This window comes from Juglans microcarpa x Juglans regia, chromosome 5D, assembly GCF_004785595.1.
Source record: "Juglans microcarpa x Juglans regia isolate MS1-56 chromosome 5D, Jm3101_v1.0, whole genome shotgun sequence".
Lineage (NCBI taxonomy): Eukaryota > Viridiplantae > Streptophyta > Magnoliopsida > Fagales > Juglandaceae > Juglans > Juglans microcarpa x Juglans regia.
In genome coordinates, this window is record NC_054602.1 from 11,557,025 (window position 1) to 11,628,296 (window position 71,272).

The 71,272-nt window shown below is 37.1% G+C and overlaps 3 protein-coding genes and 1 non-coding gene across 5 annotated transcripts; 1 reads left to right on the plus strand and 3 right to left on the minus strand.

The window, feature by feature from the left end:
* Positions 1-9,804: 9,804 nt before the first annotated feature.
* Positions 9,805-9,878, minus strand: TRNAT-AGU. Its single transcript has one exon. It is a non-coding gene; the product is annotated as a tRNA-Thr (tRNA).
* Positions 9,879-11,002: 1,124 nt separating this feature from the next.
* On the minus strand, positions 11,003-14,856 carry LOC121264650 (p21-activated protein kinase-interacting protein 1-like). The gene is made up of 3 exons (XM_041167925.1): positions 14,018-14,856; positions 11,370-11,667; positions 11,003-11,279 (listed from the first exon to the last, which is right to left on the minus strand). The coding sequence occupies exons 1-3, from the start codon at positions 14,666-14,668 to the stop codon at positions 11,221-11,223; spliced, it is 1,008 nt and encodes a 335-aa protein (XP_041023859.1). The 5' UTR covers positions 14,669-14,856; the 3' UTR covers positions 11,003-11,220.
* Positions 14,857-17,095: 2,239 nt separating this feature from the next.
* LOC121264651 (uncharacterized proline-rich protein) lies at positions 17,096-19,672 on the plus strand. 2 transcript variants are annotated; one of them, XM_041167927.1, is made up of 4 exons: positions 17,096-17,515; positions 17,988-18,100; positions 18,919-19,013; positions 19,390-19,672. In XM_041167927.1, exons 1-3 carry the CDS (start codon positions 17,401-17,403, stop codon positions 18,997-18,999), a joined length of 309 nt encoding a protein of 102 aa, XP_041023861.1. In that variant the 5' UTR covers positions 17,096-17,400; the 3' UTR covers positions 19,000-19,013; positions 19,390-19,672. The 2 variants fall into 2 exon arrangements, with proteins under 2 accessions (XP_041023861.1, XP_041023860.1); XM_041167926.1 differs by having other exon boundaries at positions 19,403-19,672.
* A 770-nt stretch (positions 19,673-20,442) lies between these two features.
* Positions 20,443-27,559, minus strand: LOC121264648 (endoplasmic reticulum oxidoreductin-2-like). The gene is made up of 10 exons (XM_041167924.1): positions 27,091-27,559; positions 26,563-26,682; positions 25,051-25,303; positions 24,765-24,875; positions 23,477-23,595; positions 22,814-22,918; positions 22,391-22,593; positions 21,299-21,422; positions 20,834-21,016; positions 20,443-20,693 (listed from the first exon to the last, which is right to left on the minus strand). The coding sequence occupies exons 1-10, from the start codon at positions 27,250-27,252 to the stop codon at positions 20,685-20,687; spliced, it is 1,389 nt and encodes a 462-aa protein (XP_041023858.1). The 5' UTR covers positions 27,253-27,559; the 3' UTR covers positions 20,443-20,684.
* Between the last annotated feature and the right edge of the window lie 43,713 nt (positions 27,560-71,272).

A 71,272-nucleotide genomic window follows, 5' to 3' on the forward strand; every position in this document is an offset into this window, starting at 1 on the left:
TCGAGTTTCCTTCTTCCACCTTTTGTACTTTTCATTACTTGTTATCTTGCTAAAAAATAACTCGTAAAATTTTAATAAACCAACCGGTTTACACTGTTGGGTTCGGTTTGGCCCGGTTATTGGCCTAATTTAGTAGTTTCAGGGTCCATAAATATAGAACAGATCAATTCGATTCGATCTAGGAAACTGCCCAAAAACCAACCGATTTCAACCCAATAAAGCATAACACATTAATTAATATTTGTTAAATATGCTTTTAATTTGTTTTCAATAAAATGATAAGAGAGGCACCTTATAATAATTGAAAATTTCTATCCACCATGATCCTCTTAATTAAGTATCATTTCCACACCATTCTCTTATTTTTCATTCAATAATTGGATAATAAGTAATAAATGATAAATAGTTTTGCAATTATTTAATGTCATATTAGATGATGATGGCAAAAATGTTGATATATAACATTGAATATAATAATTATGTGCACGTTAAATGCGTAAATAAATATATTTCTAAACAACTTGCTATACATGCTCTTGCAAAATCTCACTTGCATACGCAACTTTTACTTGGGAGATACTAACAAACCTATAATAAAGTGCCATCTTGGCACTTTGCCTTTATCGTCTAAAACAGGTCCATCGGGCATGATTTGCTCCACCTATTGCTACTTTATTCCAATTGGGTTTCTTAAATATAAAGTTAATTAAACACCTTATTATTTATTTATCGATAAGGTCAAGACCTTATTTTTATTTTTTATTTTTACCTATGTGGATGACAATATTCTCGTAACTGGGCCTAATCCACATTCTTTTACTCGTCTTATTATGAAGTTATTGGCTGAGTTTGAATTAAAAAGATGAATAATTCTACTTAGTATTCCAAATACCACACACTATACCACTTTTATTTTTTTTCTTTTTTCTATAATAAGTATATGGTGTATGGATGATAAGTAGAACAATTCAATTAGTTTAGCATGAATAAAATAAAAAATATAAAAAAAATTTAAAATATATATAGTGTGTGGTGTGGGATGATGAATAAGATTACCCTAAAAAGATTTGGGTGCTCTTCAGTACTATTTCTTGATCAGTGTGTTGAAGCTAGTCATCATCCCAATAGCCTTATTTTGCCTCAACACAAATACATCTACAATTGCTTTAGAACACAAACATGGCATTGGCCAAACCCATCTCCATTATGATGTCCTCAAGTGCTCAACTGTCTTAGTTTTCAAGTGATACCTTCGATGATTCAAGCCTTTATCATAATGTTGTTGGTTCACTGCAATATTTGTCTCTCACTCGCTCGAATCTATCTTTTGCCATAAACTGTGTTGCCAATTTATGCACAAGCCAACAGTTCATTATTGGAGAGCAGTTAAAAGAATTCTTTAGTACCTTTGCAACGCTTTGTCCTCTAGTTTTCTTCTTGTTAACATCATGTTTCGTACACTTTTGAGCCGGATTCCAACAACTTAAGTTTTCGATCTTTCACCTGTACACTTAAGCAAATACACAGAGTGGGAGCCTTGGTAGTGGCCGGAGAGTCTTTGATGCTAAAATCAATATATCTCCTTAGTAGTTCATGTGTAAGATTGGAGGAATTAGAGAGAGTTTTTCCTAACTAGGGATCGACTCTTATATTAGGTTTTTCAGTGGGGACAACTTATCCCTGACTTTGAAGTGCTTATGTCATTTCCACTATTCATTTAGTCAGAATCCTTTGATGTAGTATGACTTCTAGGTGGCATTATTAATGCGGTGTGGAGTCTGGGGAGTGGTGCTATTAATGCGGCGTGATTCCCTAACTCACTTTATCTAGAAGCGTTCTCTGTTAAACCTCTCCATGCTTGCTGTCAGGAGATCATAAGTTTTCCATATTTCCCGCCCACCTGCCTGTGTAGGTTCCTGACGATAGTTTGTTATCAAGGTGATGTCGGGGCAGCGAGTCCCATTTGCCCTTATCGTCTACTTTCCCTATGCGTGGGTTGCTTCAAGGGTGAGTTTTGCTTGTGGGCTGAGTACTCTATAGAGATCCACTGACTCCTTTTAGAGGGGGGTAGTTGGACTTGAATGGACTTGGCCGGGGTCTTTGGCTTACTTCCCCAGAGGTCTCTTGTGGGCTTACTTTAAGGGCCGATAGGGTCAGGCTCTTTCTAGATGATAAGCGAGCCACAAACAAGTTTTGCATATTTCTTGAATCAAGTTTAGTATTTTGGAGCTCTTGCAACAACCAATGGTCTCCCGATCTAGCATCAAGGCATCGCACCATTGCCAATGCTGCTACTAAACTCACTCGGTTACCACCTCCAACTTTATGACGTGACAATGTTGGTGCTATTTATCTTCCTGAAGTCTTATGTTTAATACTTGCATGAAATTACACATCAAAATTGACGTTCACGTTGTGCGTGCATAACAAAGTTGCTTTTGGAGCTTTTTACAAGTGAAGTTTGTCTCAAGTAAATACTAATGGGCCGAAACTCATGTTATCGAACCACTGTTATCTTCAAGATTTATTCAGTTACTAGACAACTTGAATAGTGTCAATATTGCCTCATACTACGGGATTAGACAACTTGAATATTGTCGCTACGTACCTTACCACTGAGCTTGAGGGCGTGTGTTGAAACAAAGACGAATCCTAGTTGCACCAAAACAGAGGAATACATGAATAAGGATAAGTCCAAGGCACCAAACGATCGATGATGATCAAAAGATTAATCGATAGAGATGATCATTTCTAAATAGTGTTTTGAATTTGATGTACTTATAACAGAACAGTGTTTGAGTCAAGAACAAACTATTTGTGAAAAGTCCCAAATTACATTCTATAACGAAAAAATGCTTTTGTTAATTACCCTCTTAATAACTTTGTATCAAATGATTGGAAGGTTTCTGGCTATATCAATAGTCATGATGTGTTGCATGGGTGTGGCAATAAGTGGGCTTGCAATTAAATTTTCTAATTGTAAATTTTGGCAGGCCATATCAGCTAGCATTCCCGACAGTTTGCTAATAAAAGGTTAACATAATCACTGATCTGATCAAAATTAAAATCGTAGGACTAGAAAATTAAAGCGTAGAGCATAGAAACAAATTGGCCCAAAAGATAAATCACAGAAACTATTTTAAAGTTTAACGGCCTGCATTTTGAACATGTTAATTTTAGGAGCATGTTATTTTTTAATTTTAGGAGCAAAGATGATGTGATTTGGATATGTCATTGTGTAAGCTGCAAGCTACACACACACACACACACACACACATATTTATATATATATATATATATATATATATATATATATATATACATGATACACACGCATATATACACATGTACATATTATACACACATGTATGTATGTATGTGAATGGTCCATAAGGACATGATCATCCTAAGAGGATATGCGCGAATCACATGATAAACCGTACCATTAATCGAGATCTGTCAATATTGATCTTGCAAATGGATCACATGCAATTTAAAGAAATTAGAGTGTGATGTCAGTAGGATGATGGGGACCTCTCAAACAATACGTACGTAAAAGGATGCCTCCATGACAATATTGACATGATCCGTGATCTTCAACATGTTCGTCCACAATTTTTAAAAGTTTTGTCTTCATTGAAACACACCCATTTCTCTCTTTTTTCTTTAACGTCGCTAGCTTCTACACATTAACCTCTTATCCAAGGCACGAACAGCTAGTACTGTTCGTGGATTTGTGGCCCGCATTCACCGTAAGATATAAATGCATACTTTTCATGATCTAAATCAGACCTTTTAATTTTCTAGCTAACAAGGGGCCGGGCTTAATTATTTCCTTGTCCTTTCCAGTACTAGTACTTCATTTTCTCATTCATATATATATATATATATATCACATGCATGCATGCATGAATATATGGTGAATATATCGACCAAATATGACATTAATGCTGATTAATCCAGGCTAGCTAGCTGACCAAATTAATTAATTAGGTTTGGGTCCTTAATTGCCTTGGCCTCCATGTACAAATTAATAGATCAGCTTCCTCTCGTTTGGATCACTTATAGCATGATCATTCCATGCGAGTGAAACTTGCAATTGTGCAGATATTAACCTAGCTTGTAAATTCATGATCATGGACAAACTCTGGGGCTTTGATGTTTATGCTAAGTTTTGGGACCTACTATATATATACATGATACGTATATACGTACTGATGATGGTGATCATGCATGAAGATGAAGATGATTTGCTCGGAAAATTTATACATGATAAGTATGGGTGATGTAGATGACAGCAATGAGGGAATAGCAAGCGACAAAGGCGCTCTTTTTGATCCCGTGGTGGTAGTCATGATATATCCCCTTTCAACTTTTGTTCTGTACGGCTGAAGAAAATTCAAGGATCGATAGAGAAATATAACCCTATTTATAATAAAGGAATTGAAGGTTTTAAATCAAAAGAAAAAATACCTACCACATATGCCTTAGCTCGATATGGTACTCATAAAGTGAAGGTAATTAATTCATCGTGAGTTTGACCAAGTAATCAATAGAAACTGGAAAGTAATGATTAATCCAGCTAATAAAAAAATGAACTAGCTAGCTAGAGCACTACGTACGTACTACGTACGTACTACGTCTTCTCAACTCGATAGATCGTTATATTTTGCAATTAATGATTAAAAGTATGATGTTTTTCTTTTGGTGTTAAACCATGCATGTCGTGAAGGCGAAGAGAGGACAAATTAAGTACTATAAGGGCAACACTATACTTTATATGCATATATATAGGAATTGAAAACGCTAATTGCATATTTATAGCCAGTAAGGCGCGCGAGGCGTAAAAACACGGGAGTGGCATGCATGGAAATTGATGGGAGTACGTGCGTAGAAAATACAAAAAGTAAAAAATTCTACTTATCATACTCACACATCATATATTAATTATATCTATTTTAATTTTTTTTTCATTTTTTCTATAATAAATATATTTTGTATGAATGATAAGTAGAATAACTCAATTAATTTAATAAGAATAAAAAGTAAATAAAATAAAATAAAAATAATTTTAAAATATGTAAAATATGCATGTGGTGTGAGATAATGAGTAATATCTCTCATAATTTTAATGATGAGATTTACTATACATCAGTCACTATTCATTCTCATACTATATATTTATAATTTTTTTATAAAGTGTACGAATATTTTTCATAAAATATAAAGATATTATTTTATAAAGTATGGGGTATTGGATGGTAAGTAATACTAATAAAAAGCATTTTTCTAACACGATAGATGAAGTATTAGCAAGGGCATTTCTAAAGCTGTAAGCCAGTTGGGAGACAGCTCAATTAACATCATGAGCATGTTCTTGGCACATGCATATATGAGTACTTGCGATCGAGGAAGTACTACTGTCAGAACTTGGAAGTAATGCGAATGGATATAATCACATAAATTACAAAATAATATATAGATCATCTAGCTAGGGGATTTTGGCCTGCCCACAACATATTTCAGCATGCATGCAGTAATTGTACGTATTGAGATACAACACCTACGTACGTGATCAATATATATCAAGTAATTAAGAATAATTTCGGTACAAGTACTTTCAAATAAATTCGTATAGACTTTTTATAAAAATGTGGATTCTATTAAAAAAGAACAATTATTTTTTATATTTTTTTAAGATATAGTCTTCCTTTTTACAAATGCCTAGGCGATTTATCTATTTAAAATTTGTATGAATCATTTCTCATCTACTAATTAAGATGATTGATTTCATGGAGGCCGTATGTAAGGTTCCGATCAATTAGTTGAAGATCATAGGTAAAAACTGCCAATGCATGCAAAAGGGAAAGAACCTAATTATAATTTTATTGTGCGTAATCATGCATGTATATACAATTACACATAGTCCTGTTTGTATTCAGAGATGAGTTGAGATGAAATATTATTATGATATATATTATATTTTAATATTATTATTCTTTTGAGATTTGAAAAAATTGAATTATTTATTATATTTTATATAAGAATTTGAGAAAGTTGTAATGATGAGATAGATTTTCAATCCAAACCGGAGCTAAAAAGCTTACAAATACATCGTTGCTAGGCCGGCACTTCTTCATAAAAAACATGCATCCATGTCCGGTAAAACTTCATATAAATTGTGATCACCTAGTACTCTATTTGTGGATTATGGATTAATCCGGATGGATATCGTTTCCGGACATCATCCCCAATATTGGAGATGGATCAAACATATAAATATATATATATATATATATATATATCAGATATTATACGTACTGATCATGTTATCTTTCTGCTATCATCATCCCCGCCCCCAATATATACGATATAACCACGTCCACCCATGATCCTTATCTCTACGGCTGCATGCTAAAGTTGTACTTAACAGTACTAGTGGCGCAGTCCTAGTCCCCCTTTTTTCAAATTTTTCCACAAAATTCCTCCATGAATACAAACCCGGCCACCGCCAAAACCACCATCGCTATATAGCATGCCTATTTGCATGATCTTGATGATCTGTTTCGTGTGGACTAGGGCACGTAATTAATGCAAAAAAGTGCTTCAAAAAGTTCAAAGAAATTCGGGAATATTTTGTGCATGTGTGACTTATGTTGATTGAACGAGAATTTATCCTTTTTGGGGGGCCATGCCAAAGAAATTAAGGGGTAACACCTAATAATATTCATGCTGGCTGCCAAATGAATGAAGCTAGCCGCCTTCTCCAAAATTCAAAAGGACTTGATTGGAACTGAAGCTAGACCCAAAAGAGTATGCTCCAAAATTTGCATTTAATTCATAAAGCAAGTCATGCTACTCTTTTTCCTATGAGAAAATTAAAGATACTCTATGTGAGAAAAGATATTTATAATCGTGAATTGTATAACCGTCGCGTAATTATTTTAAAAAAAGTGAATAAAACATGTGACCTGCATAAAAAAAATTAATTTTTTAATAGTAGACTCCACTCTTTTTCAAAACGATTACGTGACATTTACACACTTTACAGTTATATGTAGAATTATTCTTTTCCTATTGACAACGTGGTTCCAACTCGACCAAGTACTATATATATATACACATATTTATCTACTCTATATAGCTTCATTACATTTCTCTCAAATACTATATATATATATATATATATATATATATATACATATATATATACACAAATACAATTCTAGCAGCGGACCTACGCACGTAATGCATAGGAGGACTAATTAAAGTTCATAAATAAAATAAAAATAATACATGTAACTAAGTTTACATGCACACTAGCCTATTTTAGATATTATACTTATAAGTTAATACGCTCATTAATTAAGATAGCAAGCACGTCAAAACCCAAAATCTGGTTGATCAGTACCAGCTTGCTCTTAATTACTTAATTCCTTTGGTACTCTATTTATGTTTGTACAAGGCACGAGTTGAGAAAATGAACATAAAAAAACAGAGAGAGAGTGAGAGAGAGAGAGAGAGAGAGAGAGAGAGAGAGAGGATATTCTCGTCATTACAGGAAAGCGCAAGGATAGTTAGCTGATGCAGCTTTCTATATAAATCGAACGAACCCAGGATGCCAAATGAGCTAAGCTAGCTAACCTTCCCTCTTCTTACATGAATCAAACTCTTAGTGATCGCGAGTGCCATATTCAGTACCCCAAAAACCATGGCTCTCATCCTTATCAGCCCACGAATTCTCTCCCCTCCCAAGACTTCACCATTAACTCCGTTCTCCGCGGTGTCTCCGCCTCGCTTTGTCACAGTTTCCAGGCTCCGGATAACCTTGGAAACTATCTATGAAGAAGAAGAAGAAAACGAAAGCGAATGCGTGGAGATATGTCAGGCAGCATCGGTGCTGCCGTTCTTGTCAGCACAGTCGACCTGTTTCTTGGAAGTGCCGAATTCCTTCCCGGGATACACTCACAACTGCCAGTGTGCTTAGTAGTTTAATTTAATGAAACTCGATGACTGCAAGATCTGCATGTAATCCTTGAATTTTCTTTTTTAAAGTAAAAGCATGGACGTTTACGTTGGAAGTTTTCTGCATGGCAGTCGCCAGTCAGATCAAAAAGTTACTAGATCTCCTTTTTTTTTTTTTTTTTTAACTTTTCTGGCTTTCGTAATTTAGCGACTCTTGTTTGATCTTATGATCAACTGGTTTTGCTAGCTAGTCTAAATGTGTCATATATGTGCCTTTCGAAATGAGAATGATGAAATAGTTGGGCTTTCTTTGACAAAGTTCCATGAAACGATATGTATATATATTACAATTTCATTTCAGTGACATTGATCTCCTAATATTTTTCCCCTCACTTTTTTTGGCTTTTGATTAAGTGATCAAGTATTAATTATATATGATACATATATATGGTTACAGATCAGATGAACATGATGCCTGTTTATTTACCTAGTTTTCTTGGGGCATCGTCCGTACGTACTAGAATCATAAAGCATATATATTAGGATTATTTCCGTTCTGATAATCTTTTACTAGCTAGCATGCACGACTTCATGTGCATGATTGATTTCTTGATTAATTAATTAAGGTACAAAACTAAGCAGATAGATCGAAGGCACAAGCTTCTTGCTGCAATCTTTTAATCCTAGCTAGCTGGTTATAATTTCAGGGTTACGCCTTTCCACGTTTTCATTATAACGGGTACTATACATTATATTCTCAAACAGATAAGGATAATGCACTAGTAAAATGCGTGCTTGCTTACTTGATATAATTTGATTTAAAAAAAAATTTAATATATATTATTAATAGCCAAATCAAAGGTGGGGGGTCCAAGGAATTTTTAGAAGCATTAACTAGTACCAGTTCTCACAATCAACTTCAGTCGTGGAGGGCATACGTACAGTACATGGGGTGGAGACCACAGCAACTTTTTCCATTTTAGCCATTACTACTGATGGTCGATCTACTTTATAATTAATGTTGTTATTTATAAGCGGGGTCAGAATTTAATTCGATCAATTGGGGTCCGGTGGAATTAATTACCTGCAAAAGGGATTCATCTTTCCTATAGCTCTATGCCAGCACTTTGATCGGCTGGACATCAGTGTCGTGAAAGAGCTTTAGCTATTCATGGAAGGCCGTTTCAAGTATTTGTTGGCAACTGTTGATCTTCATTCTTAATTTTATTAAATCTTCAATCATATTTATTGAGATACATTTTAAATACTGGAAAATTATTAATTAAACCGTTGATATATAAAACAACTTAATTACATTTTAGATGTACAAAATTAACTGATAAAAATATAAGCAAAAGGTTCTTATATATAGATTTTCAAAAGTGATTATACAAATTCAAACTTCTCCGACCCAAATCTCAAACTCTTAAATCAATTAAGATCGATCATGCAAACTATTGATCAGATGATCATCCAAATCAGGAATTAGTTGATTTTAACTACGTACTTCGATGATCTGTACGTAACATATAAAGACTAGGAAGTGGCTGTGATGATGTTAGGACGTATATGATCATCATCTAGCTGACTGAATTCTGATATTACTATTTTATAAGCAGTTCTGGTAGATGGAGTATCATCGAAACAATCCTGCTAATCCAGTCACAAACAATCCACATTCGTTTTGACAAAACCATTTCCTTTTAGGCAATGATGAGTGAGCACGAAACCTTGCATTTGTTTCTAAAGAATCCATGGCTTGGCTAATTATAAGAGCTAAGGAGCGTATGAGAGTCGAAATAAATGGAGGGTGACAAAAGAGTAGACGCGATGTGTTTTTGCTCTCGTTGAGAGTCGAACTCAAGACCTCCCGCTTACTAAACGGGTGCTCTAACCAACTGAGCTACGAGAGCACATATGTTCATGTTGCTAGGATTTTTATATAACAAATCAACACAAGTAAAGATCCCTTGCCAATCATTAACTTCTTTAGATTCTGCTATAAAAAGGCTTCTTATTCATTGATGAACAAGGCTCTGGTTTCTTGGAGTACAATCATTAAAGGATGTGTGATCCATGATGATCAGTGCATTGATGCATTCTCTCTACTTGCCAAGATGGAGGATGAATGAGTAAGCCGATGTTGTTACACTCATTAACAATTTGGTTGCTTGTGTAAATATTGGGGCGTTAGAAAACGTAAAATACCAAACCAATGGCAAAGATATATAATAAAGTGGAACACTATGATCAGTGCATATGCAAGGCACGGATTTGAGTACTGGTCTAAATGTCTTGATTTGTACAACCAAATGAATCATTAAATTTGAAACCAGATCAAGTAACCTTTCTTGGGCTATTGGCAGCCTGTGTAAATTCAGGCATTATTAAAAAAGAACAGGAACGTTTCAAGGAGATGATGGAAAGTTATGGTTTCCAAACAACTCAAGAACACTAGGGTTGCATGGTGTATTTAGTTGGGCGCGCTGGGAAAACGAATGAAGTCAGAGAACTTGTAAAAGCCATGCCCTGACTTCAAACCAGCTGCTCGGGCGTGGGGACCCATTCTCAAGTGCTTGCTAGATGCACACAGAAACCGGGGCGCAGAGTCTGCCGTCGAGAAGATCATAACCATGGAACCAAAAAATGCTGGAGATTACATATTCTTCTAAAATATTTATGCAGCAGCTGTAAACAGGGATGGTGTCGCTAAAATGAGGAGCTTACTTAGAGTTGGAGGATTGAAAAAAACCCCTGGCTCTAGCGTGCTAGAAACAATAGTTGCCTCCAAAAGAGAGAAGGCTAGAAACAAGAGTTCAGAAACACCGTCTTGAACTTCAATCTCGTTCTTTGGGGAAGCTTTTGGAAAAACTTTCCCTCTATGATGTCTCTAAATGGAGAGTGCGTATGATAGCCATCAGTAGCCTCTCACTCAGATGCCTACGGATTAATTAATCGACTTGCGAGAAACCAAAGAAAAAAGAAATATATTGGGACTACCCTAAGAGCAGACGAATCCGTATAAATTGACATGAGATAAACTCAAGCTATACCCATTTAAATTAATATAAGCAAGTATCATAAACATCAAAATTCAACGGTCAGCTAATTGAGCCTGACATTTGAGTGAACAGAACACGCTAAATTTCTCAGAGAAAACCTATAAACAGCAATTCAAGAAATTTACGCTAATTTTGCCAATCAGCAATTCATTCTTCTTCGTCAGGAGTCATGATCTTATTAATATCATGAATCTTACATCTCTTCATCCTGCTCTTTTTGAATACTGCTGCTTCCAGACCGAGGTTGTTTAGCTGAAAAAGAAGTGAGGACATATCAATGACTCACTACTTACAAGAAAATGAAGCAGATCGTAAAATCAGGAGGGGACTTGTCACACTCACATTTAAGAGGTGATCCAGCAAGACAAGTTAGCCTCGATTTTGTGTTAGCTTCAGCCAATGGATTTGGCTTTTCTTTAATGGCCATGCGAACATCCCAGACACGAATCACCCCATCTGATGATGCAGAAGCCACTAAAAAGGGGTCATCACCAGAAGCAGTACCATCATTCCTCGTGAGCACAACAATACCTTTCAAACGGGCAGAGTGTGCATCTTCAATGCAATATGCAACCTTCCCACTTCTCGTGTCCCATGCCGTAATATTTCGGTCCTCACCACCAGTATATAGAACTCCATTCTGTCAACATTAAACAAATTTTGGTAATTAAACCGGGACCATAAATTGTTAAGAAAATGTGAAATAGGAGTTCAATGAAACTTGGTCCATAAGTTTGTTTTTTTTTTTTTTTCTTGACAAGCTTAACTTCATCCAAAACTAGAAAATAGTATCCAAATCGATCCATTCAGTTGCTTTCTATCTCCAGAAAATAGGACTTCGTTTTGACCATCTTCATTAAACAATAAAATTCAAACATCATAAAAATGAAAGACCTTGTTTGTCCCACTAGAACTCTACCCCTGAAGTGTCGAGATTGAAGTTTTTCTCCCCCTTTTATTGGTAACTGTCAAGAGATTGTAGTTTCTGTCACTGTAAGCCTAAAAATGGTGATACCTTGCAACCTCACGTCTATATCAATTATGAAAATTAAAGCCAACTAATACCCCCAACCACACCCAAACCTAGTATTCTGCTGCTGATATCATTAAGGCCAAGTGATAAACCATTTTCCCTTGTTCACGTTTCTATATCATGGATAGGATATATGTCAAAGATTAAACTATGGTTTGAAGCTATAATAATATTAGCAATGTTAGAATTTCTAAAAAAATGCATGATACACCTCCTCGTGTGCATTTTAGGGATTCCTTGTGACCAATTGTAGCTATGTTACTTTTAGGGTTGGGCAGCAGGCCCTTGCATCCCCCTCCCTCCCCCCCCCCCCCCCCCCCCCCCTCCCTCCGTCAGGGCCTTGCCTGGGGAGGCCGGGGGGCACCCTCCTGCACATGGCCGGGGTGCGGGCAGGACGTCTGCAAGCTATAGATGCCAGTGGACGGGGCCCATGCTAGCCCCAAGACTGCCCTGGTTTTCCCTCATTCGCCCAACCCTATATATATTAAAAAGATTTAATAAAACAACGTTATTTTATCTTAGGTTTTATTTTAAAACTCCCCCTCCCACCGGTCTCCCACTCTTTCCTCTCTCTGTCTTTGTTTCCTCTCTTTGTCGCCATCACCAGTCTCTCTCCCTCTCTCTGTCACCCTCACTAGGACAAGGGTCTCTCTCGCCGTGGGCGGACAGCCCTGAGGGCCAATCCGCCCCCAGTCATTTAGACTGGGGCACCTACTCACGGGGGCGGGGCCAGTGTGGTGTGGCCAGGGGTGCCCGCCTAGAAGGTGCTGGTAGGGAAAAACTTATTGACGGCAACAACTTATTTAACATTTTTTTCTTCTGTAGAGAAAAACTAAATTTTACTCAACCTTATTTAAAAGAGGGGAAAAATGATCAACAGCTAGACGTTGCCACATGTATAGACTAAGAACCATATAATAAACAGCTGTGTGCTGTGAACAAGGTTAAGACAAATGCAACCAAGATACTCCATTGGACCATTACGGTTTGTTGGTATTTGAATTAAATCCATCCTTTCTCCTTATTATAGAAGGTTGACCATGTGGATATACTAATCAAAAAAGGCCATGTGGATATAAAACCAGCTTAAATTCGTTCTCAATGTCAGTGCAAAGATGCTGAGAAATTTGCCAAGACTTCATTGATGAAAAATCTCTCCCAAAAATATTAAATAATCAGAGAAAAAAAATATTGAAGTGGATATCAAGGAACACGAACACTTGTACTAGTTGCTTACTGGAACCAACAGAAACAAGAAATAGGATTGAACCTTTTTTTTGGATAAGTAGAACTACGATAGAACTTCTTTTTAGTAAGTGATTGAAAATTTTATTAAAACACATAAAAGGCATAGCCCAAGTACACGGGTCCTATATAAGAGGAGCACCAGATTAGAAATAGAAAGTAAAAATATATGCAAGGAAATCATGAAAACTGGCCCATTTAAATCTAAAATAAATAGTATAGAAATTGCACTGGATCAGAGCCAAGGAACCTATAAATTCCATTCTCTCATGAATAAAATGAAAATCCACCAATTGACAACGGAGTATATCATGGTCACATCAACTAGAATGAATAGCATAGCTCATTCCCTACAAAACTGTCTCTGCGTACAAGGGAAAACATGATGCTACATCACTCAAAAAGATGCGACGACTCAGCAATAATAGACGACTCATACATGCACTTTGAATTGCTAGAATTCACATGAAATTGCTCAACCATTAAAAGTTATCGCAGCCCCAAAGCACATAAATTTTGAAAATTTTCATTTTTTTTCCCACCATTTTATCCCCAACAAAACGTCAATTTCCCTAACACATTTCAATCACTATATGCCATCAAACGGAACAATAAATCAGCAAACACCAGTAACCATAACCCAACTTCAAAAACTCAAAACCAAACCCAAAACCAAGCACACCAAAACGCAGAAATTCTAACAAAAACTAACCTCAGCGGGCGCGGCGCAAAGGACCCGTTTCTGCTTGGGGTTCTCCAACTCGCACAGCAACCTGGCATCCTCCGCCTCGTGGACCCCGACCTTTTCCTCCACAACCATGAAAAACCTGTCCCCACCCAAATCAAATTTCACCAAACTGGCCTCCCTCCCCAGCCTGCAACAAAAGCTCCTCCTCCCACGCACCAAGTTGAGCATGGCCAAGCACTCGTCGCGGGCCACAGTTAAAGCCAGCTTTCCAGAAGGGTGGACGGAGAGGTCGTTGATGGCCTTCCTGTGGGGGCGGATGGACTTGAGGAGGACGAAAGGGTCGGCGTCGAAGATAGAAACGGAGCCGTCGGAGGCGGCAGAGATGAGGTTACGGGGGAAGGAAAGGTTGGGAGGGGAGAAGAAGGAGAGAGAGGTGAGGGAGGAGGAGTGGTCGTGGAGGGAGCCAAGGTAGGAAGCAGAGGGGAGGTCGTAGAGGTGGATGGTGTCGTCGGCGCCGCCAGAGGCAGCGACGTGGCCGCATGCGGCGACGGTAGTTATGGGGGATTGGTGGGATGGGTAGGAGAAAAGAGGGGTGAGGGCGAGGTACGGGGTTTCAAGTGGTTTGAGCTTGAAGCCCCATATGTATTTCTCGTACGAGCCTGCTATCAGACTCATGATTGATTGCGGGACCTCTCTCTCTACCTCTATCCCTCTGCGTGTGGATGCGTGAGGTGGATCCCTGAAAGTTTTTTATAACCTCACTGGACTAGGCAGACGACCAAAAACGCAAACCCTTGGAGGAAGAAAGAAGGCGAGATTTTAGTTTTCGCCCTTCTGGGTTTAGCGAAAGCTTATGTTATTTTTTGGGTTAATTACAATTTTCTAAATCCTGATTTTCAAGTTTTTGTAATACGAGGCTTCAATTTTTAATTTTACAAAATAAATATTTAATTTTTAAGAAGTTTTAATTTTGTCAATTGTTAAAAATTTACTGTATGATTAGCATGCCATCTGAAAATTATCAAAAAAGCTATTTGCACTCGGGAGGGGTACACGCCGCGTACCCGGGCCCTCCTCGTGGACGCCAGTAGAAACGTTGCGTTTTTTGGATTATCCATTTCGTGCAAACACTCCCGTTTCAACTTTTGAAATCCCACCCTCCCCTTCGTGCGAACACCCCTTCGTCACAAGCAGGCGACCTCTCTACTTCCCACCCACGAAGAGCTTCATCACGGCAAGACTTCTCTGGTTTTCAATCTTCTTCACCACGAAATAAAAGGTCGTGGGTTTGTCTCGACCAGTGGACCTTTCTTTTTTTGTTTTTTTACTTTTGTTCACTTCCTTTCTTCTCCCGAAGAAATCTTAACCAAAATATCGCCTTTTGTTTGGATATTGTCTTTGAGAAGTGGGGACTAGGATTTTTCTTCTCTCTATGCGTAAGCACTGGGCTGTGCTTCCCACCACTAAGGTGCAAAGAAGGATTTTGTTTAGCTTGGCTAACATGGAAATATATTTTCATAGTCACGGTTTGTGGTCGAACATTCTATGGGAGAGTGAAAGGTCGAGAGAAATGATTCTCTCTCCTCACCTTAAAAGACCAAACATTAATAAGAGGTCGTGAAGCTTTAGGGATGGAAGAACAACTCCTCTCTAGTTTTCATTTCATGCATTTTGTGTTTTTCATTTTTTTTTATCGGCTGACGTGGTGGCCGATTCTCCCTTGTGTGCCCATCCCGTGTACCTGTAGAAGAACTGGAAAATTATATATACTTGGGTTGATTGACTTGGAAGTGAGGTGGTTTGGATTCCAAATTCACTTCAATTCATTTAATATCATTATTATAATTTTTTTAAATTTTTACATAAAATATAATAAATAATTTAATTTTTTAAATTTCAAAACAATAATAATATTAAAAAATAATATTCTAATAATATTTTATTCTCCTATTTACGAACCATCTCAACTCATCTCTAAATTCAAACCACAATTAATTTTCTAATAATTGTATTTAATTGTGAATTTTTTAAAATTTAGATATTAATTTTACAAAAATTAAAAATTAAGATCTCAAATTTAGAATATGCACGTATAACATGGATAAATAAAAACTTCATTTATTATTTCCTAAATGCCTGTTAACTTAATTATTTTTTTAAATCTTCGTTTCGTTTGGAAGTTAAACTCAACTCAACTCATCATTATAATTTTTTAAAATCTCAACACAAAATATAATAAACAATTTAATTTTTTCAAATTTCAAAATAATAATAATATTAAAAAATAATATTTTATCATCTTAACTCAACTCAATTCAACATCCAAACGCAGCCATATTTATGAAACTACAACGTATTTAAGTTGATGCTCATAGAACAACAAAATTTGAGATACACGTATAATCTTGTATATAATTATTTATATAATTGTATTTTGAAATAAAAATATTTACTTAAAATAATATTATTTTTATAAATTATCTTACAAACATATCCTCTATTTAAAATTTGATTACATAGAGATTTGTTGACAGAGTTGTAAGTATATTATTCTTTAAAAGTATAAGTATTATAGTTATAAATATATCTTATAAAAATAAAATAGAAACTGATATAATTTTATATGATAAATTAGATTCATTTATAATAAAATTAATTTTACAATTTAATATAATATATCAAGCTATTTCAACTTGTTGGCAAAAGATTAATAAGAGCTCACTTTTTAATTAACTCATATACTAGGGGTGGGCAGCAGGGCCTCGCGCCCTGCTCACCCTAACCCCGCTTACATATATATATATATATATAAATATATATTTATATTTTATAAATTGTGTGTATATAAATATATATTATTATTTGTTTGATTTATTTACAAAATATATATCGGTAACTTTAAAAATTACATAATTTAAAAATTAATATATTATAATTTACATAAAATATATACTAGCAAATTTAAAAATTTCAATTATAGTCATATTTATAATTATAATTGAGATCTAAAAATATATTTTTAATTATTTTTAGAATTAGAAATAATTTTTAAATCCAATAAAATGTAATTTTGTTTTCTTTTTAAGTAGAATGAGGTGGCCAGAGCAGCCGTTTTGACTTGGATTGACTTCACTGCAGAGTGCAGTGGGGCTGCGATTGGTGAGGGTAGGGTGCCGGTGACTGTAAGTGAAGGAAATCCAAAGCCAAAGTCCGCCAAAGACTCAGCAACACAGCACATTGATCTCACATCAAATGGGTATCCACCGTGCAAGCGAGCACTAGCATCAGCGTCTCTCACAGCACTTCCTATATAATCAATCATCATCTTTGCTCCCTTCCATAATGTCTGCCTTCTAGCGTACGCGAACATCCTTCGACGTTCTACCCACAATCCCCACCACCACGACATGGTCCAAGACCACCCTCAACAACCTTCGCCAGCTCTCCCAGCTTCCACTCATGCCAATCCGCCTCCTCCTCCTCCTTCGCCACCGCCACCACCACCGTTCGATCCTAGTCGAAGTAACTCTCTCTCTCTCTCTCTCTCTCTCTCTCTCTCTCTCTCTCTCTCCGTTTGTTTTGTGTTTTAGGGTTTGGTTCCTGTGTATGTAATAGGAGCAATGGAATTGATAATATATTTGATTAGTCCTGTTTTCTTTATCTTTGCGAAAATTTATGGAATCGTTTTTCTTTCTTTTTGAATTGATAATCTTTAGGGTCTGAATCTACGATCCTGTTGAATTAGTTCTTTGTGTTGAATGGGGTACTCTCTGGTTATTTTCTTTGCCTGTGAGGAGTCTTTGTTGGCATTAGCTCCTCCGGAAACACGTTTTTTTTTTTTTTTAAATTGTTTTGATTGACAAGAAAACATCACTGCATTGGCATTTTGTTTTTTAATAGTTGTTTGGCTGAAGTCCTTTCCATGTGTAGACATCAACTTACGATCATCATCACCCTACTCTGTATCTCTCACACGCCATATTTTTCCTTGAAGTGATTGGAATTATTAAAAGGAAGGCCTTGATAAAAGAGTTGGCTGCGGCCTACCATGCGGAGTGCCTTGCATATTGTCAAGAGCTTTTGGAACTTCAAAGAAAATGGGAAGAGGTTAGAAACAATGCCCTCCGACTTGTTTTATATGTTACTATATTTTCTCTCATTTGTAAGGTGTTATGTTTGATAATGTTGTCAAGTGCAAAAAGTTTCATTTTTGGCAATTGATTGGAGAATCACCCGTCAAGCTTATCAGTGGGCTATTTTACAAAGTCTATCCATGTGTCACTTTACTAAGTCTATTTATGTAGGCTATTTTGAGCCTCTTTATCACTCCAGACTGCAAATTGGAATATCTCATTGGTCATGGACGTCTTATGGTTTGCTTTGATTGAGAGCGGGTGAAAGCTTAAACAAGATAGGCTCAGAACGAAATGTTCCTACAAGAACTTGGAAGAATTTTGGTAGTTTATTACATTTTTATTGAACAAAATGACCATGCTACTTTGTGAACAGAGACATTTGAAATCATTATCGTAACAGTTCATTTAATCCAAGGCACATTTCATAGCTTAGACTGGACCATGACAAATAAAGTAAGAATAGGCCAATCATATAATTAAACTGCTGAGATAGACATACGGTTGAAGCCACCTGGCCTGTAAACTAGTATGGTGCCTATATGGCTAGCTTGAGTTGGTTAAGTTCCATATAGTGATCCTTTTCCCCTTGGTTCTCAGTCTTCTTTTTCTTAAGCGGCCCAACTTTTTGACATCCAACAATAATTTTTAGAAAACCTATCTCAGATCTCATTTTCAACTGAAGGAATTTCATTGCTGCGGTTTTTGCTTAAAAAAATGGTTTAGGTATAACAATTCATCATATTGTTTAAGGCTTTATATCTCATTTTAGTGTGTTTAAAATGCTTGCAGCCATTTATTGACCTAAAGGCTCCAGAGGATTCAAGGAAAGAGACAGTGCGGCCCGCCAAACGTCTAAAGAAATCTCGCTAGGCAATGATATTAATGTAAGAGTTGCATTCCAATGTTGCTTCTGCATTAGCAATTCTGTTGACATGTTCAAATTTTTTACATACGTTTTCTAAGATTCTCCAATAGTGATTTTATTAGTTATGTTCCTATTTTACAGTTTGCTAGGGGTACAAACAATTTTCCTTTTGTTACAAAAAAAAAAAAAAAAAAAAAAAAATGAAGGAATCTGCCTAATTTCTGGACTGGTGTACCCACTCTCGGTACCCCATTTTTGTGGTTCATAATTGTTGCATAACTAGCAGCCTTTTAAGTATGGAAACTGCACGAAAGCTTCCATAATTTATTTTTTGTTTCCCTTCCAGTTTTTTCATTATGCTTCTTAGGTGGCTGTATATCTGTTCAGTGCCTCAGTTTCTGCTTACAGATGCTTTAATACAACCTATGTTTCATGGATTACCTGCTTCCGCATATGAAACTGTTCCAAACCCTTGATACTGAATGATGTGGATACAGAGAGAGAGAGAGATGACAAATGTAGTGCCTTGTGCCCGCTGTTTGGTAAGAATGTGTATTGTTGCTGGTGCACTGTTGTAAATATTGTACTTGGTCAATGGTTAACAATTTGATTTGATATTTTCAGAAATGTAACACTAATATGTTTTCATTTAACTAGAGATTGTATGCTGTCTGGATATGGATACCAGTGTGCCTCTTGGCTTGCCCCCTCCCCTACCCCTTGGCATGTGTAATCTCAGTTTCATTATACTTAGGTGAGTCAGTAATAACCAACCTGCACGGTCATGTATATGCTTGTCTAGCAAAAATTTCCATTGGTGATGTAGTCTGAAATCTTATGTGCTGTTAACGTTTGATAATGAGGCAGGCATAGAAGAATAACCCCAAATATCGTGAGTATGCTCATGTGCCACATTGGAAATTTCCTTAAAGCCTTTTCAAGGTTCGGCAACAAGAATCAAGATTGGGGGCATATGTATCTCAAGCCATACGAACATTAGCTTCGATAGAGAAAACAAAGCATCGCTCCCTTGTCTTAGAATTGTTGCAACTTCTGGGCCTTGAAGTTCTGGCAATTTTGACCAGCTACCGCTGAAGAGTTTCTAATTTAAGCAACCATGCCTGAGTTAGCATAAAATGGAAAAGAGCCGGCGGCTTGGAATTCATCCGGCTCTTGGTGCTGAAACATAATTTTTTCATGCAGCCAAGCAGGCTGCCTATAGCATCGCCTGGATTTTCTCATTTTTCCGCTTTAACTTTCTTGATTAAGATTGAATGTTTCTGAAATTAAATGCTTAGAACGTAACTAGAAGTCTGGCAAACACCTCTAAGGGGAAAAAAAGGTTTTGCACTGTCTTCTCTAGTGAAGGGAAAGACCTGAAACCGCCTAGGGCCCACATCACAATCATCATAATAGTGCCATGGGAGGGGAAAGACCGACAAACATCATGAAATGCTGAATTTGAATGAAATAAAGAAATACCTTAAAAAAAAAAGTCGAAATGACTTTTCAAAATTTCCAACTCCCAAAAAATAGAAATTTACCACCTTTGGCATGTCCGAATATAATTCTTATACACAACTATTCATCCTTTCCATGGACCATTCTCTCTGAAGCCCACACTGCACTTTCCTAATAATCTATCTCTTGGAAGTAATGTATACCTGTTTGAACTGAGTTCGGTGATTTCTTACTTCACCTGCAAGTAGCAACATGAACTTGCTCATTTTTTTTTTTTTTTTGAAAAAAAAAAGGTAGTAACATGAACAAAAGCAGATTCGGGCTTGAGGTCTTTCATCATCAAAGCAAAAAACGGATGCAATATAGAGAGTGGGATACCTTAGTTTCAACTATGGATGCCCAGATCCTTTGCCACAGGCTGTTTGGGGCACTGGGGGAAGAGATCTGACCTTCCATGATTTTTTCAACAGAAGGCCCCATTTCACCGACACATTTTACAGACTCTGACAGACGATTTAGTAGGTTCATCAGGGCAATCACTTCATTCCGTTGCAACTGCAGCTGAAGGCCAATGCAATATGCTTTAGTGTTAACAACAAATTGTTTGCTTGCTTCTGCAAAGGAGGCATATTATATGTATATATTGCATCATATCTAGTATTCTTGTCACTGCGTTAGAGGTCCTATTTTGGAGGGAAATTTGAGCCACTTACATGTTACTTTTCTTTTAGATAAAGTTATAGATACAGCTATAGGAAGCTCACTACGTGGCACAAAAAATGAAAAGCGACCTTACAGATATTTGGAATTTAAATTTCAAGGTTAACTGTGGGAGATACGTACAGTTTGATCCAACTGTTCCGGACCATCAACAGAGAAGAGGATTTTCATTGCAGTACCAAGACCAAGCACCTGAAGCTTTCCCCACAGACGACACTTTTCACATCCTACACAGTCCATCATTGCACTGCAATGCCAAGGGAAATTGAATATATGGCCACAGGGTGAGCCAGTAAAATTAGTATAAGAAATGAGTGAAGTAGAGTTATACAGGGTAAACATGTAATTCAGCAGTTTCTTAAGTGGTGAGGGTAATTTTTAGCAACAAGATTGGTAACACGTTCAGGATTTTGAGCACCTCCCTCCCTCCAACAAAATGACAAACACTGAGTTTAGGTCTTTATACATTGGCAACAAAAAAAATGAGAGCCTAATTCTATACAAATGACAATAGCTTATACCGTGTTCAGCAGAAAGAGGGAAGGGAAAATGAGCCAAAAAGGTGGGAGGAAGAGGTAATTCGATTATTTGGTTGTAAGGAGGACAAGGAACCTCAGGCCCATAAACTTTGTGTCAACCCAAACGGCAGAAAAGGAGGTAGAAAGCAGCTTATACCATGAAAGTACCATCATGCCCCTTTTTCCACCATATTTCTTGTCCAATATTGATATGAGATGAGTTGAGATGAAAGTTGAAAAAAATGTTATTAGAATATTATTTTTTAATATTATTTTTGTTTTGGAATTTGAAAATGTTGAATTGTTTATTATATTTTGTGTGGAAATTTGGAAAAGTTGTAATGATTAGATGAGATGAATTGAGATGAGTTGGGGGGACTTTTGTATCCAAACCAGGCCTAAGTCGAATAAAGATAAAACAATTCCTTACGCTACTCTCAAGAAACCAAACAAGGGAAAAACATTCTTCCCTTTTTTCCGCTCTTGCTTTCACCACTTAAACACACAAACCAAGCATCTCTCCTTCCCCTTTTCCTCGCCTCACCCTTCTTCTGCTCTTTTCTTTTCCATTTCGTTCCCCCCAATGGCACCAAACAAAGTTAAGAAAGAATTCAGGAAAAATCTTGAACTGACCAAAGTTTTTCTTCGGATTTCTTTTTAAGTGAAAAAATCAATGATCAAATGGTACAAGAAGTACCTTATGTTTCTGAATTGCTGTTGGATTTTCTGCTTTAGATCAGGTCCATGCTGGCCCTTCCACAACTTAGCTTCGTCAAATGGGATAGGGCATGCAGCTTGTAGTTTAGGATTGAAAAGTAGCTGTCCCATCAATGACTGTGTCTTGAGGTCCTCCGTCAGGTTACCAGTATCGTACTCAGCATGCTCCAAATAATCTGCTGCCTAAAATGCATTCAATCAGAGATTGCCACCAGCATAAGTTTTAATCCATCATTATAACCCCATCAAGATAAAATGTTCATTTAATAACACTAGTCATCAGTAAATTTAAATAATGATACATAGTATATTTTATCATTTTGAAAACTTCCTTATATATTCCGAAACGACATACAGCAAAACAAAGTATGGGGCTTTGAGGACGCAAGGAGTTGATACTTACCTTTGTCACAGCTCGGAGAACAAAAAGAAATGTGAAGTACAAGTTTCCAACACGATCAGGGTATTGTAGGACTCGATCATACATCAATGAGACATTTTGACCCCACTGAAATTAAAAGATATTAAAAGGAAAAAATAAAGAATGGTTAGATCTTTGAATAAGTCTTTACTCATAGACATTATGTCTTGGGGAAGGTCATACATTAGCCTGAAATTACCCACCCTAATGCAAGTGTTCTACGAAGCAAAGTACAGCCTAGATCATTTAAAATGACGCATAGTTTACCAACTGAAATTTTTTTGATAGATAACTTAACTAAAATCTTGAACATCTGAATAACTTATGTCAACTTTTACAACAGTTCTTTATATTGTATTTTTTTAAATATCTGTTTATATTTATAAGTTTGGGGAAGTTTAAATATCTGTTTATATTTATAAGTTTAGGGAAGAAAAATTAAAATAGCAGCACTTGAACAAACAAATATAACTTTCAAGGTTGCAATATAGAGGGCTTAGCTAATAGATTGTATTGATCATGAGTGAAGAATGTATACTGATCGAAAGGTAAAATATGTAATTGGGCAAACATCATATGTGTAATATCTGTTGTCAAAAAATAAATAAAAAAGTGCACAAGAATATGATGAAATAGAATTTGTACCAAGTTTCTAGCTTCATCGAGTAGATAATCAGCAGCTATATGGATTGAAATTGAGGAGTGAAGACCAGATATCAGTTTGTAAAAAATCTTCTCCTCTTGGCATGACTCTTCAGAAGGATCTGCAGTAAGTGAAAATCAACAAAGTTTTCTTATAGAAAAAGATCTGTTACTTGTTCAATCCCTCAATATGTAAAAAGGTAAACAAGTTCTTGATCTAGACAAGAACCATATTCCAGCAATTTCAGTATGCAACTGATGATTGAGCATAAACATGCAGCATTTAATTGGGCATAATGACACCTGGAATTTTAACAATAGGTCTGAAGAAAAAAATACTAGCTTCAGAGTCTTCTTATGTGAAAATAAATAATAAGCAGCTTTGAACTTTGAAAACTTCAACATAAGATGTTATGTCCTATTTCCAACATCAGAATTGAAAATAGCAGGAGCTCAATGGACACTGAAAATAAAAGGAAAAAAGATTGCAGTGGGAACTTGGCACACAGATGAACTGGACATGTTAATCACCAAATTTAAATAACATTCTAGCTCTTCCCAATGAAATGGATAAAAGGGTGCCCCAAAATATCCAAAGAAAAGGGCTTAGGCAACCTTGTTTGATAACCACCACCACTCATCTATGTCATATAACAACAACAATAATAAGGCTAAAGTATTTAGACCTTTCATAAAAACTGAAATTACACCCTATAACCCTTTACTTCTGAATTAGATACCAACTCTTCTACACTAGAAAAATATTATACCCTGATCATCATTGAGGCACTTAAGTTCACTACAAAGACTAATGAAGTTTTTTTCTAACGTAATAATATTAACAAGAAATTGCTTAAAATGTGTAAAATACTATCTTTATCTCTTTATCTTCAAATGTATACTAAATACTGAATTTGTGTTCAGTAACCATTATACTAACAGTAGAGGCTTAAATCATTTAAACGAGCTAACTCCCAACCAGCGCAACAGTTACAGCATATATTATCAAATACTCATTGCTTATTCAAATATGAAGTTTTTTTTTTAAAAAAATAAAAAATCAATTTTTTGAAGCATTTTTCTTCCCGTAAGGAAACATAACTTTCTAAATTATTTTACAAAACCTGGAAAACTAGAAGTCAACTATCCAATCCTAATTTCTTTGAAAATGTGTAATTTTCCAGGGTTTTGTGTACATTTAATAATTTAAAATAAAAGCATACCCTTTGAAACAAAGCAAAAGTAGAATCAATGATCATTTGGCATAGAACAGAATAAATGAACAACTCACATTTGGGGCAGTTCTCACTGTAGACAGCATCCCATATCCTTCTTGCAGATGGACCAATGTAGCCAGTGTAGCGTTCTGGATTAAGTTGAAGGTTGACATATGTCATCTCAGCTGCAAACATAAGCAAATCTAAACAGGTTATCAATTGTCTTAAGCCCTGAGACAATCTGTAGAGATCAAAATGATCAAATAATAAATGTTATCCAGAGCAATAAACTTGCACCAATATTCTCATATATATAATAACGAAAACTGTTAAATTGCGTAGGAATTATATGATACGAACTATTATCAGTTTCATCATCAGTTGTCCAGGGATTGTCTGTTTCCACCCAGCCTCTGAAAGCTTTACTATCTATTGTACGGTCCACAGTGGCCTGTGGCTTTCCCTCTTGACAGATTGGATCATCTTGTGAGAGGCCATAATGGGGCTTAAATGCTTCGGGAAACTCGCTGTCTGGGCATTCACAAACACTGCAATCCCGCAGACGGCACATACCATCATCAGGCCAGAATGGGCAGTCACACCACAACTTAACCTATCATTAATTAGATTTAAAAGTAAATTCAGCTAAGCACAATGGTAGTTTCAAGGAAAAGAAACAACTAACAATTCTTGAGAAAAATTACAAATATATATTCATGTTGACCAAAAAAAAAAAAAAGAGAAGAGAAATTGAAATTGAGAAGTATTCTTGTGCTTATACATACAATCTCCCACACTGTGGTAGGAAAGAACAAAAAAAAAAAAAAAAAAAAAAAAAAACATCATTCTATTACATAGAATGGATTCTGGACTCTGATACATCGACAAGGTTGTTACTGTTATGAAGTACAAAGCGTTGTCTGATCAAACTCTTCATGATTATTTATTCCGATTTTATAATAGCTGAAGATATTGGATGCAAAGTGAGCATTAAATCATCATATAACATACTCATAACAAAATGGCTACTTAACAATGTAAATTACAAAATAATCTAATGCAGTAGAATACTGCAACTAAATCTTTGATTTCCTAAAATCATGTATGAGAAGGAAAGGAAGAATTTCCATTAAAAAAAACATATTTTAAAAAAATAGGAAGAAAAAAGGAAAAGTAGTTGTAAATGAATGCCTTCTCATTTCCTAAATCTATGACCACATGTATACCCCTTTCTATAATTAAGCTAAGTTTAATGATCAATAGAAAAGCGAGTACCCGGGTTTCTACATGTATACCTTATTCAAACAAAGCAAATATCTAAAAAAGCAATACATCAATGTAAGTGTGCCTGGTGTACTCAGCCTGTGTATGGAGGATTTGTCTAAATAAGTATTCCCAATGAATAGTGCTATTTGAAGGCCTTTATACTACACACCATCCACATGGGATAATTTAATTTGTAAGATTCAAAATTTAAAATTAATCTTCCAAATCAAATAATGCCACGTGGATGGTGTGGTGTAAAGGCCTTCAAATAGAATTATTCATTCCCAATAAGTAATCTATTGAAACTAATATGACAAAACACCTCATGTCATCATAGGTAAATACCATTTTTATTAGTTCTTAGGTTGCCAAAAATATGTACTACGATAGGTAAAGACCATAGACCATTTTTATTAGTTCTTACTAAACAGCACCACCCCCCCCCCCCCCCCCCAACCCCCCAAAAAAAAAAAAAAAAAAAAAAAAAAACAAAAAAGTTATGTCCTAGGTAAATACTATCAGAATATTATATGCCATAGAAAAACCCACGTGTAAGTTCTTCGTATAACCAGACTGCTTCAAGCCAATAATTCAAAACTATCTAACCTTAAAATATCGAAAGAAAGCGGTTCTAACAAGTTCTTGCAGCGATGGATGTAGCACTTCCTCATTAAGCCGGTCCACCGTCTCATAATCACAACAACAGTCCTCCACAATCCCACTATACTGCAAAAATTGTAAAACCCAGAAACAATTAAGAACCTAATGTCATAAAGAAAAAAAATTAATCAAATTCAAATTTGGTTCCGCACCGTGGCTAACGTAATAAAGCAACAAAATGAAGAGGTGGAGAGGGCGGGGGCGCCGCGGGGGGCGCAATTAATATACAATACTAGTTTCCAATAAATCGAATAAAATTCACAAAAAAAAAAATAAAAAATAAAAAAATAAAAACCCGTTTCAGTCCACGAAGCCTAATTCAAGACGATTTGACAAGGTCTTCACATGGCTTAGAACAACTAAACCATAACAATCAAAAATCTCCATTTTCCTTCGTTTCCCCGTAGCCAACGGTATACGTACTAAATAAAAAACAAATCGTCTGAAAGAAAAAAGAGAAGAACGAGAACTTGCCTTAGCACAGCGACAAGGCGTGCTATTTCGTCCAAAGAGCGATAAGCTCGGAGAGATTCTCGACGACATAGCCACAGCAACCAAAATGGCCATGAGAGCTCCCACCACCGCCCAGCTCCATCGCTTTCTAGGGCCCTTGCTCTCAATCTCAGCTTTCACCATCACCAGCCTCGATCAAACAATGCCACGGAATCTTAAGAAAACCCTCAAGATCCCCAAAACTCCAGCACTCCGTTTGCTTCCAGTGAAAAAGATTAATTACAAGTGTCTGATCTCGGGTGGCGTTAATTATAAAGTAAGGAATGAATGAAAGACAAACCAAAACTGTGGGTTATGAGAATGTATAATTGGCAGTCGGATTTAACCCTCGTCAGAATTTTCTTGGGTCTCAAGTCAAGATGAACGTCCGCGTTGTAGAAAAATGAGGAAAGACTTGGTGGGCGTAGTTCCTGGTTTTTGTTCGTTAAATACAAAGCTTCAAACAATAGAAACAGAGAAGTCAGAGGAAATCAGCGGCAGATAGGCGGCTCCAACTGAACTCTTTGTATATGGGCTTTATAGAAAGCCCAACAATCTTGTAAGAGCATTCGTAGTGGGCTCAGAAAACCCACTGCTGAGACAAATTTGCTAGCCATTCAATTTATTTACTTATTTTACTTTTTTGTGGAGCTCGCTAGGTATTATATGTTGAGAAATGTTACTACATCGTCTCAGTTATACTGTTTATTTGGCATAATTGACGATGCACTACATGGTGGTGTCGAGTGATTTATTAAAAAAAATTAAAAATACAAACATAAATATAAAAGAGGTAGAAAGAACTTAGTGCTTCATTCTTTGTGCGTTTTCAAACACCATTTTGTTTTGAATATATATTTTTTTGTTTTTTATTTTATTTTTTTAATAAACCAAGTGACACATTAATGGAGGTAAAGTGAACAATATCACTAAGGTGGCATAATAGCATTTCTCCTATATGTTCTATTATTATTAGAAAAAAACAGATGAATGGGAAATGAATCACGTTACATTTAGGTTTCGTTTGGTTACTGAACTCAACTGAATTCAGTTTAATTTTAAGTTGAGTTTAACATTCAAACACTCAACTCTCAAATTACTAAACTCATCCAAATTCAAAACCTTCTTATACATGAGACCTACAACTTTTTTCAACTTAAAATATTTTAATATGTGGGATCCACAATATTTTTCAATTTTTCATAAAATTACTAAACTCATCTTAACATTCAAACACGCCTTAAACTCAATTTTGATGGATCTCACATAATTCTCTTTACTACTCAACTTATTACTATTCATAAAAAATTTAATTCTATTGAATTCAGTTCAACATTCAAATACAGCCGTAGTTGATGTCTGTCAGCCAAGTGCTATATGTTATGTTGTTAACTCTTGTGTGTATAGTATGTATGCATTTCTTTCCATTCAACCCAGTTCAGAGTAGCGTACGTTTATATCTATTTTTGTTGACTTAAAAAAATATTTGTTGGATTTATCATATTTATTATGTCGGTGCGGTTTTTTAATATGATTAGTTTAAATAAACTTTCCAACTACCGTAAGAATAAAAATTGTAAAAGAAAAATGGAAATAAACATTTACATTGAATAGGAATATATTTAGAGAGTTTGTTATTTAGTATTGTTGAAAAGTTGTTAGCTAAACTATAAAAAAAAGAATTTTCTAGTAAAATTTTAGCTAAAGAGTAGCTAGTTCACTGTAAATGCTATAACGAGATAAAATTATTCTATTTTTAAACCGATATGGATAACATACCATCCGCATCATTGATATAACACAACTTGATGTAAAATTTAAATCTGTAAATTTTTCATACAAATTAAATCACGTCACTTCAATCTTTAGCAATATGAAATGTGTGTACTCTACTCTGATTTATGAATAGCATTTTTCAAACTAGAAATGGATCATGGAGAATTTAATTACTTTTTCCTTTTGATGTGTACTATAATTACCTAATTCAAATTCTCTACAAATGCCCATTGAAATATGTGAGTTCTTTTTATCATATTTAATATCATTTGTAAATGGTATGGATTTTAGTATTGAACAATTATAAAGATCGTAATCATCTATTTTTATGTAATAGTTCGATAGTAGTTGGGTATTGTTAAGACATGTTTCGTAACCACTAGTTTCTAATTGTGTCTTGAACCTGCAAAAGGAATCAAATAGGGGTGGTCGGGTGTGTTCAGAACACCTCTGATATCCAAATTAGTAGTGGATTTTCGCATGAGAACCAGAAAGAGAGCTTAGGGTGCATACATGGTGATTAACCTTCTCCTTTGCCTGCTCCCCCTTATTTATACCCCTGTCCCTTGATGGACCTCTAATCCCCTTGTCACTATAATGATATACCTTTTGTTTTGGATGGTGTGGCGTTGCATTTAATCCAGCTGTTTTTGTCAACGACAGGGACTTGACCTTTGGTGTCGACCATTCAACGTCGCATTTAATGTGGGTGATCCTGCCGAGGGTAGGATCCCAGCTAGCATTTTCCTTATTAATGCAACGCGTCCGAGGGTGTGCCGTGTGCTCCTCCCATCTTGGGTCTGCCTGCGTTTTTCTCTTCTTTGCTTCTTGGTCCGTTAAGTCAGAGGCCTTATGTTTTGATGAAGAGGGCCTGGCCTGTCCTGGCTGTCACAAAATCTCTCTTCCAGTTATCCCGCAAATTTTGGTCATGTGGGTGTGGCAGAAATTTTATTTCCCCCGCACATTTCCACTTCCCCTTCTTAGATTCTCCTCGTTGCTGCGTATTCCCACGTTTTAGAAGCTAGCGTAATGGTCACGTCCCCACGTCCTGTCAACTTCCCGTTGAGGGCCCCTATCGTTGCCTTTCCCCTTTTTAAGTCCTCATCTTATTCCCCGCACGCTTCTATCTCGTTTCCCTTTTCTGCTTTGCTCACTGGAGATCCTCTTCTTCAATCTTGACCATTCCTTCTTCTCTATTCCTTAGATCTCCTAGTGATGGCCTCCATGAGTATCTTGTTGTGAGCTTTCGTCTTTAGACGAATGTCGCTGGTCTTCTACTGTCGACCCCTCGGTCCTCAGCGTACTGTGCAACGCGTTAGGAATCTCAGACTCTGTCGTCTTGGAGGCCCAAAATCCCAATCACGAGGTTGTCGACTCCGTGGGCAATGTTGAAAAGGTTGCCCTACACATCGTCACCTTTTCACACAGACCGAGGCTTCCCTTATGCCACGTTATCTGCAATGTCTTGGACTTCTTGGGGAGTAGTACATGGTCATGGAATCCCTTGGGGAGTAGTTCCAAGACTTGACCACCTAGAAGTTTGTGTTCACCCACATGGTTCATGCTTTGGATGGGAACATCTGTAACTTACATTCCCATCCTAAGTTTAGACTCGTCCGTTTTGAATGGTGCCATTCTAACACCAAGTAATGGCAACGTAAGTTTTTCTTCATCTCAAGCAAAGGAAGGGAGTTCTTGCTTGGTGAAGCCGCTGCCTAGGAGTTTCCCGTTCTGGCCGACTGGGGATTTGTTCTCAATAACAGGAAGATCAAGGTCGATTTACACGAGTGCGAATGGGATCACATTCATTTGGTGTACTCTTGGGGCCAGGAGCACCAGTAGGAGGTTTGGTCTGATGCCCTCCTGACCAAGGACAATATTTTCTGATTCTTGGTGGCGCTTGATCAATCCCACATGGCAGGTTGCCATTTCTTGAAGGAGCCCCCATACCACTAGGAGTGAAAAAACCGTCTGAGGCCCCATCGAGGGGGGTAGTGAAGAGGACCGGCCCTAAAGCCGAGGCGGTCGTCCTTGATGTGGAAGGCTTTGATGCCGGTTCAAGGAGATCTAAGTTTTCTACCTTGGGGATTGAGGCTACATCTCCGCCTTTCTAAGATGTTCCCCCTACCTCGCCAGGCAACTAGTCTTGACCAAGATATTGAGGATTTGGAGGCGGTGTTCCTTGAGGCCCTGCAACATCTAGCTTTTAGTGCATCATTTGGCTTGATGTGGAAGGCTTTGATGCCAATTCAAGGAGATCTAAGTTTTCTGCCCTGGGGACTAAGGCTACACCTCCGCCTTTCCAAAATGTTCACTCTACCCTGCCGGGCGACTGGTCCTGACTAGGATATCGAGGAATTGTAGGTGGCATTCCTTGACTCCTTAGGACGGGACTCCCCCTACTCCTTAGGCCAGAACTCCCTCAACTCCTTCGACTCTCTGGGCCGAAGCTTGATGCCAGATGCCTTCCTGGTTCCGACTCCTTGCCCCTGAGTGTAGACATTGTTTTTACCCCACCTAAGACTTTGTACTTTGTAATACTTGGATCATAGTAATTGTGATTCTTGGCACACATTTTTTTGCAACTCTGTGTTTGGGTTTTTCTCATTCTCATTTTTATAATTTTCATGTTCCTCATCCCGACTTAACTTAGGGCCTGGTTGAGTCTCATTCATTGCAACAACCTCTCGCAAGTTCTTGTGTTACCCATCGAGGCTTGGCACGTGTTGGGGTCTTTGACAAGGTCATTTGTGAGCATTGGATGTATGCTAGACATGCTAGTAGGAAATGGTTCTGACTGTGCCGGACAGTGAGGGAGATTGGGACATTTGAGAGAGGCGTTCCTCCTATATCGCTGAGGTGCAAGTTTGGAGCATCAGTCTAGAAAACAAGGTGGGAGATGGACTCAACTGTGCTGAGCGGCAGGAAGAGACTGGAACACTTGGGAGAGGTGTTCCCTCCTATATTGTCAAGGTGCAAGCGCGGATGATTGGCTTAGGTAACCAGGCGATAGATGGACTCGACCGCTCTAAGTTGGAAGGAGAGATTGTGACACTTGGGAAAGGTGTACCCTTCTATATCGCCAAGGTGCGAGCGCAGAGCATCGGCTAAGGTAACCAGGCGAGAGATCAACTCGACCACGCTGGGTGGAGAGGAGAGACTAGGACACTTGGAAGAGGTGTTTCCTCTTATATTGCTAAGGTGCCAGCGTGAAATATCGGCTTAGGTAACCAGGTTTGAGATTTACTCAACCACGTTGGGTGGCGATGAGAGACTGGAAAATTTGGGAGATGTGGTCCCTTTTATATCACTATGGTGCAAGCGCGAAGTATCGACTTACATAACTAGGTAGGAGATGGACTCGATTACACTGGGTGATGAAGAAAGACTGGGACACTTGGGGGAGGTGTTCCCTTTTATATCGCCAGGTACGAGTGCAGAGCATCGGCTTAAGTAACCAAGCGTGAGATCGACTCAATCGTTTTGGGTGGCAAGGAGAGGCTTGGAAATTTGGGAAAGGTGTTCCCTCCTATATCGTCGAGATACGAGTGCAGAACATCGCTTAGGTAATCAGGCGGGAGATTGACTCTACCACGCTGGGTTGTGAGGAGTGATTAGGACACTTGGGAGAGGTGTTCCCTCCTATATCGTCAATGTGCGAGAGCGGAGCATCGTTTTAGGTAATCAGGTGGGAGATGGACTCGACTGCGCTTGGCACCGAGAAGAGATTGAGATAATTGAAGGAGGCATTCCTTTCATCAAGGTGCGAGTGTGAAACATTGGCATAGGTAACCAAGAGGGAGATGGACTCAACCGTGCTGGGTGGCAAGGAGAGGCTAAGACACTTGGGAGATGTGTTCCCTCCTATGTGGCTGAGATGCGAGTGTGATCCTGCCGTATCTCACTCTTCTGGTGTATGCTTTCCTACCGAACGCGGATGTGCCTTAACTAGCGAGTCCCACAACTATGGTATGGACCTCGCCCAATAGCACGTTGTTATGATTTTGCCGTGAAGGACTTTCTTCTCTTCTCCTTACATTCTTCCTCCTCAAGCTCTTACTTCGAAGGTCTTCCCATCTTGGTTCATGCGTACTCTCCTGAGGGGTGACAATCGGTAAGTGCCCAGATGTCCAAGGATCTCTTATTGGATCTCTGCCATCTTCTTCCTCAGGTGGTGACAATCTTTAGTCTGGTGGCCCTCCGCATTGTGATAGGTGCAATATTTATGAGCCCTCTAGCCGCGGCCATTGTCATCTTGCAGTCGCTCTTGGTCCTGCATTTGCATGTTCATGTTTGAGTGCTGCGGATGACTTTCTTCTCTTCTCTTTATGTTCTTCCTCCTCCTTGGGCTCTTACTTTAACGATCTCTCCACCTTGGTTCCCACCTTTCTCCAGCAACTCTCCTAGGGGTGACAATCAGCGAGTGCCCAAATGTCCGAAGATCTCTTCTCGGATCTTCGCCATCTTCTTCCTCAGATGGTGAAAGTCTTTGGACCAGTGGCCTTTCGCATTGTCATAGGTGTAGTATTTGTAAGCCCTCTGGCTGTGGTTGTTGTCTTTTTGCGATCACACCTTGTCTCGCATTTGCATGTTCATGTTTGAGTGCCCCTTCCGAGGTTAGTGCCGCCATTGCTTATTCTCTTGTGTTGCCCCTTCTTCACCTTGGATTCCTTCTTGTGTGTTTTTGTGCTAGCACCTCGTTTGGACCCACTCACTTGCTGCTCTGCTTCTGCGTTGACAAAGTCATAAGCTCAGTCCATGAAATCCCGTAGGGTGGCCGGGGTCCTTTGTGCTATTTCTATCGGGAAGGGGCACGCCGCCAGAGTGATATTCTCATCTTGATCATCCACGGTCATTCGCTCCTTGTTGAACCGGTACAGGTATGCCTTCAAATTTTCATCTTCCCACTTTTTCATCATGAGTAGATAGGAGGTCATTCACCTTCTTTTTCAGCTAGACATGAATTGAGTTAGGAATTGTCGGTCTAACTCCTCAAAGTTATGGATGGTTTCCGGCGCAGGGCTTCGAACCATTGTCGGGTAAAGCCATTCAACGTTAGGGGGAACTCCTGTCATGTGGGTCTGGAATGTTTTTAGATGTTCGGCAGTGTCCTTAGACCCATCATACATCTCTATTTAGGGAGCTTTGAACTTAGGCAACAATGGGACGACCATCACTTCTAGGCTGTAAGGCAAGTCTGTGCTACCGAGCATCTGGTCCACGGAAGATGATCCCCCCCATTCTCTTTGTCATTTCCTTGTATTTGCCCATGACGTTGTGCAGCTCGTCGCTCATCCTCTTGCGTTCTTCGTCTTTGAGCGGTACCCCACCTAGATTTTGTGACTCCTTATCCATCGGCTAAGTTTGACGTGGTCCAACACCTTCCCAAAACTCGGCATTTCTTTGTTTTAGTGCCGTGTTCTCTTGTTGGAGAGCCTCCATAAACGTGACCATTTTCTTCAAGTGCTCTTCCATTTCAGTAAACCTTCCTTCCATGTCTGTCGGTGTAACTTCCTACTCAAGGGTTGCTAGGGAAAGCATCGTGGCTAGCATAGGAAAGGCACGTTGATTTAGTTAGATCAAAATGACCATCGATCCCACAGACGGCGCCAATGTTTAAGACATGTTTCATAACCACTAACTTTGAACCGCATCCTGAACTTGCTATAGGAATCAAATAGGGTGGTCAAGTGTGTCCGGGACACCTCTGATGCCCAAGTCAGTAGTGGGTTTCTGTTGTCCCCTGATGAACCTTTGATCCCCTATCATTGTATATGTATTTATATATAAAAAAAAACCCCAAGCATGAAATGATGCCATTCGTCTGCATCTGCATCGCCAAAGGTAAGAATATGCTCTCAATCTTCGATTATGTGTATTTAATTTTTTGTTGAGTTATGGAATAGAAATTGGAGGAAGGATGAGATTTAATCAGAGATGGAAGATGAGATTGTGTTTTTGAATTGTGTGCTGTAGAGACTGATTGTGTGTAAATGATTGAAATTTGAATTTGTGATAGTGATTTTCATTTTTGTGGGTTTTAAAATTTGGATTGAAACCCTAAATTAATTTAGGGTTCCAATCCGAATCCTTAAATTAATTTAAGGGTCTCAAAGACTTAGAGTTTTGAAATTCGGATTAGGGTTTCAAAGATGGAACCCTAAATTAGTTTAAGGTTCCAATCCGAAACCAAACCCCTAAATTAATTTACGGTTTCGAAATTCAGATTTGGATTTTTCAAAGATTGGAATCCTAAATTAATTTAGGGTTTCGAAATTCTGATTTTTCAGAGATTGGAACCCTAAATTTATGGTCTTGTAATGTAGATATACTAATGTTTCGAAATGATGCTCTTTTAACAACCCTTCTCAAACATCAATTGCTGAAAAGAGTCATTGCTTTCATAAAAAAATTATGCACTCATTCGACAAAAAACTTAAATTTTATCATCAAAATAATTGCTCTTAGATAATGTTCTTAACATGATGCCATATGATTTATTCCAAGATATAAAAAGAACACACACACAAATTGTTGCTAGGGTTTTAGTCATTTGAACAATCCTATTTTAAAATGAAAGTGTTTATATAAACTTTTGTTATTTTTATAAGTTATTTTATAGAAATATCAATCCAATTGTAAAAAATAACAGATGTAAAAATATTAAAATAACAACACAATCTTTTACAAGTAGCATAATCTTGATTCTTTTTCAGATTTAATACTTGGATGCTAAAACTTAACTCTTGGATGTTAATTGTTTGAATGCTAATGTTTGGATATTAATACTTGGATCTTAATTGTTTGGCATGTTGCCATGTTTGATATAATTCCATATTTTTTGTTTGCTTGAGTTCATGGAAAATCCAACAGATTCTAGTGCGAGCTCCCCTACCCAGGGTACCCCTACCCCTACCCCTACTCCTGGCCCAACACCTACCCTACGCCTATGAAACCTTGCCCCGCCCCCAAGCTCAACAAGAAACCCGCTTTTATAGTTTGGTCTCATTTCATCAAACTAGAGGGTAGTGACCCCAATAACCCCCAAGCCAAGTGTAACTACTGCTGTAAAATTTATGGATGTCACTATAGAAAACATGGTACCTCACAATTAAAGGTGCACTTAGAAGAGCAATATTAAAAAAATCCAATATTCAGATCATTACAAGAGAAGAGTCAATCTAGGCTAAAAATTGGACTTAAAAAAATTGCGGATGAGAGTAGTTGGAGTGCAATATTGAGGGGGTATATTAAGTATGATCCCGATGAGTGTAGGAGATACCTAACTCATATAGTTATCATGGATGAGCTACATTTTCAAGTTGTTGATGAGAAATGGTTCTAAGCGTATTCTCACTACTTGGAACCAAGGTTTAATCTTCATTCTCGTCACACAGTGGCAAATGATGTAAAACAAATTATCAATCTGAAAAAGAGTTGAGGGGTCAATTGGCGGGTCAATTTGTTTGCTTCACCACTGATACTTGGACATTAGTCAAAAATTTTAATTATATGTCTTTAATTGTGCATTTTGTTGATTGTGATTGAACATTACACAAGAAAATTATAAAATTTTGTCAAATCACTGATCATAAGTGTGAGACGATTGGGAAGGTCTTGAAGGCCGTAATAAAGGAGTGAGGATTGACACAAGTTATTACAATCACAGTTGATAATGTCTCATCTAACGATATTGCATTGAGACATCTTAAGACCAATCTTAAAGAGACAAATAAGACAATCATAGGTGGTGAGTGTTTACATGTGAGATGTGCTACACATATTCTGAATCTTATTGTCACTGATGATTTGAGAGATCTTCATGACTCGATTGCTCGGGTTAGGACTGCTGTGAGATGGGTGAGATCTTCTCCTTCGAGATTGGAGAAATTCAAGATTGCTTTAAGGTCTGCGGGCCTAACATCCAAGCAGGGCCTTTGTACTGATATGCCTACACGATGGAACTCAACATTTTTTACGTTGGAGGCGGCCCTAGAATATAAGTTGGCATTTGCATTATTGGGTGATGAAGACATCCAATATGTAAAATATTTTGATGATCATGGGGGATTGAGGAAGCCTGTGGATGATGATTGGGAAGTTGTATATATTTTCGTAGATTTTTTTAGGTTTTTCTACAAGGTCACCACGACGCTATATGGAATTTTGTATTCTACATCCCATCATTTCTGTCCGCAAATATGTAGGGTAAAAGAAGAATTAGATAACATAGTCGTGTGTGGTCACATTAGGTTGCATGAGATGGTATTGATTATGAAGATGAAGTACGACAAGTATTGAAGAGATTTCACTAGGGCTAATATTTTTTTATATGTAACTGTTGTTGTTGACTCTCGATTTAAGGTGAAAGACATGGTATATGGATTGAGAATTATGTACGGGCAAATATGGGCAGAGTATATTGCAACAAGGGTAATGAAGTTCTACAAAGGCTCAGTTAGAGATAGACAGATACTTGGCAGCAGAGCTTCAACCATTTGCATGAGACTTTGATATATTATATTGGTGGAATGTGAATTTCATGAAGTATCACATCTTTGGAGTATAGCCGTCAGTATTTCGGCCATCCCCAATAGCATAGTAGCCTCAGAGTCGGCCTTTAGCACTAGAGGACACATATTTGATTCATTCCAGAGTTTATTAGCTCATACCACTGTGGAGGCTTTGATTTGCACGCAGAATTGAATCACGGGGGCTGTAATTCATGTTTCAGGTGTTCTTGACTATGAGGAGGCGACGCCGAGGATGAGAGTGGTAATCAGCCTAGATCTGGTAATCGTGGAACTTGAATTTCATTTTCTTATTTTAATTAATTTATTTTCATTTAATCGATATTAATTTCAAATTTAATTGTTATAGTGATACATGAGACGGCGTCTACGACTACCTCCACTACAGTTTGACTTTGTGTGTATTGGACTCACCATTGCCAATTTGCCATGGTTTGCACAATTTGTTTCTTAATTATTTTTTGCATTTATAATTTTATATAATATTTTAGTATCAAATTATTTTGCTTGTATGTTTTTTAGCTTTTATTCTCAATATACATATGCCGAATCCTAATCCTAAGGACCCAATAATCTATGCTCATCTTCATCATAATGACCCAATCTCATTTTGGCTAGTACTTTTAATATTTTGTATTTTTGTTTCATGTTTATAACTTTATAACTTTATAATTCTAATTTCTTTTATTTTTAACTTATTAATATTACAGGTTTTATGATCTCGATTCTCATAGTCTCACAGCAGTTGACACAACTCAGTGAACTCACTGCCACCCCAAATTGATCAAATTTGAAATTTTATGATTTTGTTAATTTACAATTAACTTTAATGTTGCTACAATAGTTAATAATACAATTTGTAATATTTACTATTTTTAGATGAGCATGTAATATGGTAATAGTTTATTAGTTCTCTTAATTCATATAATTGTAATAACTTAGTGCCTTAGTGATGATTATTAATTAATATTAATTAATATTTAATAATATTAGTTGAAATTTAGTATATAGTTAATAGTTTATATCCGTATAATTTATTATTTGTTTTCAATTTTTAAATATATTATTTTTGTAGTTAAATTATGGGCTCAAAATGGCCCATAAACAGGTTTTGAATGTGTTTTTGGGAGATTTTGGGATCAGATAACAAAATTGGGTCAAAGGCACAGTTGGGGGGGAAGGGGTGGACAGGTGGACGGATGAAGGTCCATCCCGCACCCCTTGCAGCGGATAGGGCACCTCGCCCCCGCATAAATGTGGGCAAATTGCGGAGAAAAAATCCTCGCCCATGCGGGGGCAGGTAGCATCCTTAGACCAGTTATTGTCCCGTTAAGTAATTGTATCTTAACAAGTCAACCCGTTTTGACCTGAACTCGTTAACATCAAATCCAAACCCACTAATTTCTTGTCATGTTCGTGTTGACTTACGGGTTGTCACATATTGTCATCCATACATTCAAGTATTATTCTCTTTGCCATCATGATCACCACATTGTTTGATCATCATTTGATCTTTATATTACTCATCAGCCTAATCTCCAACTTCATTTGCAACATCTTCCAATGCAGCAGATGCTCCATATTCGTGTCCCATGGTGACTATGAGAATGAAGTACTAGTTATAATTTGATGGGCATTATAATAGTCTTGTCTTCTTGTGAACGTTATTTGATGGGTGGGTTATATTTTCTAATTCTGAGAATCATTTTGACCATTGTGACTGTGAGAATGAAATAGTTGCCAATCACTTTTGCTGATCAAATTATCAATATCTCAAGCTTAACGACATGCAGTGGTAATAGGATGTTCTGAAAATCGTATAACTGAACTTCAAAAAAACAAATACCATTTAATTAATTAAGTTGAATGAAAAACCATCGGATGTTGAGACTTGAGAGGGGCGGTGATCTGTATTTCACAGTGGCCTGCGATAAAGATTGTGGGAATTAAACTGAAGTGTGAAGTACTCAGGTTTTTGTAAAGCGGTAATTGGCAGCAACAAGCTAGCGGTGCAACTGTGATATATATATATATATACCAAAACAGCGGAAAGAAGGAAAAGCCGAAACTGACTGAAGAAGAAGATAAGGAAGGGAATGGAAGAATAAATTGTACAATAATTTAAATTATGCAAGCACAAAATAAACTGGCGGTTAAACCAGCAATATGCATGTATGAATATGCCAAATCAGTTGTAATAAACATGTAAGCTTTATTAAAATTAACAAGTTTAAAGTAATTACAGATGCAAGGTAGTGCAGATTTGTACTTACAGAAATCAGGGTAAATAAGGAGACTTAAGATTAGGGAGAGGATCAGAAATGTTTCTCTCGAATGTGAATTCTGTCTTAGCTCAAGGGTAAGGTTCTCCTTTTATAACATAAGGATGGCCTGTTTACAATCATTAAAGTAAAACAGTAAATCAATCCGTGAGTGAACAGTAGGAACTGTTTAAGCACGGGACTCAGAGTGTCATTATTGTGTTTTTCCAGTTGTCTCTGTGGGCGGCTGCTTTCGGTACAAGATGACAAAATAACATTCGGTCGTCTGGTTATCTTCCAGCTATCTTTTGAGGCGGCTGCTTTGGATACTAGGCGACGATTATCTCAAAGTAGACTTTGGTTAGTCTTCTTTGAACTCAAGTAATAGTCAATCATCTTTCAGTTTTGGAATGCCTTCTGAATCGTGACCAAATATGTTACTGTAGGAAGCCTCTGAGGATGCTTCTGAATTATCATCTTCAGAATTATCGCTCGTGGACTTAGACAGTTGTTGCTCAAGCAATTTTATTAAATCTTTTTTACCAAGTCTGTTTAGGATATTATCTTTGGCAGACTTAGAAGATTTCTTTGAGGATGAGCTGGTAACTTTTCCTCTTGCTGAAACAATTGGTGAATTAGGGGGCCTGAATCACTAACGGGTATTCAGGAACTGGTGAACCAGATTTAATTGCAGGAAATTCCTTTTTGTCTTGTAAATCAGGGGCGACTTGAGAAAAATCTTTAATCATCTGGTTGATCACTTTATCAGTATATCCGAACCTATCCCACCACTTTGTGAAGTAAGCTCGGTCAATTATATTAGCATTTTTCTCATAAGTCCATTTGAAGATCCATGGTAGTTTGTAGTTCTTGTAAAAATGGAGCTCATAAGGAAACATCTGTGAATGCCGGTTCAGTTTTATACCAGCAACTTGTTGATAAAATGTAAAAGCTCTGGCGAGCTGCTCAGATCAAGTACCTGAAAGAACATGAAACGTCTCCAGGCAGTTATATAATCAAAATAATTATAACTCAGTGCAGAGTTTGAGAGTCTTTTCGGAGTCCATGGGTTAGTTCTCCATTCGGTCTCTGTCATGACTCGAAGGATATAAGCATTGTGGTAAATTAGTTTGGTGGAATCATTCTTATCATAAATGGGTTTTATGACAAGAAAGTTGGTGAGAATCAAAATACTGGAATAATACTGGAGATTTTTGGAGGAATCTTCAGGTATCCAGTGGAGATTGGGGGGAAAATAGGAAGAGGTTATTTTGAACGGATCTGTTAAATTAGAACGGTTAGGTTCTATATGAAACAGATGGGTAATAAATGGCTTCTTCATATATTCAGATTTTCCTTTTGAGGGGAAAAACTGAGGAGTAATTAAAACAAGTATTTTTGATGCCACTGCTTTCGCATATGGATCAAAAGCTGTAGAAACCATAGACGCGAAGGTCGCCGGTTGCACAATTCTACCAAGAGGTGTGAACCTATTGGCAATATCCAATACTGTTGATGAGACACTGGGCACAGTGGTGGATCCAGACTCATTCTTGATGAGTTTTATACTGGGTATTGGAGGTGGAGTGTCTGCAAGAATTCTCTGGTAAGAAAATCAGGGATAGAATTATCAGTACCTTTGATGTATTAAATATCAAAATCAAAAACACTTAAAATACCTTACCATCGTGCAAAAATATGTTTTGATGCAATGTTTTCAACATCTTGTTCTAAAACAAATTTAGCACTCATGCAATCAATTCGAAGTAAAAACTTCTTGTTTAACAGATCATATTGAAATTTAGAAATACATAATACTATAGATAAATTTTTTTTAAATAGTACTGTATTTTTCTTGTGCAGAATTCCAGGTTCTAGAATGGAAGCGAACAATTTGTTCAGGAGAACTTGGTGAAACAAATTGTTTCAGAATGCCACCATAACCAATGTTTGAGGCATCTGTTTCAACAATTTTAAAAGAATCAGAAGTGGGGATACCAAGGCACGGAAGGGTCTTAACATGTGCTTTGATTTTTCTCACTATGTTTGTATGTATTTTTGTCCAAGGAGGAGGATGGGAACGAAGTCGTTTGAACAAAGGACGACATTGTTTCCTCATATCCTTGTAGAAATCAGCAACATAATTGAGAGATCCTAAGAACCTCTGCAATTGATTTTTATCAAGAATAATATAAGGGAATTTGTCGGCAAAATCAATGGCTCTTTGGATGGGCCTGATTTTTCCTTCAGAAATATCATAACCAAGGAATCTGATCTTGGTTTGAAATAGTTTGATCTTTTTCACAGAAACGACAAGACTATTGAGTCTAATGATGTCTAGAAACGAGTTCAAATGTTTCCAGTGTTCATCAATAGATTTGGAGAAAACAAAGACATCATCTATATAGACGATGGTAAAAACAGAGAATGAGTTAAAGACATCGTTCATGATATGTTGGAACTCACTATAGGCATTTTTTAGACCGAATGGCATTACATTCCATTCGAAATGACCAAAGGGGGTAACAAATGCTGTCTTATACCGGTCTGACTCAGCTATCTGGATTTGCCAAAAACCAGATTTGAGGTCAAATTTAGAGAAGACTACAACATCACTCAACCTATAAATTAAGTCATTTTTATTGGGAATAGGGTACCTAATCCACTGCAAGATTTTGTTCAAGGGTTTGTAATTAATGATTAGACGAGGGGTACCTTTTTCTAGTTCTGCATTTTTCCGTACATAAAAGGCTGGGCAAGACCAATGGGACATGTTGTCTCTAATTATGCCCTTATCCTTAAGGTCTGCAATTTCCTTTTTGCAGAATTCTAAAGTCTGACTATTCATCTGAATGGGTCTGACTTTAGTGGAAATAGTGCTTTCATCAAAATTTTTGATTTGGGGAAGAGAAACAATATGTTTCTTCTTATGCCAAAAAGCATTTGGTAAATCAGAAAAAACATCAGAAACAAGACGCTTGTTAAAATAATCAATTTTTGAAATTAAAATTGGCGAAGATAATTATTCAGAAATCTTTTTGTATGTGATTTCTTGTTGAAGGAAATTCAGATGTTTTTCTTTTGCAAAGAGCAAAGATTTCAGACCTTTATCTTGATCAATCTCTTGACGAGATGCAAATTTGAATTTGGCCTTTTGACCAAAAGGGTTGGTAGTGATACCGTCTTTTTCAGTCAAAAAAAGATATAAAGCAGAAATGAATAGGATGTCTAAAATCACTTTGTCAGACATGTTTTTGACTAAAACAGAGGGGATTTTAAAGCAAACATTGTTTTGACAAACATGAGCGTTGTTAAGCTCAAATGTGATTTTCATCTGACATACATTTGCAGAAAATAATCTCTCAGAGGATTTTTCAAAATATTTGCTAGGAATGAGTCATTCCTGAATACATTTCAGGTCTGATCCGGAATCAATCATAACACAACAGAAAATTAAAAATCATGAGTGACCACAATGGTAACCCTAGAAAACTATTTTGGAGGAATGGTATAATGGATCAAACAAATCTGATTATCAGTAGCTAACTCATGTTGGCTTGAACCAGAATCGTTTGTTTGCTCATTGTCAGAAGGAATATCCTGATCAAGTTGTTTATCAATTTTAAACACTAAAAATTCTTGTTTTAAAATCTCATTTTTAGACTTAAGGTTGTTAACCTCATATCTGAGTTCAATGATTTCTTTTTTAACAAAATTTATTTCGTGTTGTAAATCATTTGTAGAAATTTCCTTGGATTTTTTCTTTTGAAATCTCTCCAAGGTTTCTTGAAAACTAATCATTTGCTTAGAAGACTCTGGTTCTTGGCGAGCCATAGTCTTTCTTAACTTAAGAAGATATTCTTCCTTAAACTCAGAATTTGTTATTTGAGAAATCCAGGTTAGCAATAGGTTTTTTGTTCTTCAGATTTAGACAAGACATGGATTGTCTTACCCTTTGTCTGGCAACAAATATCATTACAATTGCAACCTAGCTTCGGACCTGTAGAATCTGGAGATTCAGTTTCTGAGTGATATTCTGAATCACTATAACTAAACTCAAGGATATCAGATGATGAAGACGAAGCTATTTCTAGGAATCGAAATAGTTATTCTTTATCATTGTTATCAATATTCAACTGATTAAGCTTCTTTTTTAGTTTTTTATCTTTTTTGGCTTTTTAGGGGCATTTGTCAGCAAAATGTCCTGGATTGTCACAAATAAAATATTTTTCTTGAGAAAAATCCTTAGATTTCTTTTTCTTAGAAAATGGCTTAGAAAATGGTTTTTTATAAGTTTTCTTATAAAATTTATCACGAGGTTTTCTCCTGATGCCACCATGAGATTTAGAAAACTTGTGCTTCCTTTTAGAGTGAGCTATAGCAGGAAATCCAAATTGTTCACAAAATGTTCTCATTTCATATTTGGCTTTCTTGCTATTTCTCATCTGCTCACGAAACATTCTTTGATCATTACACATACTAATACCAAGTTTCTTAATTACAGCACAAATATCACCATAAGTGTATGCATCGTAATTTAGAGGCCCAGCAATAGTAAGTTCATCCTTCACTTTGTAAGCGAACAAGCGAGGTAATCTATCAATAAATTTTTCTTTCCAGTAAGGCTTTTGACTATCATCCCGAAGCATTATTTTGGAAATGAAAACATCTTGGTACCATCTATAATCAGACATCTGATGACATCTAAGATTATTTAACTGGTCGCTGATGCGGCTAGTTATATCAGATGGTGTGCCAATAAAATGCTTTAAAATTGTATAAATCAAAGTATTAACTCCATCAGATTTGGCTGATCCAATGGATTCATCAAAAATAGGTAACCCTTCATCATTACACTTGACAGCGTTCTGAATGGTTTCCTTGGCATCTCTGGTTAGGTGTTTATCCCACCAGGACTCTTAACACCTTTCCGTGGAGTATTTGGAAGCTGGGAAATTGTTATACATTTCGTTTGTTTATGCTCGATGTATGCATCTAGATTGTAGAGAACTTTGGGCTACTTTAGCAACCAATATTCCGAGTGGGTCTTCTTGGCTCATTTATAGGGATTTCAACATTATTTGGTCGGATTCTAAACGTAAAGGAGGTCAACCAAGATCGCATTAGCTATGGAAGAGTTCAATTCTTTCATTGATTCGATGGGCTTATCAGAAATGGGTCCTCTGGAAATATACTTTCATGGTGTAATGGACATTCAAGTTTGTCAAATAGTTGGGTGAGATTAGACCAATCTTTACTGAACTTGACAACTATTGTGAATTCTCCTAATGCGCATATGCAATACTTACCTCAAACAAACTCTGGTCATGCTCCAATGATAATTTGGACGGAAAAGGTGATGGCTTGCTTTGGGTTCCCTTCTTTTAAATTCCAACAAATGTGGATTTCACATGAATCGTTTTTTGATTGTGTAAAAAAAGCTTGGGAAGATGATGATATCAATGATAAGGGTTTGTTTAGACTGGTTCAGAAGCTTAAAACGACTAAGGTTGTTTGAGTGCATGGAATAAAACATCCTTTGGTAGAACAGATCTTAACATCAACTTACTAGAGGCTCATATTGAAGCACTAGAGGAATCCTTACAGCATGGGTATTCAGAAGGTGATGAAAGTGATTTATTGATTTCCCGGCTAGAGTTAAATTTATGGCAACAAAGGGAATCCACTCGGTTAGCACAACAATGCAAACAAACCTGGTTATCGAATGGTGATTCTAATATTCATTTCTTCCGAGCCTTGAAGAACCAAAACAACACTATGGTGCATGAGATATCTCTCGGGGATGGTCGTCAGCTTATCTTTCCAGAAGACATTCATAATGAGGTTGTGAATTACTTCGTTAATTTTCGTGCTTTTAAACAAGGTGGACAGCTACTAGATCTGTCTTTTCCAGTAAGCTCGATGTTCTCTACAGTTGACAATGTTACTTTTTGTAAGCTCCCTTCGATCCAAGAAATAAAATATACTATTTTCTCTATTCCGGTTGATAGTAGCCCAGGTCCAGATGGATTTAGCTCGGATTTTTTCCGTTCTTGCTGGGATATTGTTGGTAAAGATGTAGTAGATGCGATTCAAGATTTCTTTAAGGGTACCTCTCTCCCAAGGTACTATTCGGCTACATCTTTGGTTCTTATTCCAAAGGTAGATAATCTAACAGGTTTTGATAAGTTCAGACCTATTAGCTTGTGCACTGTGATATATAAGGTTTGTCCTAAGATCCTGGTTGGACGGCTTTCTCCTTTTCTCTCCAAGTTCATCTCTCCAATGCAAGGTGCATTTATTCTTGAAAGAAGTGTTTTTAATAACATAAGCTTGACTCAGGAAATGATTCACAGTATTAATAAGCCTCACCAGGGGGCAATGTGATTTTGAAAATTGATAGTACCAAGGCTTATGATAGCATCAATTGGGATTTTCTACTGCATCTTCTTAAACACCTGGGCTTTTCAAAAATGGCCTGTGGGCTTATAAATCATTGTGTTCAATCTCTGTGGTTCTCTATAGTTATGAATGAAGTTTCAAAAGGGTTCTTCCCAGCTGGGCACAGATTACAACAAGGCGATCCTATCTTGCCATTTCTCCTTATTATGGTGGAGGAGATTCTATCCCGCATGATTAAGAAATCCTTTCTAGATGGCAAAATTTTGCCTTTCTATCACCCTAGAGGTACGCCTATTGTCTCTCATCTCCTTTATCAGATGACATTATTATTTTTGTAAATGGAAATAAAGCATCTATGAAGTCTATTTATGAGATTTTAGAGCTCTATGAAGATTGGTCGGGCCAAATAGTGAGTAAAGTAAAATCTTCTATTATTTTTTCCAAGGGATATTCTTGCATAAGAGAAGATCTACTCTTAGTATCACCGGATTTGTTGAGGGTGCATTGCCTTTCAAGTATCTTGGCATTTATATAATATCTGGAAGACTTAAGGCTATTTATCTTGATGAACTAGTGAGCAGGATTTGACATCGAGTAGGGGGTTGGCAAAATAATTTCTTGTCTAATGGGGATCGGCTTTTACTTATTAAGCATATTCTTGCAAGTATTCTCATACATACTCTCTCTATTATTCATGCACCTTTTTCAGTTTTAACCATGAGTCAAAAATGCATGTCGAATTTTTTCTTGGGTGCTAGGGAAGGAAAACCAAAGAAGCATTGGTGTTCTTGTAGCAAGCCATGTCAAGAGGGAGGGTTAGGTATAAAGGACCTCAAAGAGGTTAAAAAATCTCTTCATATGAAGTTTGCTTGGAAAGTCATTAAGGAGAATTCCCTATGGTCGAATTTCTTTTGGGGCAAACACATAAAAAATAATCACATTTCCCTTGTCAACCAGGCAAAATGAAGTAGATTTTGAAAAAGTGTTATGTCTTGCATGCCAGAGGTTCTCAAAAACTCCAAATGGAAACTAAAGGATGGCAATATTTTCTTTTGGAGGGACAACTGGCTTGAGGAGGGTCCGTTTTGTGAAAAATTTTCCATTTCTAATTTTCTGAATCTTAGAGTGAAGGATTGTAGAGTGAAGTTTGGTTGGGATGTCTCTTTGCTTCAAAGATTAATTGGGGAGCAACATTCGGCTGTCATTCTCTATATGCTATGTAATGCAAAAGCAGGAGAAGACATCTTAGTGTGGACAGGTAATTCTGATGGAAAATTTTCTACTCATAATGCATGAGACATTTTGAGAGTTCGGTCTCCTAAGGTACAGTGGTCGCACTGGGTTTGGAATTCTATTTTGCCCCGTAATATTTCTGTTATTGCTTGGAAGGCGTTCAATTCTTCTTTAAGTGTTGATGATCAGTTGAGAAAGGTGGGCATCTCCATAGCCACCAAGTGTGATTGCTATGTGAATAGTTGCTATGAAGATCAAAACCATGTTTTGGCAGGCAAGAATTTTGCTCGAGAGATATGGAAGAAAGCTGTTATGCTTGTCGGCTTGATTTATGTTCCTAGGCAACCTTGGCATAACATTATTTTCATGTGGTTCTGAAAGGCTTCTAAGCGTTCTAAATTTGGCCAGCTTTTGGGATTAATTCCAATGATTATCACTTGGCGACTCTAGCTAAGAATATGTAAATGTTGCATGGGAGGTATCAACAGCTTGATCAGTGCAGTTTGGCGAGAGATCTTGTACTAGATCGGATGAGTTGGCGAAAAATTGAAAGCAGGTATGTCCCTAATAGCTCATGATGAAGAGGTTATTTTACAAAGTCTCAGGATTCCTATTAAACCTCTACAAACAAAACCTATGCACATTGTCAAGTGGTGTAAACCTTTTCAAGGTCGTGTAAAGCTGAATGTAGATGGAAGTTATTTAGGCAATCCGGACCGTTCGGGTGCTGAAGGGGTAATCAGAGACCATAGTGGGAATTTGATTAGAGGTTTTGCAGAACATATTGGCCTCGGTTCAAGTAATTATGCCCGAAGGAATGGGGCTCCTTTTTGGCTTGCGGATTGTGAAAAGCCTGGATTTAGTTCATGTTGATATTGAGCTTGATTCTATGATTGTTTTCCTATGGGTGCTGAAATCTCATTGTGGTTTGTGGTATTTTGAAGATTTTTGGAAAGAAATTCTTGATATTCTTGGTACGTTGAATACTCTATTTCCCATGTGTATAGACAAGATAATGCTCCTACAGATTTTTTGGCTCGGATAGGTGCAGCAGGTAATAGTATGATATGGGAGGATTTTTCACTACTTCCTCATTTATTAAAAGGAATGTTGAAAACGGACAAGATGGGTCTTCCATATGTTAGATTTGGTTGATTTTATTTTTTGTTTTTCATTTAGCTTTATTTTTACCACAGTATTCCTCCGACACAAGTGAGGCTTTATTAATAAAGTGCTGGAGGTTTAGCCCTCCTTTTGGCAAAAAAAGAAATTAAAAAAAAAAAAAAGTTGGCCAGCTCGCATCGTCATAGAATCAGTCAATTTTTAAGGTTGCCAACTCGTGTATGCGATCCCTTGGATATTTCATTATAAAAATTCTTCCATGCAGGTTTTTAGTAATTGACTTTGAGGGTTTTAAAGCGAAGAAAATACACACATAGAATAAATTCTACGGTATTTATTATTCTCTATAAAATTTTAATATAATATAGGAGGTTTGGATAGTGAGTTGAGATTAGATTATATGAGATAAAAGTTAAAAGTTGAATAAAAAATTGTTAAAAAATAATTTTTGTTTTGAGATTTGAAAAAGTTAAATTTTTTATTTGAAAGTTTTAAAAAATTGTAATAATTAAATAAAATATGATGAGATTAGTTGAGTATTTTTGAATCCAAATATCCTCAAAATTTTCAGCATATATATATATATATGTATGTATGTGACCCATGCTGTAATATCCAAGCCCAAGTTCTAAAACAAAAAGCTCAATTGTGCAATGTGCACCCAACTACTCACCGTTTCACTTAGGTTTATTTCTAGCGTAAAGTGCCTTATGCCCATTCTTCTTCCCTCTGCTTACTTCCTCACCTTTTTTTTTTTTTATTCCCTCTGCAATTCTCTCTCTCCGCCAACTGCTTATTTAACGTCTCTCTAATAATTGCTACGAGGAGCTCAAGCGTTTATGTTCGACGCTGACTTCATCACGACGTTGTTAATGGCGTCGACTGTAATGCACAAAATTACTCTGAGGATCCTAGTCTTCGATCGAAACGATGCAATTTTTCTCCTATAAATAGGCACGGATTGAATCCCACAACTCACACAAGTTTCTCTCTTCTTATTTCGTGTTCTTGATTTGGATCTCTTTCTCTCTCTCTCTCTTATTTCACGTTCTGGCAAGCCTCTCTAGATATTTTCAAAATTTCATTCATAGTATTACTCAAACACAAAATATTTTTAAATTTTAAATTTTTAACTTTTTTATCTAATCATTACTTAATCATTATGCAAATACAAAATCCAATAATTTCCCTAACTTCCTAAAAAAAAAAAAAATCTCAAATTTCAAAATAAAAATAATATTAAACAAATTTTTTAATTTATAATATTTTTATTCAACTTTTTTTCATTCCTTTCTGAGAACCCAATAAAACATCTTATAAACTCAATCCATTTCACTACTATTCACAGAATTTTGAAATAGGAGTGGGCAGCGGGGGCCCACCCCTTGCTACTCCGGGCCCACCTCCTGCTACTCCGCCCCCGTCCGCCCCGCCGCACCCCGCACCCCACTCCGCTCCTCTCCAATATAATAAAAAAAGTTATTTTTTATATTTATATAAATTATTTATAAAATATATACAATTTGTTAAAAACTTGAATTTAAGTTAATGGAGTCCCACATTGCTTAAGAATGACTATTGTATTGCCTTGGCCTCCTATACAAAGGTTGGCCTAGGAGGTCAAGGCAATCAAAAATACAATTCTAATGAGTTTATATTTTTTTGAATAAAATTTATAATTATATTATATTATAATTTGGATCTAAAAAAAAATTTAGACAAAAAAAAATCATAGATCCAGTGAATTACTGGGTTTAGGGGGGCGGGGCGGCCCCCCGCCCCGATAGTGGGGGGTGGGATTGAAACCACCCCCTCCCCCCAGCGCACATGGTGTGCGGCGGGGATGGGGTGCCCTTGCCCCACACCATGCAAGAAGCACCCATATTTTGAGATATCCAAGCGTCCAAACGAGCCCTTTAGTAGTTTTCTATGTGATTTTGATTAGAGTATAAATTGCTTATATTTCCAGACGTGTAGTTTTGGCTAGTGTTAAATGGATATTTCTTTTGTATGGTTTGATTTTCTATAAGCCGATATTGTTAGAATATTATTATACTTATTATGGAGTATATTCCTAATATTCTAGTATGAGTGGTATGATGAATTATTCTCTAGCATATTTAGTTTCTTGTGTAAATCAATCGATATCATTGATTTATTGTATTTATGTTCTTTCTCTAGTCTTATTCACCTATAAATAGGGACATATGTTATTTATTTAAGAACAATTAAGAATAACAAATATATAGCCCTCAAAGTCTCTCTCTCATTCTCTCTTCTCCATCTCCACTTATATTTTATTATATTTTCTACATGATATTGGAGCATACCTATTCCTAGTATCTCTCGTAGAGTCATTTCTGTCCATGCTCCGTCTTTTTGTTAACATGTGTTTTTTTACTTTGCTATTTACATAACACACCATGTCCAGTTTAATAGTCTTTAGCACTTGATAGGTACAGTTCTTTACACGTCAGTTACGTCCCTTTCTATATATGGTTTTTCTTATATTAGACCACCAATCAACTGTACGAGATGTCGTTGGCATTTTGGCATCAGAGTTGCCGACTTCCTAGTGTCTCTCACAACATTTTCGTTCATGATAAATCTCATATTCAACGTGTTATTTGGTGTTCTTTTCCAAACACCACACATTCCTACAACATACCTACAACATTTATCCCAAATGCATAGTAGTGTCTTAGAAGTTAACTTGCCTCAATAACATTTAAAATACTACGGCGGTGCTAAAGCTACTCCATCCATTGCTCTCTTTGAAGACACTTACTTTCTTAGAAGACTCAGACTCCAAAGACGCGTAAGCACTTATGATTTAAAAAATGAGGTCTAATCCTTTTTATAGGGAGGGAACATCAAGTGTCTTTTTTATGTACTCCTAACTCCTGGCATGCTTGAATAGGAGCCATTTGATCTCAACCGTCCATCTGCATGACGATAGAGGCAGACTGATGGGACAAGGCATGCACATTCTTACAGATTGCCTTTAGTCCAATATGCAGTCCTTCCATAAATAAGGGTCCCCCAAGTGGCACTGAACCATACCTTTGGGTTTAGATTATATAACTTGCATGGTCATAATCTTTTTTTTTCCCCCGCAGACTCACTCCAGATGTGACCATTCAGGTGAAGTATGGGCCTTTACGTATGACACAGGCGCCTTTTGAGCGTTTCCGTGTTATAACAAAAAACCCTTACATCCGAATCGATTTTGTCCTAGACCATTGCTCCCCTCTTGCTCGTAATTCACCTTTTGCCCGAGCTACTAGCGTCTTCAACTATTCATTCTCGCCTTCATACGGTTATCACCTCTTTTCACTTGACCAGTTCTGGGTGACAAGTCCTTTATTTCACCCTATGTTGAGGTGTGTCATGCGTCCGATCTTCTACATAGCGCTACTCGCCTATTTGGACTAACTACACTTTACATGCCACCGCTGTCCCGTCTTCCACCTTTTCAAGGAAAGACTCTCTATTTCATCTTCCTTTTGTCCTCAAAAGATGGTCTCTCTGTGGCGCCCCCCATCCCCCTTATAAAAAAAATAAGGGGATCGATACGCCGAGATGATGACAACACGGTCACGCATCCCAACGAAGTGCCAAGTGTGTGTACATGCAATAGTGTACAATAAAAACGCAGCGGATAATTAAGTCTACTAAGTACCAGAATTTAAAATACAATCTAAATATCAGAAGAGGTTTAAAAGCATTTATACAGTCATCCCAAAATAAAGTTTAACACATGTCCCAAATACAGATGAGTAAAATAAAATAACAAAGCCAGTGATCCCAGATCACTCCTCGGGCGGAGCCGTTTCCTTAGGCTCGCCCTCCTCCTCCTCCTCCTCTGCATCAAAATCTGCGTTACCACATAATGGTACCGCAGGTAAGTATAACCCAAATAATTCTCAGGAAATAAAATGCATTTAATGCAACCAACATGCATGCATATGATGAAATATGCATTTTCCTCAAAACATCATTTTTTCCGAAAATGATAATTTCTCCAACACACGCCAAAATCCCATTTGGCCCAAAAATAATCCGTAAAACATTTTCCCAGAAAATGATTTACACAAAATCCAATACACACTATTTTTCCAGAAAATAGCCAATTAATCCGTTATTACCCTATGCACCATGGCCTCCCCTATGGACCATCCGCACGTCCTGGCTTCGTAGCAGTGCTCAGTTCCGCGCCCGGCGCGTATATGGCCAAGCACCCACACTACGCAACGAGCGATGCCCAGTTCAGCGCCCAGCGCGCACGTGGCCAGACATCCTCTAGTCCCCGCCAGCAGAAGGACCACGGAGTCGGCACGAATCTCTCGTCCGATCCCATTGTCGCCCGGCGACAATCCAGGGGACGTTACTCAGTATATTCCGCTCCCGAGTAACCAGAGGAGCTCCACCGAGATAATGCCCCATCTCGGCTTGGGGTCGTGATACACACGCACCCAAATTCCATACTCACATGAAAACCCAGTTTTCATAAACACATAAACATGAATGCAATACACGAAAACCCAGTTTTCCTTTACAAATATAACCATGCGTGCCAAATGCAATGTACATGAACCAACAAAATATCCAAACCAACAATTACCAATCCAATCAAATCCAACCAAACAACTCCAATCACCAATCCATCCGACCCCCGTACTCCTCGGACTCAGTCCGGCAAAACCAATCAACAGTTCAAATACAGTGAAATGTGTTAGTGGAAAAATACATTAAATTCACAAGAATTCTTTGAAGAAATACTTACAGCGCTATAAAGCAATTTCTGAAGGATCACGAAACTGCAAGAAGTGGAAAAGCAGCTACAGAACAGTGTAAAATACACTGTGGCCGTGGGTCACAGATACCCACTTTTCAACGGAGACAAACGAAGACCCAAAAATGATAGGGTAAGGCCTAGGGAGGTCGGTGAAGCTAGTGGTGGTGAAGGTTGGTCGTGGGTGGCGGCGCAATGGGCGGTAGAAGACCAAAATACCCAAATCGGAAAAGTGGATGGTGGAGCTTCACCGATGGCGGATCGGAGGTAGGGTTGGGTCCAATGGGTTGCTAAGAGGTCGAGGATGAAGTGGTAGGAAGATGGTGGCCGGAGGTGGCGCGACGGCGGCGCAGTGGTGCATGGAACGCCGCGGCTTCAATGGGTTCGTTGTGGTTAACGGCGGTGATGGAGGAGCTGGAAATGGAGGGGGGTGATTGCCGGCGGCAGGGGGAGCGGAGGAGCCAGGCGGTGTAGATCATCGCCGGCGCATGGCTGCGGGCTGGGGGAGAGACGAATGCACGGCGAGAGAGAGAGAGAGAGTCGCGTGCGGGAAGGGAGACCAGGGAGGAGAAAAAGAAAAGAAAGAAAAGAAAAGAAGAAAAGAAAAAGAAAAGGAAAAGAAAAATAGAGGGAAAAGAAATGAGGTCCAATCTTCATAACTTGGGACACGAAAATGATCCAACGGAAACGATTTTAAAACAGATAGTGAAATAAAATATTTCAAACACAGTGATTAACATGAAAATAAATAATTAAACCCAATAATAAGTTAATTTAATTCGAGAAGAAATTTAAACACATAACAATAATTAATTTAAAGAAAGCACTTCGAAAATAATTTTCGTAAACTAAAAATCATAAAAATAACCCAATTAAAAATCCAATAATTTTAAAATAAGAGAATAAAATTTTGAATCCATAAAAATAATTCCTTCAGTAAAAATACACTAAAATACGGGGTGTTACACTCTCTCCATGCGTTGGCACGGTCCTCACGTAGAGAGAGAGAGAGAGAGAGAGAGAGAGATCCCAACCAAGAACATGACATGAGAAGAGTGAAACTTGGGTGTCTTGAAGGCTTCAATTTGTGCTTATTTATAGGAGGAACTTCACCTTGTTCTAATCAAATATTTGGCATCTTCGAAGTTATTTTGTATGTTACAATCGACAGTATTAACATTGTAGTGATGATACAATGATGAAGTCGATGTAAAAAAATAACCATTGAGCTCCTTGTAGCAGTTATGAGTGAGAGAGAGAGATGGATGTTGTCGGCGAAAGAAGAAAAGTTGCAGAGAAGGAAAGTGAGGAAGAAAGTGGGAAAAAAAAAAAAGAAAATGGCATGGGATAAGGGTTTAGTGTGACGGTGTGTTTCACTGATTATTTTTCTTTAACTAAAAGAAATGAGCTATGTACATGGGCAGGGTAAACCCTTTTGGACTGGGGTTATTGGGACTTGGGTATTACAATCTCTCACCTATAAAATTTTGTCCTCAAAATTTGAATAATATGCAACTACCCCCATCATTCTAACCAAAACTCATCCCAAAAAGTTATTCACTTAGGCATAAAAACATTTAAGCACATAGTTGTAAATCTAAATCTCAAATAGTCTTTATATTTCTTACATCCACAACTCCAACTTTATTGCATTCGAAATCCAAATCAATATATACCTTTGAAAATCTCTCTTCAATCAAAATATTCTAAGATCAAGTTCTTTTGACTGATAAACAATTTAAGCACATAGTTGTAAATCTAAATCCCAAATAGTCTTTATATTTCTTACATCCGCAACTCCAACTTTATTGCTTTCGAAATCCAGATCAATATATACCTTTGAAAATCTCCCTTCAATCAAAATATTCTAAAATTAAGTTCTTGTGACTGATAAACAAAATTTGTAGAAATCAATAACTATAATTTGTGTGCAAACACATGAATACCTCAGTTCCTATTCTGATAGATCATTAAAAAGGGTTAGACACATTCAATAAAATCCTATTCCAGAATCAACCTTGGAAAAATTCTCAAATCAAATTTCAACTTTATAAAAAAATTACCACTAACTAAAAGATGTATAAAACTTACCATGGTTATCCTCATCGTTGCATTATTTCTTGATCTTTTCAAGAAATTCAAGCATTGTTGGGGTTTTCTTCATTTTGAGAGTAGTGACTTTGGGCTTTAGTTTAATTGGACTATTCATGTAACACCCAGGCCCAACACCAAGCCTAAGCTAATCACAGGTTCTATAAAATTTTTCTTTTGTATTAATAGATATGAAAAGTTCACTTGGTATGTAACGAATAATTTTAGGGTAGGCTACAGGCCCAAAATTTATTGTGGCAGAGTATGGATTCTTATTGAGGTTGATAATTAGGTTAAAATCATTTGACCAGGTGGAATCATTTTATTTAGTTATGGGACGAGTTTGGTTATTTTAGAATTTGAGGCGAGGCCCATTAATTTTTATTAAGCACTTGACTTAGAAAATTTTGGACAACCAAATAGATTTTTGGATTGTTCTAACCGGTCCAATTTGTTAACTCTATATAATATCCAAACCACACTAGGCCTCCATTATCCTCTATTTCACCACACCAAAACAGATCAACCCCATTTTGCCTAGCTCTCAACCCCGTTAGGTGCCACCAACCACAACAAGGTGAGATACAGCGGCACCAATCAAATGAGCCACAAAAACCATCAACCATGCCACCCCAACTGTCGTTTTCCTCTTAGTAAGCCCACGCTGCACCTTCCCCCACTGTCTCTCTGTTGCTCTTTCCCTCACGTTAGCTCTCTCTCCCTCTCCCACCTCACAATTCCACCGTCATGCAATGGAAGCCACAGCCAACAGGAAGCCCTCGTCACCCTAGATCCGCCGATCTCCTCCCTCTCTCTCTCTCTCTCTCTCTCTCGGTGAGCATAATCTCTGCCACATGATTCTATGGTTGTAATTCCATAAATTTATTTGTAAAGTTCAACTCCCCAAAGAGCCCATGCATTTTATGGTTATTTCCTAAAACACCATCTTTAGGTGGTTCTATATTAAGTCTATTTTAATTAAACGAAACTTTGCTTTTTTACTTTAATAGATTATGTTATAATTATGTTAAGAGAATATTTAAACAGGAGATGTATTTTATATGGACATAGTTGTATTAGTAAAAAAATTACTCATGCCATTTTGGAAATAATTTAGAGTTTAATAGTCAGAGAAATTAAGTGGATATCGATGAATTTGGAAAGTGATGGTATTTTAGAGTTATGAGAATTTTAGATTTTGAGGAATTAAAATAGGTTATTTAAGTATTTCAAGTTCAATCACGAAGTATAGGTTCAATTGAAAATTAACTCAAGTTACATGACTATTTTATAGCTGACGATTGATATTTGTTCAACACTATTGTGGAAAAATTCTGAACATTTAAGAAGTCTAGGTAAGCGGAATCTCTGTACTAGACTTTGCATAAAATGAATGAATTGAGGTCGATTTTGAAAAGATGCATTTTTTGTTATGAAAAGAAATTTGAAACAATCTTAGTTACTTGTTCTACATTACTCATAAAATATGTATGAAAGATAAAAGTATTTTTGTCATGACTGATGTAAAATGAGCAAATTTTGACATTCAGTTTCTGAATTGTGCAAATATGAAATCGGGAAATTTTTTACATGTTATATAAAGATGTTCTAATTTTTTTTGAATATGTGAAATGATCTGAAATTATTCAGTACTCTGTTTTGATATGACGTGGCATCTGAAAACCTTTAGTATGACTTTCTGATTATGTATCTATATCTGATTCTATTCTACTCCTGATTTGTTCCGTTAAGGCCCCACCACTGGTATTATAGTGGTATACGGCCCAACCACGGGTGATAATAGTGGTATACGACTCTGCCACGGGTGATAATAGTGGTATACGGCCCAACCATGGGTGATAATAGCAGCATACAACACAACCACAGATAATAATAGTGGTATATGGCCATCCATGTATGTAATGGTGGTTTATAAACCTACCACGAGGGTTAAATATGATCTCTGTCTCGATGTGATGCTCTGATAAGATATATATGAAGATGACGTATCAGATTATGCTATGCCAAAAGATTTTATTTTTGAATAAGAATGTTTTTGAAAGTTTCGCTTTGATATTTTTGATAACATATTTTGATTTTGCATTCTGAAAATAAATATTCTGATTTTGCATTTTGAAAGTAAACATTTTGTTCTACATTCTGAAGACTAGTATATATTCTCTGTTTACTGAGTTCTTGATAACTCACACTTATCTCTACAATATTTTCAAATAATGTTGATGATTCAGCTGGAAATCAAAAGAATGAAGCTTGAGAAAGATTAGTTGATCGTAGAGAAATAAGTGCCAAAAGGTACAACTAGTTATTAGAGGGACTTGTTCAGTAGATTTATTATTTTATGTGAACTGAGTATTTTGAGACGTGGACATTTTTGGAGTCTTTATGGAGGCTTTTAGTTTTTTTTGTTGAGGTTTTCTTTGGTGTCATTGTAGAGGAACATAAATGTTTGATAATCAGATTTATATTTTTTGGAATCTTTGGAGTATATATAATTGTGTTATGAAGATAATCTCAAGTGATAGGAGGTAACTCTCCGGTCCTCCATGAATGGGGCATTTCAGTTAAACTGTTAAACAGCTTGTACTACCTATTGACTTAGGTAACACGCATCATCAAAGAACGTCCTTTTATTATCTCATATCGCATAATCCAACCTATACATTATGCAGGCTTCAGAGTCTCATTCTCCATTTTCTCTCTCAATCTGCGGAAGTGTCATATGAATTATTGAGAACATTATCACAAGGAATACATCATTCCAAAATAAATAACGAGCACTAAAAATTAAATTTGCTATCAACCCAAAATGCAACAAAAACCAGGTTCATAAAAAAACATTACAAAACTCTATATGTTCCCAAAGTAAATTGAAATTCTATGGAAGAGATTTTTTTCCTGACACCATCTATTAAAATCTCGTGTGCTCACTTCTTCCTATAACCACTATTCCTGGGCATTAGTTTCTTCAGAAGTGAGTGCGTATACATGTGCAGGAGCCATCTTCTTTTGACCGCTCACTAGGGCAGAAGTATTTCCTTGAACTGACCGAAATTATGCCATTTCTTGCCACATTTGAGCGTACTCCTGTCCCAGCTCTAGAATCACCACTATGACTTTTTTTCACACTTGCCACATCCTCTATCTTGACCACTTGGAAAAATTTTCTTTTGTACCACCTCCGTCCTTGTGTCCTTAGTCGGTTTATTTCTCTTCCATTGGGCTTTGATTCTCACTACGATTGATTTCATGCGGTGCTACCTTTTTTGGGGGGGAATTAAAAATACCAGCCCTCCTTATAACAAGACTTCCCTCAACGATAGATGCCTTATCCACTAACTCGAAATAAAATTGGTATCTGAAAACGCTCATAAAACATTTCCTTAAAGCGATTCCATGTGATTGGAGTTTGCTCCGGTTCTTGTTCCAAGAGAGTCATGATTGAGATCCACCAACGTTTTGCTTCTCTTAGTCAATTTGAATGTTGTGTACAAAGCTTTTTGCTCATTAGTGCATTGCAAAACTCTTAAGAGTTTCTTCAGTCTCCCAATGGTCTTCAGCAATAATCGGATCAGTCTTTCCTCAAATGTTGGGGGTTGCAAACGGTTACATTGTTCTATAGTGTATCCTTCATTCGCTACATGTCCATACTGAATTACAGAGTTACATTCCACTTCTTCCATAACTTGTTTTGCTACTTCTCATATTACGGCGGAACCATTGGAACTTGGTACAGCCAAAGTCTCCTCATTGTTTGGATCATTCAAATTGAAGGAATTATTATGAGAAGCCATCCAAAAAATAATAGTAACTGTTCAAGACTAAAATAACTAAGCAGACAAAATTAACTAAACAATCATCAGTAATCAATCAGCCTCTTACTCTACCTAGTCTTACCCAAATTCAGAACTCAATGAGATCATAGAGTCTATAGAACCTATAAAACCTTTACTCTGATACCAAACTGTCACGACCCAATGTTTCTAAATTTTGGGAATTGAGTTCAAACCGTCTAACCAACTCAAATTGCTCTCTCATAAAATCCCAAATAAAGCTTTAACTATACTAAATATAACACTTATTCCATAGCTCTCCTTCCAACCCTCACACGTGTCCTCCATGCCTCCTTATTGGCATGCACCTATGTAATATTTGTAAAATAAGAATCATATTGGTGGAAGGTAAGTCCATGATTCGGTATGTAGGATTGATTAAGCTGGATCTAACATATGAGTCTCACTTATAGATAAAAATAAATTGATAATAAAAAAAATACTTGAAATCATGACACTAACTCAAAATAAAAGTCTTATACCACGAAAAGAAGCACTTCAAAAAAAAAGAAGAATCCTTCACATGGGGAACTACTCATTCCCATAGACTTCTCTCAATTTGGGATCTACACCTTCTCAATGTCATTCAGTATTGTAGTCCTTCCCTTTTACCTCTCTATTTAGGGTCTACACTTTCTCAAGATCCTTTAGTGTAGTTATCCTCCCTATATATTTTTCATTGAGCGGGTCTGTACTTTCTCAAAGCCCATCGGTGTAGTTATCCTCCTAAACATAATATAGTAATGGTACCGTACGTACTATACTAAAACTCATATATCATATTACGAAACCATACCATAACTCACATGGAGTGTTTTAAAAAAAATATCTATTAATATGCCATGAAAACTTATGAAAATACATGCTATGAAATTATTATTTTCCTTTAGGCTCAAGTCACACATTTCATGATATATTACTTGGCCTTTAAGATTGTTCTAAAATTTATTATATAATGCATAAGTAAATTTTCTAAGTAATAATATTTCATAACATGTTTAATAAAATATATATATAATGCTAAAAAACTTTTAATAAAATACCAGATTAATTAAACCCACTTATCTCGATGCACGAATTACCAGTTGGTAATGGCACTTATAACCTAAATAAAAGATCAATACATTTTATGAGATCAAGGCATGCCTACCTTTTGCAAAACAAGAATTAGAATCCAACACCCTTTTACAACACTATACTTGAAATTTTTAGGACCCCTAGGCTTCATATAATACTCTTTACAACAAGCTAATTTGTGCCCATACTCCTCAAAAACCAGTGATCTAAAGTAACTATATAGAGAAATTGAGAAGGAGAATTTGAATAAGCTGACTCTCACTCAATTTCATTTATAAGACAAGTATATATACACGTTGAAAAGCTTGAGTTAAGCCAAAAATAAAGCTATTCTATAACTGCCTAGTAAGTGTACATTTACAACTATGAGTTGTACGATTTTACACATTAATTATTTGATATTGCAGAATCAGATTTGCAGAAATTGATTGCTTGAGTTGATGTGCTTGATTGCTTAATTTTGGGAAGAATTACAGCTTTCCTTATATGCCCCCGCAAGATGGAGGTGCCATCAGTAACTCCAATCTTGGAACGTAAATTCTAAAATCTTTGTCGAGACAGGGGTTTTGTCAGTAGATCTGCAAGCTGGTCTAAGGTGTGAACATGATTGACAATTATACGACCCTTCTTAACAAGATCACGGACAAATAAGAGATCAATTTCAATGTGCTTCATGCGTGTATGTTGAACAGGATTTAAGCTGAACTGAATAGCTCCAATGTTGTCGCAGAAGACTTCTGGGGACTGCATGAGTTTGATACCAAGTTCAATGAGTAGGGAATGAAGCCAAACTATTTCAGATGTTGTTGCAACTAATGCACGAAATTCAGCTTCTGTTGATGATCTAGAGACAGCTTTTTGTTTGCGAGCAGACCATGATATTGGGTTTGATCCAAGAAAGGTGATGAATGCCGTGGTTGAGACCCTTGTATCAGTGTCGGCAGCCCAGTCGGCCTCAACATATGTGTCTAGTTTTAGTGGACTGTTCTGCTGGATGAGGATGCCATGGAACAATGTGTTCTTGAAATATCTTATAAGTCTTTTGGCTACAGTTCAATAAGAAGCTGTTGGTTTGTGCATGAATTGTGAGAGCCTATTGACTATAAAAGCAAAGTCAGGTCTATTTAGGCATAGATATTGCAATGCTCCAATTATTCTTCGATATTCAGTGCTATCTGCAGGTTCAGATCCGTCATTTAGAGCAAGATGTCTGCTTGTTGACATGGGTGTTTGAGTTTCTTTTGCCCCTTCCATTAAAGTCTTGTTGAGTAAATCTCGAACGTATTTTTATTGTGAAAGGAAGACACCTTTTGGTGTAGGAACAACTTCAATACCTAGAAAAAAATGTAGATTTCCCATGTCTTTACAGAGAATTTGCTGTTGATTTTTTTGATGATGCTGGTAACAAGTGTCGATTTATTTTTTGTTATAATAATATCATCAACGTACACAAGACAGTAGCAATAAGACATTGTTAGATGAAAAAATGAATAGAGATGTGTCTGTAGTTGAGTGCATTAAGCCAAAGCTGAGTAGTGCATCTCGAAGTGCCTTGTACCATTACCGTAGGGCTTGTTTCAAGCCATAGATGCTTTTTTTTCAGTTTGCAAACAAAGTGTTGCTTGGACTTGTCTTCAAAGCCTGGAGGTTGATGCATAAACACTGTTTCATCAAGGTTGCCATGAAGAAATGCATTATTGATGTCGAGTTGCCGAAGTGACCATCCATTCATTACAGCAATCAAGATTATCAGCCTAATTGTTGCTGGTTTTACAACTGGACTAAATGTCTAGGAGTAATCTATGCCTGGTCTTTGGTGGAACCCTTTAGCAACTAAGCGTGCTTTGTGCCTACTGATGGTGCCATATGGATTTCTTTTGACCCGAAATACAAACTTGCAGCCTACAAGGTTTTGCCCAGAAGCAGGAGGAACAAGTTCCCAAGTTCCATGATTAAGCAATACTGTAATTTCTTTAGACATTGCTTTACGCCAAAGTGGGTCTTTTAGTGTTTAACTAACACATGTGGATTTAGCCGATTCAGGTAATGGGTATTTGGTGGTGGTATGAAATTGTTTTGGACAAAAAAAGTTGTTCATGGACCTGGTTGTCATGCTATGAGTCCTTTGAGAAACAACAGGGAGTGGAGAGAGTGTACCTGAGTTGTTAAGGTGGTTGCTATAATGTCTGGATTCATAGGAGGGAGAGAGCTCTCTTCTTGAGGTGGTGTGATGCTTGGCACTGGTGAAGGGTGATTGTCAGGTGATGCAAATTGCAATGGCGGTCCAAAGAAGCAGGTAGTTGATTCGGGTACTTTGAACTCTTGAGCTGTCTGTTTTTTAGATTCAAGATATATAGTCTCATCGAAGGTTACATGCCGAGAGATATATAAATGCTAAGATGGTGTATGTAAGCAAAGATAGGCACTTTGTGTAGTCGAGTAACCCAGGAAGACACACGAGACAGACTTGGGTTCAAGCTTGTTGTTGTTGTAAGGCTTAAGCCATGGGAAACATAAGTAACCAAAGGATCTGAGTTTGAGATAATTTGGTGCTTCATTGAACAAGCTTTGAAAGGGAGATTTGTGGTTAAGAACTGGAGATGGCAACCTATTTATTAGGTACGTGGCTGTAGCAAAAGCATAGGACCAGAATTTTGAATGAAGACCTGCTTGACTGAGGAGAGTTTTTCCTCTTTCAACAATATGTCTATGGCGTCGCTCTGAGACATCATTTTGTTGAGGAGTATGTGGCGCTGTGGTGTAATGGCTGATGCCATGAAGTGTAAGAAAAGATTGAAGTGCAATGAATTCTCCTCCATTATTAGAATATAGACTCTTGATTTTAGCATTGAATCGATTTTCAACCATTTTGTGAAATTGAGGAAAAACGATTCTCACATCAGATTTATTTTGTAGAGGGAAAAACCAAGCATATTTGGTGAAGTGATTAATGAAGATCACATAGTATTTGTGACCTTGAATGCTGGTTTGTGGGATGGACCCCAAACATCTGTGTATATTAAATCAAAAGGAGCTAAGCTTGTGAGACCATGTTTATGAAAAGGTAATCTGTGAGATTTATTGATAGAACAGAAACTACAAGCATGAGAAATAGAAGATTTGCTAACAGGAGGAAGTGAAAATGACTTTATTAGTCTTGTAACTACTTTGGGGGAGGGATGGCCAAGGCGCTGGTGCCAGCTAGTTATTGACGTGCGTGCATGAACCATTGCAATGGGTTTAAGAGCATTGATTTCAGGTAGGGGGTAGACGCCATGCTCACATTTGCCTTGAAGAAGAGTCTCCCTCGTCCTCTGATCCTTGACAAAAAAGACATTGGGATGAAATTCAAGAAACACGTTATTGTGTTTTGTAAAGTGATGAACTGAGATAAAATTTTTGTTAATTCTCGAAACACAAAGAGTGTCTTGAATTTGAAAATTGCGCTTAGGAAAGGGCAAAGTGAGAGAACCTGAATGAGTGATTTTCAAACCTGAACCATCCCCGATAAGCACCTCATCTGTTCCATCATATTTCGAGTGCAATTGCAGATTTGACACTTGAGAAGTGATGTTATGAGAGGCTGCAGAGTCTATTAACCACCGCTAATCTGGACTGGAATTGGTGGTTGTGCAGTGAGCCGAAACTTTCTGAGGTTGTAGCTGTATTGGCGTGTATTTCTGTTGCTTGAAGTTGCGGGGCTTAGATTTGAAGTCATTTTTATGATTGAATGAAGATGATGATTGCTGTTTTTTGGAAGGCCTGAAGTCTTTGCGCTGAGTGTTGTTTGCAATGATCACCATTGATTGATTGTTGCAGTCTAACCTCATGGCCTATGAGAAGATCATGAAGTTCTTCAAAGGATAAAGAGGATTCTCGGGCACGTATTGGTGCTACCATTTCTTTGTACTCATGGCCTAAGCCATTAAGAACATATAAGGTAATGTCATCAGCAGAGAGATGAGCATCAATGAGAGCCAATTCATCTGCAATGACTTTGACAGAATGTAAGAATTTTGTAACAGTGCATGTACCACGTTGAATGAGAGTAAGATCCTCCTTGAGTTGCATGACTCGTGTTCTGGAACGACTGGCATATAGCTTGGTCAGTTTGCTCCAGGCTTGAGAGGATGCTTTTGAGGTTGCTATGAAGGGTATCACAGCATCGGACACCAAAGTGAGAATGGCATTCAGGATTAATTTATCCTGTCGAAACCATTGAGAATAAGCAGCATTGGCTGCAGCATCAGAGTTCGTGGGTGAAGGTCGTGGTGGGCATGTGAGTGTTCCATCAACGTAGCCATATAGATTATAGCCAAGAAGAAGGGACTTAAATTGTGCATGCCAAGAGGGATAGTTTGTTGGGGTGAGTCTTGTGGTAATCTGCTGGTTGGCGTTGATGGCCACAAGGGAAGGTGCAGAGTTTGCCATTTGCGAAAGGTGAAGAAGGATCAGAATTTACGAAATTGGTATGAGATGTACGATTTTACACATTAAGAATTTGATATTGTAGAATCAGATTTGCAGAAATTGGTTGCTTGAGTTGCTGTGCTTGATTGCTTAATTTTGGGAAGAATTACAGCTTTCGTTATAAACTAGTACTACAAGCTTTCCAACTTACTAACATATGTCCAACCATATTCAATCCAACGACAAAATAGGAAGTTATCTAAAGTTAATTCCCACTAATACAATCAGATTATAATTACCCCCGCCAAACAACTGTTAATTACCTCAATTAGTACCAAAGTGGTACTACATACCTCTAATTATTGCCCTTGCAATGCTGAGAACTAAAAGACTATTTTGTGCCTCAATAAAAACTTATTGCCACAAAAAGATTAACAAAGGTAGAATCTTTTTTTTTTTTCATAGAGTTTATGCCAAGTTGATTGGGTACTCAAAAAGTTATTATAGAGACTCTTCATAATAAATACTCTTCAGGACAAGAACTAGTCGATACAACAAGAAAGATTATAAACCAGTGGTGAATGGAGAAATCAAGCCATAATATCTTGCAAAATGACACTTATCATCATAAATCCTTACAGGTAGAGATAGTTATAGCTTCCATAATACGACATTCTCATGCATAAGAAATGTCCAACTCCTTCAATAATATTTGAACTAATTCTCGGCTAGAAAAACAAGATCGTAGGCTAAATTGCATTGAAAGTGATACTTAAATCAACTCATTTAGAAAAGTTTGAAAGAAACTAAAGACAGACTCTGGAAACTAGAAGAATAATGTATGTTATCACTTTTCTTTCTTATCCAATCCTTGGATAAAGTTTCAGTTGCTTGGTAAATACATTGCTATAAAACAAACATGTGAATTTCATATCTTCAACCTAAACATACACCAAGACCTCAATCACATCTGTAAGAATTGAATACAACCCAGTTTTAGATTTGTACAAACTGAAACATATATCTTTTCCTATGCTCAATCAAACCACAAAAGAGATACCCATTCCACACTACACGTCCAAAATTATAAACACTTCATACTGTAAAAAACCACATAGAAAACTACTTAAATATTGGAAATGGAAAATAACTAAAGAGAAAGCATACCAGAACATGAAAAATGAAAGAGAGAGAGAGAGAGAGAGAGAGAGAGAGAGAGAGAGAGATTCCAACAAAGAACACGAAATGAGAAGAGAGAAACTTGTTTGTCTTGAGGGCTTTGATTCCTGCTTATTTATAAGAGGAAAAATCGCTTCATTCTGATCGAATATTCGGCATCCCCAGAGCTATTTCATGCATCACGGTCGGCGGTGTTAACATCATAGTGAATAATTCAGTGCTGAAAAATAATCCTAGAGCTCCTCGTAGCAATTGAGAAAGAGAGAGATGGACATTTTCGGTTGAAGAAGAAAAGTTGCAAAGAAGGAAGGTGAGGAAGAAAAAGGAAAAAGAGAGGAAATGGCGTGGAGCGAAGGTAAGGCTCCATTTGGAAGTTGGACTGAACTGAAATCAATTTAGCTCAGCCTAATTTTAAGTTGAGCCTAACTTCCAAACTCCTAACTCTTAAATCACTAAGTTCATCTTAACTCGAAACTTCTTTACACGTGAGACCCACAACCTTTTTCAACTCAACACATCTTCACATGCGGGACCCACAACATTTTTGAATTTTCCATAAATACATCTAAACTTATCTTAACATCTAAACATATCTAAACTCATCTTAGGTGGGTCTTACAAAACTCACTCTACCATCTTAACTCACTACTATTTGTAAAGAATTCAACTCATCTCAACTCAACTCAACATCCAAAATGGGCCACCTAAGGGTTTAGTGAAACAGTGTGTTTCACTCTTTATTTATATAAAAAAATAAAAAAAAATAAAAAAAAAAACTAAAAGAATTTAGCTGAGTACATGGGATGGATAAAACCTTTAGGGCTGGGGGTTTTGGGGTAGATTTACTTGGGTTGTCGTAGTGATGGCTTGGTTTTATTGAGAAATTGTTGTTCAATTGAGTTTTCTAGATGTTATAAGGCTTTGTATATTTTCATACAGGAATGAAACTTGGTAAACAATGTTTAAGAATTATAATTCTTGGGTTTAGTATCAAAGTCTTTGATTTCGATAAACCATGCAAATTTGGGTGCATGGGTAAACAAGAAGAAAGGGGGATAGTGTTGAAATAGTGAAAATTTCAAAGTCTGCTTGATGTAGGTTGTTTAGAACGAGTTCATGATCTCCGGAGAAAAACATGAATAAGTAATACTAGATACAGTTATATATTATATATAGGTGGTGCACTTTTAATAAATTACATTAATTACATTAATCATGTATGAAAATGTATGTAATTTCATTATTATTTTTCAATTAGCTCCATGTTTGTGTGGTAAAATTGGTGCTACAACAGTATCACAGTATAAGTATTAATTAAGATATTAAGTTTCTAAGATATTAGTTTTTAATAAATTGTACGCATGTTTTACTTAGGTCTTAAGAGATATAAGTTGGAATATTGAGGCGATTTGACAAATCAAGGTAAGTGGGTTTAATTATTCTAATATTTTACTAATAGTTTCTGGGCACTTTATTTTATTAAGCATGTATGAAATGCTATTGCTTAGAAAATTTATTTATTTTGCATAATAAGTGTTAGAACATCTCAAAGAAAATAATGATTTCACAGCATGAACTTTTACGTAAGTTTTCATGGCATATTCATAGATTATTTTTGAAATTTCAATCTCATGCGAATTATGGTATTGTTACTTGATATGATATATATGAGTTTTAGTATAGTACGCGGATACCATTACTGTATTATATTGGGGAGGATAATTAAACTGAAGGACATTGAGAATGTGTAGATCTCAATTAGACAGGAGTTTATGGGAATGATAACTACTGAAGGACATTAAGAATGTGTAGATCTCTATCAGAGAAGTTTCAAGAAGTGCTTCTTTACATGGTACAAGATTTTTAATTTACATTAATATCATGATTTCAGTTACACCCAACGTAATCAATCCCACTTACCAAGCTGTGGACTTACCGCGTGTCCACCTGTAAAATTTCTTATTTTACAAATATTAAATAGGAGCATGACAATAAGAAAGCTTAGAGGACAAATTGGAGGGTTAGAATGCAAGTTATGAAATAAGTGTCATCTACAATACTATAGTTAGAGTTTTTATTTCGAATTTTTTAAAAGAATAATTTGAGTTGATTTGACGGTTTGAACTCAATTTATTATATATGGGGATTTTTAATTCATTTTCTCTTTTCATTATTTTAAGTTACTATTGTGTGTGAAACCCAACTCATGTAAAGCCCATAATCAGATTTCCACTACTGTTGTTGAGTGTGTGGTAGTAATGAGGGCTTGGCCCATGTGAAAAGCCCAGCTAAGAAAGGAAATTCAAGCCCAGCCCTACCCTTAAAATGACTCTGTTTTGGTCATGGGTGAAAAACCCTAAAATTCTTTTCTCCTCCCTCATTTCCCTCCAGCGCTGCACCCCCCAAGTTTCTCTTCATTCTCTAACATGATGCGCCCCCACAAGTCAAGCCCACACCTTGGTTGCCAATTACGTCACTTGAAGTCGCTGGCAAGTCCCTTCTGTATCTCTCTCTCTCTCTTATTATCACCATCAACCGCCTCTTCTCTTTGTCGTTTCTCTCTCCTTTGTGTATTGCTGCTAGTCGTCGGGCTTGGCTCCACAATATTCATCTTGGTTCTTACTATGCCATCCCCCATAACTCTAACAATCAGCAACAAGAAATTATGTTGCATCAATGTGCATTGCCGCCTCTCTTTTACAAATCCCTCTCTTTCAGTCGTACCTTCTCCCTCTCTATGATTACCAACCCTGGCTACCAACCTTGTGGTGTCGTCGCCTCCCTCTCCCAGTTGCCGATGACGAGAAGCCCTCTACCACCCTCAAATCTCTCAATCTTTGTGTTGATTCTTCCCGTGAGTTTAAGAATCTTCCATCTAGGGTTCAGCGGTGGTGCACTGCCATAAGGAGATCTCTAAAGGCCGTTCAACCACCCCCTCACTTTTTCCCCTTCACTCGGTCTCTTCCCCCTAGATCTGCCAAAAACCCATGCCTAAAGCTCTCTCTCTTGGCATTGCACTATTGCCAACCACTGCAAGTTCCCCCTTCCCCACACTCTGTTTTCATAAGGACTGCCATCCATTACTTTTCCAACCATAGATTCTCACATTTTGCCCAAATCAACCACTATTCACCATGCTCCGCCGCCAACCACCACCCTCCTTTTCATCAGTCTGATCACCCTTAATTTTTTCCCTAATCGTGGGTCCCCACTAATCAGCCTAAATTTTTCTCCATCACCGTGTGCCACCGCGCCGCCAAATAACAAGCATGCACACTCACTGGGCCCTTTAGACGACGTGCTTGATCATCCAGAGATTTCCATTCCACATTCTAAGTAAATTCCCGGACTGACCCGTGAAATACTAACATGGAAAAATCATTAACTTGTATGTTGTTGCAATCTAGTTGTGAATGGAAAAGTGGCTGGGAGCCTTGTGGAGCGTTGGGGAAAAATATTGTAGTTGGTGATGTATCTACTAGCCGAAGGCCGAGTGAAGTGTTGGGAATTGCGTGTAGTTGTGATTTGGGAATCAGTGAATTGTGTGTTGCTCTATCATTGTTTGTTGTACCTATTGCCATGTCATCCAATAAATATGTGTCATGCATTTGCATTTTAATTGTTATTGCTTGTCATGATTTTTGTAATTGTGCTATACCCTGTTGTTATGCTGTAAAATTTTGGAAATTGCAATTTTGGTGTTATGACTAAAAATAGGGCTTTAGTTGGTGCATGAGTATCATGACCCCAAGCCGAGATGGAACATTATTTCGGTGGAGCTTTTCTGGTCACTCGGAAGTGTATAAAACTGAGTGACGTCCCCTAGGTTGTCACCGAGCGACAACTGGCTCGGAAGAGATGATAACGCTCTAGTGCTAACTCTGTGACCTATCTGCTGGTGGAGGCTAGAGGATGTCTTGTCACGTATGCACGGGCACAGAGCTGGGCATCGCTTGTTATGAAGTCAAACGCACGGTCATTACCCGTGGTGTGAAGAAGGGAGTTAAAGTGTGAGGATGGTTCATGGGGGAGACTATGGTGCATGCGTAATAAAATGGATATTTTAACGAATTGGAAATGTGATTTTTGGCTTAAGTGGTTTCTCTGTGAAATTTCTTGGAAGTATATATATATATATATATATATATATATACACACACAAATGAGTTTGGATAACTCTCATATCTCTTTTCATGTATTCAGTGTGATTGTATGATTTTTCGTGTTAGTATTCTTGGTCGTTAATCTCTGATTTTACTTGTTGAGATTACGAAATCTTGTTGTGGTGTTCCCATTGGCGGTTCCTTTCCACAAGTTGTAGACTTTGTTGTAGAGGACATATATGAGTATGGAGGATTAACCCCACCTCAGGAGTGATGACTTGGAAATTTTTTTTCTTTTGAAGTATGATTGGACTTTATGTTATTTATCTAGTCGGATGATTGTATTAACTATATAGAGGATTTCTTTATTGGAATTGTATTTAATTTTCTGGCACTTTAGCTTTTGGACTGTCTTTTTATTTTCGTTGCGTTTATAACATTACACATTTATTGCATGCATGCAGACAGTTGCACAATACATTTGGGAGTGTGACCCGAATGGTCAGCACTCTACCAGTGTCGCGACTCCTGCCAGATCACGCGTGGAGGTCGAGGGCGCCACATTGTGACATTAATAAGTTCACCTCCAATATTTAGAAAAATTCTTACTTGAGATCACGTTGATGATCTTGATTCCTAGATAAGGTCTTCTTTCATTTGAGTTCAAGCATTCCAACGTCGATGCTGGCTGAGATGATCAAGATCAAGACAATGAGAATGCATGGCATGATGACAATGGATCAGAAGTGTTGACCTCTAGTTTGAAGTTTGACGTTATAAATATATATATATATATATATATATATGCACAGTTAAGAGCAGGCGGTTAAACCGACCATATGTATGTATGCATAAGATAGAAAATAGATAGATGCAAAAATAGCAATTTGCATTGAAATATAAGCTTTAATAAAATTACAAGGTTAAAGCAGTTAGAACTTACAGAAGAATAGGTAGAAAGGGAAGTTTGATAGAAGAAGAGAAGGAAAGTGAATCCAAAAATCAGAAAAGAAGGAAGGTCTTAAAATTAAGCCTGCCTACTTCGTTCATCAAGTTCTCCTTTTATAGATCAAGGAGTTCTTGTTTATAATGATTAAAGTAAAACAGTAAAAGTATTAAAGCCGTGAGTGAATAGTTAAACGGAACTGTTCATTCACGTGAAAGTAGAGATAATTATGTCTTCAAATTGCTTTCTCAGCGTGTCTCACGGGAGCATCTACTTTTGACATAAAGCAAGTAAGAGAATCATAAGTGATTGCAGGGAATTCTTCTTTATTTTGTAGATTTGGGGCAGTCTGCGGAAATTCCCTTATCACATAATCAATAATATTTT

Bases quoted from the DNA above. Each gene is read 5' to 3' on its own strand.
- LOC121264650 (XM_041167925.1), bottom strand. From the start codon at position 14,668: ATGAGTCTGATAGCAGGCTCGTACGAGAAATACATATGGGGCTTCAAG. The intron at 11,668-14,017 runs GTTAGTTTTTGT...TAATGTTGACAG, and splicing joins TTTGCGCCGCGCCCGCTGAG to AATGGAGTTCTATATACTGG. The intron at 11,280-11,369 runs GTGAGTGTGACA...CTTCTTTTTCAG, and splicing joins TGCTGGATCACCTCTTAAAT to CTAAACAACCTCGGTCTGGA.
- LOC121264651 (XM_041167927.1), top strand. From the start codon at position 17,401: ATGGTCCAAGACCACCCTCAACAACCTTCGCCAGCTCTCCCAGCTTCC. The intron at 17,516-17,987 runs GTAACTCTCTCT...TTTTCCTTGAAG, and splicing joins ACCGTTCGATCCTAGTCGAA to TGATTGGAATTATTAAAAGG. The intron at 18,101-18,918 runs GTTAGAAACAAT...AAATGCTTGCAG, and splicing joins TTCAAAGAAAATGGGAAGAG to CCATTTATTGACCTAAAGGC.
- LOC121264648 (XM_041167924.1), bottom strand. From the start codon at position 27,252: ATGGTGAAAGCTGAGATTGAGAGCAAGGGCCCTAGAAAGCGATGGAGC. The intron at 22,594-22,813 runs GTAAGTATCAAC...AATGCATTTTAG, and splicing joins TTCTCCGAGCTGTGACAAAG to GCAGCAGATTATTTGGAGCA. The intron at 21,423-22,390 runs GTACTTCTTGTA...TTGGCATTGCAG, and splicing joins CAGCAATTCAGAAACATAAG to TGCAATGATGGACTGTGTAG.